This window comes from Bombus bifarius, unplaced genomic scaffold (genome assembly GCF_011952205.1).
Source record: "Bombus bifarius isolate JDL3187 unplaced genomic scaffold, Bbif_JDL3187 scf7180000008008, whole genome shotgun sequence".
In the NCBI taxonomy this organism is placed as follows: domain Eukaryota; kingdom Metazoa; phylum Arthropoda; class Insecta; order Hymenoptera; family Apidae; genus Bombus; species Bombus bifarius.
Window position 1 is genome coordinate 1,056,641 of NW_022884386.1, and position 71,580 is coordinate 1,128,220.

The 71,580-nt window shown below is 38.5% G+C and overlaps 4 protein-coding genes and 9 non-coding genes across 16 annotated transcripts in view; 6 read left to right on the plus strand and 7 right to left on the minus strand.

Annotated features, from left to right (window-relative positions):
• Positions 1 to 8,083: 8,083 nt before the first annotated feature.
• On the plus strand, positions 8,084 to 8,155 carry Trnaq-uug. The gene has a single exon. It is a non-coding gene; the product is annotated as a tRNA-Gln (tRNA).
• Positions 8,156 to 17,814: 9,659 nt separating this feature from the next.
• On the plus strand, positions 17,815 to 17,907 carry Trnay-gua. Its single transcript has 2 exons — positions 17,815 to 17,851; positions 17,872 to 17,907. It is a non-coding gene; the product is annotated as a tRNA-Tyr (tRNA).
• Positions 17,908 to 18,439: 532 nt separating this feature from the next.
• Trnaq-cug lies at positions 18,440 to 18,511 on the minus strand. The gene has a single exon. It is a non-coding gene; the product is annotated as a tRNA-Gln (tRNA).
• Positions 18,512 to 18,603: 92 nt separating this feature from the next.
• Trnaq-uug lies at positions 18,604 to 18,675 on the minus strand. Its single transcript has one exon. It is a non-coding gene; the product is annotated as a tRNA-Gln (tRNA).
• Positions 18,676 to 18,764: 89 nt separating this feature from the next.
• Positions 18,765 to 18,836, minus strand: Trnaq-uug. Its single transcript has one exon. It is a non-coding gene; the product is annotated as a tRNA-Gln (tRNA).
• Positions 18,837 to 19,204: 368 nt separating this feature from the next.
• Positions 19,205 to 19,276, minus strand: Trnaq-cug. The gene has a single exon. It is a non-coding gene; the product is annotated as a tRNA-Gln (tRNA).
• A 78-nt stretch (positions 19,277 to 19,354) lies between these two features.
• On the minus strand, positions 19,355 to 19,426 carry Trnaq-uug. The gene has a single exon. It is a non-coding gene; the product is annotated as a tRNA-Gln (tRNA).
• Positions 19,427 to 19,509: 83 nt separating this feature from the next.
• Trnaq-uug lies at positions 19,510 to 19,581 on the minus strand. The gene has a single exon. It is a non-coding gene; the product is annotated as a tRNA-Gln (tRNA).
• A 92-nt stretch (positions 19,582 to 19,673) lies between these two features.
• Positions 19,674 to 19,745, minus strand: Trnaq-uug. The gene has a single exon. It is a non-coding gene; the product is annotated as a tRNA-Gln (tRNA).
• An 11,854-nt stretch (positions 19,746 to 31,599) lies between these two features.
• LOC117206751 lies at positions 31,600 to 36,059 on the plus strand. 2 transcript variants are annotated; one of them, XM_033446348.1, is made up of 9 exons: positions 31,600 to 31,793; positions 31,862 to 31,951; positions 32,387 to 32,449; positions 32,518 to 32,583; positions 32,665 to 32,706; positions 33,153 to 33,224; positions 33,310 to 33,437; positions 34,624 to 34,814; positions 35,801 to 36,059. In XM_033446348.1, the coding sequence occupies exons 1-9, from the start codon at positions 31,710 to 31,712 to the stop codon at positions 35,998 to 36,000; spliced, it is 936 nt and encodes a 311-aa protein (XP_033302239.1). In that variant the 5' UTR covers positions 31,600 to 31,709; the 3' UTR covers positions 36,001 to 36,059. The 2 variants fall into 2 exon arrangements, with proteins under 2 accessions (XP_033302239.1, XP_033302238.1); XM_033446347.1 differs by having other exon boundaries at positions 31,604 to 31,951; positions 33,153 to 33,220; positions 33,321 to 33,437; positions 35,801 to 36,055.
• Positions 36,060 to 37,578: 1,519 nt separating this feature from the next.
• On the plus strand, positions 37,579 to 50,789 carry LOC117206659. Of its 3 annotated transcripts, none has more exons than XM_033446167.1 (4): positions 37,579 to 38,186; positions 40,676 to 41,038; positions 42,361 to 42,493; positions 50,069 to 50,240. In XM_033446167.1, the coding sequence occupies exons 2-4, from the start codon at positions 40,822 to 40,824 to the stop codon at positions 50,238 to 50,240; spliced, it is 522 nt and encodes a 173-aa protein (XP_033302058.1). In that variant the 5' UTR covers positions 37,579 to 38,186; positions 40,676 to 40,821. The 3 variants fall into 3 exon arrangements, with proteins under 3 accessions (XP_033302058.1, XP_033302059.1, XP_033302060.1); XM_033446168.1 differs by lacking the exon at positions 37,579 to 38,186 and adding an exon at positions 39,318 to 39,486; XM_033446169.1 differs by lacking the exon at positions 37,579 to 38,186 and having other exon boundaries at positions 40,732 to 41,038; positions 50,069 to 50,789.
• Positions 50,790 to 55,658: 4,869 nt separating this feature from the next.
• Positions 55,659 to 64,749, plus strand: LOC117206642. The gene is made up of 3 exons (XM_033446150.1): positions 55,659 to 55,850; positions 58,814 to 59,015; positions 64,367 to 64,749. Exons 1-3 carry the CDS (start codon positions 55,664 to 55,666, stop codon positions 64,506 to 64,508), a joined length of 531 nt encoding a protein of 176 aa, XP_033302041.1. The 5' UTR covers positions 55,659 to 55,663; the 3' UTR covers positions 64,509 to 64,749.
• Positions 64,750 to 65,937: 1,188 nt separating this feature from the next.
• The window catches only part of LOC117206830, a 5,815-nt gene continuing 172 nt past the window's right edge, over positions 65,938 to 71,580 (plus strand). The window contains exons 1-5 of the mRNA XM_033446518.1: positions 65,938 to 66,104; positions 66,197 to 66,344; positions 67,311 to 67,567; positions 67,675 to 67,916; positions 68,004 to 68,293. Of these exons, the coding sequence (XP_033302409.1) occupies positions 65,938 to 66,104; positions 66,197 to 66,344; positions 67,311 to 67,567; positions 67,675 to 67,916; positions 68,004 to 68,293 (1,104 nt within the window). The remainder of the gene's footprint in view (positions 66,105 to 66,196; positions 66,345 to 67,310; positions 67,568 to 67,674; positions 67,917 to 68,003; positions 68,294 to 71,580) is intronic.

Below are 71,580 nucleotides of genomic sequence, written 5' to 3' on the forward strand. Positions count from 1 at the left end.
CTGCTGCAGCTCTCAAGTATCGCGGTGCGCACGGTCGCGCATAATTCTGCCGCATTTCGATAATAATCGTAATTGAAGCATTTAATGCCCGGTGGCGTCGATATTCCAATAATTCACCGGCTCCCTGTCACGATGCGCAATGGTGTGAGGTGTAAGGATCCCCCCCGGTTCGATTCCCGTGGGATCCGGTCCTTCTCGGTTCCACGGCAATGCATCACTCTGTCCGCAGTCCCGTAACTCACCGCGCCGCTCGCACACGCGTGCCCGCGCGGACAGCACGCACGTAACGCACACGTAAACACATCGTTGGACACGCATGGTCAATAAACGCTCACATACAACCGATCGAGGATAGGTGTGCGCGCATACGATGCGACATAGCGATGGAAAGACGGGGTCGAACAGATATATGGCCCGAAGTGAACGACGTATCTAATCTAACCCTTCTGGACAAGATACTCCGTGATGCGCGACGGGGGTTGCCTCGACCATGCGTTAACCGTGCTACCCCCAGCCAGGCCAAGTGTAATCTAAAATTACAAGAATCCACTGGCCGGACCTGTGCTGACCGGGGCCATTTGTCAATCTGCTTGGACGATTGCTATCGACACTTTTCGAAAGGATCGGCCACGTAACTTTCGTGAAGTTGAACGATGTTTTCGACGACGCGGTTAACCCTCCGTTCTTTGTATCATTTCACGCAACGATATTCTTCCTAGAACGCAGTCAGGCGTCTGTAAGGGGAGGAAATGTGCAATGGATAATTAGATGAATTTAATATGGAGCGTGGCGGAAGCTTTTGATAATTAAAATGATCTCTTGGCTGCATTTTCGCTGTATTACATAATCCGATACATGTCTAATAAAATACATATACATGTTAATTATTAAGTTTATATTTTCAGGAGTTTTGAAAATATTAAGAATTTTTGTGTTTGTTAAGAGGAGAGTAAAATTGAGAGGAACGTTGAAGATTTGGAACGTATTTTAGCGTTAGCGAGTAAAAATATGATGCACATAATTCTTTGTATTATACGAAATATAAATGGTGTAGAATGAATATCGACGATATTGGAACAATAATAAGAAGTCCATTCGTGTGAATATCGGAATTCGATATTTTCCCATTTCAAGCGATTATCTCTGTAACCAATTTCAACTATCCTTTCGCAATTCATCGATTATCGTTACACGCGTTACTTGCGAACCAAAAACTTCATTCTCTAAAAACTCTCAACAAAGGAACAAACAAACTCGCTATAAATCCAATCGTCGATCAGGATTACCATCTACAATAACTCAGCGCCCGTAGACCTCCCTAAAACTTCAAAACGCGCAACAAAACCCTTTCCACCGAAACGTCACGAGCCACTCCATCGCTTCCATTCATCACGCGGCGCAAACTTCGAGCGTCGAAGAAGCTTATCGCAAAAAGCACGAACGCGTTCGCAGTTGCAGAGCTTCGCAGTGACTCATTGCGTCGCGCGACGTTACAAAGTTGCGATCCTCTCGCGGCTCCCGAGATATTCATCTCCATCAAGGCTCGGCTAATAACTCGGGCGCTCGGTTCACCGAACAGAAAGAAGCAAAACAGAGAGCCCTTTCGACTCCTGCCCTTTGAACTTACTTTCTCGCCATCCCTCCCCTCTGTCTCCGCATTTTCCGCAACACCGTGTACTCGCAGATCCAGACCATTAAGGTCGTCTCAATCGCGCCACGGGTGGTCAACTCGAGGAACACCGGAGAAAGAGGCGGAGGGCCGCGTTTGCGAAAGTAGGGACAGACTATTTCGCATCCGTCATCGTTTAGAGCTCGTAAAAGTGAAACGATCACCGGCAACTAAAGTAACGAGGCCTGAACACAGGCGTGACGATCAGATGCCATCGAGCGATAATGCCCGCATCGTGGCATCTGCTAGTCGCGTTCTCGTCACACTGCGATCCTGATTTCGACCTTGATAAAATTGTGCTACGGCCACCAGGGAACGCGTTCACGCGGGGATAGCGCGTGAAAACACGACATAGAATACCGATCCTACACTGTCGGTAGCTACTTTTCTCCATAGGCTCCCCGTTGATTTGACCTATTTTCCAGGGTTGAGTGATTCTGAACGAGAATCGAGAATGTGTGTAGATTTGGAGGAGGGGTTATCGGTGTCGAAGAAAGTCAATTTATCATCGTCGTTATTATCCTCTTTTATTCTGATCTCTGAAGTACCTGTGAGGATTCTTAATCGACCGTAATCTTATTATGTTTGTGTAATTCCTTTCAACCGATCAGAACGACGTTGCGCGTTGTGTTACACGTGTGAACTACCGGGGAAAAAGATGACACCTGTCTCTTATAGAGTGCCGTTTGTGAATTCAGTACGTCGATTAACTTACGTTAGATTTGTCAAAGCTGTTACTTCGAATATCTCATAGTCTTTAATATTCTATGGTTTCTAGCGAGCCCTTCTAATTGGTATAATTACACGAACTCATTGCGAATCGTTTCTACCCACAATTCATATTTAACGAAGAAAAATCCTCACGCTAACCACTCGCAACGAGCGACGCGTTTCGCATTCTCGGTTTAATCCATCATCATCGGTGGAAATCGAAGGGATGGCCAGGCCGCTCCGGGCGATAACGGGGCCGGCAACGAGGAGAGCATCACACCGCCGCGAATAGTTCATTAAAATATCCATGAATACGTAATTGTGAATGCGGTCAGAGGCAACGAAATCAGATAAATGAGCGCGTACCAATCGCGCGAAATGGAACAGTAATTCGTACAGGTTTGCACAATTAAGCCAGCCATCGAACAAAAATATTCTATTTCGCTTCCGGTGACCGCGCCATTAAAATCCTCTGTGATTACTTATCCATTTATTTACGGGAAAGCTGGAGTGACTCCCCCGGGCTCTGAATCGTTTCAATTTTCACCGTTACGGGCTGACCTGGCTGCAAATTGTCTTAATATCCTGCCGTTAATAACGTCGACCACGCATGACACGTGAAACGATCGAGCAATATGGTGGACAATTTTCCATGGCGTCGAGTTCGAAACGAAATCGAGTGAAAGAATAGAAGGTGCGTTAGTCACGGGCCATTTTGCCACCAGCCGTGACCTGTACGCGCGTTGCCTTTATTTTCCAAGCGTTAATTCACTCGAACAGTGTTCGTCCTCTCGTGCAGGAGGAAGTCGAACCCCTCGAACGAACCTTTCTTTTCTCTTTTTTGTCTCTCTCTCTTTCTTTTTCTCTTTTTCTCTCTCTTTCTCTATGTAAGTCTCTATCTATCTATCTATCTTTCAGTTGTGAGCGTTTTAAAATCCGGCCCGGTTCTCGGCGGTTCGGTCACGTGCCGTCACAGGGGGTGCATCATAATGCGCTCGTCACCGTGCTGTTTCGCCTCCGCTGCTCGGTTCTTCGTGTATCGAGATGCATACGTAATTAACGGGAAGCATTAACGGGAATTAACAGGCAGCTTAACGGCGCGGAAAAGTAACGTGGGAGCTGCGAGCCCGGAACAGCCGCGAGCCAACCTTTTTGTTGTTTGTTTCGCTTTATTCGGGATTGTCTTTGGTAGCTATTTTTTGTCGAGTGATCGACGTTCGTAAGATTAACAGCCTGTCTTGTCTAATCGCGCATAAATCTTGTGATTTTGTCGGCAGCTACTCGGAACGCTGCTTGTTCATTGCATGTAATATAACGTAAGATGAAAATGGTATTTTCTGCGATAAGAAAAGATACTGAAGAATATTCGAGTACTGACATATATGCACTTTGTATTACCAAACCTCCGATTAAACAATTGACGTCAGAAGTTGTAATTTATACCACGTGTATGGCTCGATATTACGAAACAAGGAATTAATTGACGCGTGAATATTTTGACGAGTCTGTGCATTTAATGATTGAATTATTAACGTCTAACTGGAAAAGGAAGTAAATTATAGATAGAATTATTAATCCTGCCTTCCTTTCCTTTCTGATATTTATTCCAGTTAGAATAGATATAGTATATTCATAAATTTAAAATGCATGAATATAAATCGATTCCCTTTTGTTAATCGTACTCCTATTATTTATCAAAAATGTGTAAATCAATTTGTAGGAGTATTAAAGTCGGCTTGGTTTCCAAACGCGTCAGAAAAAGTATATCGATGATGATGATGATGCATGTGTACCAGTCACGGGATGGTCAATATGCACACAGATCGCTAATGCAAGCTGCCGTCAGGCTGAAATTACCCAGGTAGAAATGATCGATCCAATTAAGCACACGACGTAACGGAAACGTATAATCGTGTCTAGAGACGGTTAAAGACGGTCGTGCGTATAATTGGTAACGTATAGTTTCGTTCCTTGCTTCTGTTAATATCATACAATGATAAAATCTTTAATAAAGTGCCTGTTACACGGCGATGAATCCTCAGGTAAGTGGCATTCAATTTAAGAACGTAATAACGTCTCGTAATACATCGACGATAAATTTCCTTTGCTTGATCTTCGAATAAATCTGCTTCGAATAGTATCGAGACGAAAAACATTGCATCGTATTAAAAGTTGATTTAAAAGTTAGCGAGCTACGGTTACGTGGCACACAAACACCTTACGATCGCTCAGAGAACTCAATGAGACGAAATAGTCGTATAACGAAGGCGTTAATTACACCGTTTGAAACTTTCTCGTGGAGCTATGTGTTTTGCAAGAGATGAACCTTACTATACTTATTGCTATATTTTACTATACTAATTTCTATATTTGTATATATACTATGTATATACGTTGTAAGATGGTCGCGTAACTCTGGAAGAGAACGGTGGTATAATTTTTGTATCGTTTCTATTTCATTTATATGAAATCCGCATCGTTGATAAAAAAATGAAGTACAAAAACAAAATCCAAGTTCGATTATTTTTTTGTGGAATATAATAGTTTTAAACGACCCTTGTTTTCTTTACCTAAAGTAGTTAAAAAAATAGAATATTGTTTAGTATATAAAGATGCGTTTCTTATAGACAAAATATTCTAATATTACTTTACTAATTTATTTAGTTATTACTTTATTAATACAATTAATCGTAAATAAACGAAATGAATAAGGTATAACCATTCTCAGCTATTCTTTTCTTCACATCTCATGGACCTTCCCTCTTTATCAACCTGTCCGTAGTGCGTTCCATGCTACTTCAAACATTCTCACTACTCCATTCTTCAGCAACAATAACATCCTCTAAAAAACCCTCTTTGAAAAAAATTCTTGCAATTGCAGACGATCGTCAGAGCGTAAAAAAGGCGTGGAAACAACGGGTCGTCGGTTCGATTCAAAGGCGTGAACTATCGGTGAAATGATCAAAATAATCGAACGTAGACGAAGGAAGCGAATGGTGGAGACGAGCACATCGTAAAGTGAATCTCATTAGCGATACCCTGATGCATAGCACGGCTACGGGGGGCATCGCTTTGATGTCGAATGAACTGCCGCCCCCTGAGGGTCATAGCACGCGGCATTATTGTTATCACGAGACGAGGCTGTTTCTAATTATCGGAAAGGAACCGGAAGTCGCAGCCTGCGACGCCCTCCTCCACTCACAGAAGAACGTTATTTGTCCTACGTTAAAGGCACGTACTCACCGGCAACCAGTTCACGACTAACGTTAGCGAACGATACTCGATAAAATGATCACAAGCATTTTATATCCAACAAATAGTCTGTCGATGTCACAAAAATATTCGGATCCTATGATGTTCTTAACCATCTTGCTCTACGTTTCAAGTATATATAGAAATAATTAAAAAAATATTTTAGGTTACGATAGGCTGTAATCTTCTGTTAAAATAAACACTTTATTTGTTTATTTACCCTCGATAATTTTTTATATTTAAGTACAAATGGAAGATGTCCACTTTTCGCGTTACAGAAATATTAAAATAAATCGTGTTTTAATAAATACCAACAGTACGCAAACAAATTACGGATTGTTGTCCGTGAACTGTTTGCGAACATCAGTGAGAACGCACCTTAAGGGAAACAAAGGGAAAAAGCAAGGCAAAGGGATCGAGGTCCGCTTTTGGTGGAGCCGTGAGGAAAGACAAAGCAAGGGGTCGATGGCCCACCTGTTCTTTCGGAACCCTTTGACGAATGACCCCTGTAGACGAGTTACACGTATTCCTCGGTCCCCTGTCATTAATCATATCGACGCCGTTGGATGATCAGTGTTAAGTGCGTTGCGTGCCACCAGGTCTCCTCGATCGTGGTTTGTTTGCCTTTCATTAATATTCGATTTCGATGCGACGATGGAGAATGAATTTCTCCCGTGGATTAATTCGAGAACAAGGAAAGTGGAGTTTAAGTCGTTGATGTAGTTTTATGTTAATTTTAAAGTTAGGATTCACGAGGTGCGAGGAAAGATTGACATTTTCTCTTTATTTTGTAATGGGTTTTTCAGGATAGAACGTAGAAGATCGGATTAGCGAGATTTTGGTGTTTTTATAGGAAAACAAACTGCGACATCAGTCCGCAACAAAGTACAATATCAGGTTTAAGGATTCAAATAACTATTCTCAATCTTTCACACTAACAGTTTATCTTTGTATTTAATCACGTCAAAGAAAAATACTTCTACATAGCCATCAAATGACATCAAACGTAAACAATCAACAAATCTCAACTCCTCTAAACTCGTCAATTTATCTAACGACAAGATGAAAAATTATATTGTATATACGTTTTTTTTAAAGTACCTTATTGGGTACTAAAAAGGAAGAAATACTGAAAAAACCATAAATCCAAGCTCTCGAAGCAACTAGTGGAACGAAGGACTTTCACCTGCGTCCAAACGACATCACCTAATTTCCTCCAGAAAGTAATCAAATAATAGTACCGTCCAACATCGCCAGCGTAGCAGCAATTTCGGTTTAATCGCTCGTTCCGGAATCACCCCCGGTGACGCTTCGGAAAATAAATTTGTGAAAGTCCGCCACGAGCACATGTCACACTGATTGCACATCCGCTTCCGCCGCCGTTAGGTACGAAGACAGCGCGCCATTATAAAACCGGCCCCACGAAAGAAACATAATATTTATTGCCAGCTTCCGTTCAATTAGGGGTTGACACGGCATCGCGACGAAGGGAGAGGGTTTGCTACATCGAACCCGCTTTCATCCCCCCAAAAATTCTGTGTACCCTGCCCGACCCGCCTTTCTCTGTCGCTTGTCGATGCTTTCGAAATCTATGTTCGCTTTCACCCCCCGCTCGATGGGGTGTTCTGAATTTATATATTGTTCACCCTCTTCCGATTCGGGACGACACTCGCGAAATGGCTCAAGAGGCTTTTTTTCCTTTTCGCCCCGCGTCGAAACGGGGTTGGAAACTCGAGTGTCGAGAATGTGGGAAGGGGTTTGTAAATTACCAGTATCTTCTCTCCTCTTTTTTTTTTTTGTCAGTGTCCCTTGCCTTATGTTGGATAAATTGAATGAGATGATCGGAGATTTGTTTGCGGATGGCGGTGGAAGGGGCGTGTTATTTTTAATTAATTCGACTATTACAAAGTAAGAATATCTATTACCGTAATAATGACGTTTCTCGATTTAATTATATTTTTAGCTAAATCAAATAATTTTCTCTTACTCGATAGAGATAAAAAACACCTGTTATTACGGTACAAAGTTAAGTGTCTATTTCCGATAAAGACTACCACTGCCACTGTACTTCAGACTAATTCTATTTATAATATCGATTGTGTAACATTTTCAGCACACTGAGTGCACATACTCTCCTGTCCTTGTCTGTTCTACAACTATATAGTATATACGTACATACAATACAGTTTATTGCTGTTTTTCATCAAACACTATACAAACAGCGTTGAACAAAGAGGCGTATTTATTTTTAAACTTAGAAGAGCACCTCTATTACATAACCTATATTTATATTGACATTAACTTCATATACTACGCACGCTATTTAATATTTAATAATAACAATCCACAATATGTATATATATATATATCAACAAACAATAAATAATTCCATTATCGATTTATTTTTATCGATCTACTAATAAGGTGTAGTGAAGCATACTCTTCCACAGCGGTCCCATGGTGTAATGGTTAGCACTCTGGACTTTGAATCCAGCGATCCGAGTTCAAATCTCGGTGGGACCTGAAATCAATTTTTTTTTCTTTTTCAACTCGTATTACCTGCTCTTCGCACGTCTACACTTTATACCATTTAACAACATCAATTCATTTTCTTTTTATTTTATATTTCCTATTTAAAAGATCCCGCTTACAATCTACAATCACACCAGCGCGCACAATCCACGCTCACCACTTATCTTCCTACTCGATCGTAACAACGCGAAGCGACAGAGAGATACGTATCTACATGGTGCGCAATATTGTAATGCGTTTTCGCTGTTCGATCATTTTTAATGAAACGCCAGAACGCATCTTACGTGTCGACGTGAACGTCGATCGACATATGACGCGTCTCTATATCCGCGAAATCCCCGTGCCTGACGCTTAATCCCTAATTATATAACGCGTAGCCGGCGATAATTCATTTATTATACATGTAATTCGATAATCGGACAGAGGCGTAGACCGCGCGTTATCGTTCGTTTCCACGAAGGTAGCGGTGCTTTTTCGCCTCGCGATGTCGGGCTTATCTGGAATCACCGCGTCCCGGCTACCTGGCGTGTAACTCACGGATCAAAAATGTATCCGGCCGCTAATTATCGGCTAAATTAAGCCCTACTCCGGACGTACGAAACGTTGTAAGTAATTCGCTACCGATGACAGATTACGCGTTCACAACGACGCGCCATTAAAGATTGATTAAAATTGTAGAAATTATAGGCACGCGGTCCCTTCCACGATGTTACCCGCAACGATGTACGTAGCACGATTATTTTCAGTTCTTGTTGTTTTATCTTTCAGGCTGCAACGAAGTGAAAATGTAGCGGTAAATTGCCGTAGAAAATGACACGTGTTTATATGTTCGTTTTTATTGCCGTTGTTAGAGATAAGTGCGTGGTTGGAAGTGGTGAATGGCTTAGCGAATGATTATTAGATCCAGTACGGATAACGTAAGGGACAAGGTAAAGAAGACGTTCAGTGCATTATATAGACTTTCAAACAGCAACTCGATCTTTGATATCGAATCACGGAATATTTGATCAGCTTCATTTTTCGCGGTTTCGATATCCATCGCGTTTATCCTTTGTTAAAAAGATTTCTAATTCGAAAAGAATATAAAGTTGCTTCTAATATATTTTCTGGTTTTCATTTTATGTTAAAAATTCTCTGCTTCTCCAAACTCGGGATTTCTTTTTCCAATGAAACGAGAATATGACGGAACGACGAAAAGAAGGCAAATATTATCTGTATCGAGTTTACGTATCACTAAAGCGATCTATAAGAGAAATAAAATACAAAATAAAAATCCGCATTTCTAATATAATTAAAGCTAGATATTAGATTGTTCCAAAAGTTTCTTTGGTTTCATAAGTGAAATGATAGATGCACAACATTTTTTATTTTATATTAATTCATGGATTCGTGTATGATCCATTCTGTAGTAATAGAATAAAATGGATCAAACGTAATTGAATAAAATAATATAAAACAAAAAATATTGTGCATCTACTACTTCCTGATAAAACGAAGAGAACCTTTGCAACAACCTAATATAAAAGCATCAGAGCTTAAAATGCAATTTAATAAATAAAAACTGTAGCATGTTCAAGTAAAACTGCAACTATCCGTAACCGAAGCCAAAGCAAAAGATGAATATTCTCCATCATTGTAATTATCAACTACGCCAAAATTCAACGATGAAAGGTGCGAACGATTCACGCGCAATTATGTTTGCTATCCACGCAACACACGTGACCAATAATCCGACCATTCGTACGACAAACATATGTATAGCCATAACATATTCGCGTCTAACGTGGCGGGTGCTCATCAATCACAATTACAAAACGCCAACGCGAATAGTAAAATCACACAAATTACACGTTCGCCGCTCTCATCGGCCGCTCTGTTGCACGCGAGCGCATTATTACCGAGCGTTTCCCGGTATCAACATTAATCAACCAGCTGTCTATTCTATATTTCCGTCGAGGTTGTCGCATTGATTTCGATCCCCTTAAATCAGTCGTGGAAAAACGAATTTCCCGGCGCGACACGGTGTTTCGCGATTCGAACGACGCGTGAAACATTGGATTGCGAGTTCATCGTAATTTATCGACAGCGCGTGTTTTATGGGTTTTCGTTCACGCGGCGCTTGCACAGTGCGTAAACAGCGGTTTCAAGTTTCTACAGAGGCAGCTTCTTGCTAGGAAAGCAGATTTTTTCAATGCTATTCATACTCCTCTGTAAGTAACTGTTTTTGTGGCTTGCGATTCAATTTCGTCTTTTCGTTTCTCGAAATTCTTCGGGCAAAGTTGCACTCGATATCGTTCTACTTTCTTACAATCTCGGAATTTTTATACACAGATTTCACACTCGTTTCAATGTATACAAATTTGTAGAAAGATCGTCGTATAAAATTAGGAAAGGAAAAATTACGTGTATCAAGGGAAATCGTCAAAGAACGTATCAGGGTTAGTGTAATTTTGGACAGAACTGTGCGTGAAGAATTTTGGGAAAGGAGTTTATTACGAAATAAAAGTTGTTTCCATCTCTACATGCTAACAACATATTCGAGGATAAATATTAAATGAAGTTAACAATCCATGAAAAGCATTTATTCGTTAAATCTAAATAAACGTACATCTTTTTCTATGTACATCGTTGATTCCGAAGCTTTCTTTCTTCTTTGATAGTTGCTCAAAAATTATTTTTTCGTTATTTTTTGAAAACTTTCAAGCTGCTCCCCGATACAAGAACAAATAGTTCGTCAACTTGTCCTAATTGCACCGATCCAAATCCACAGGTGTCGAACAAATTTTAGATTCCAGTACAAACAGTGAACGACGATCCGTTATGATAATTACAGTCTGCGATGAGCAATCGAGGATAAATGGTCCGAATAAGCGATCACCGTTCGTTAATCCCTGGAAAATGGCCGATTTCGCGAATCAGATTTCCTGGGACGACGAAGGATAAGGAAAACGGGGGGCCCAGACTACGACGTTCCCGTACGATCGTTACAGCAAGTTCATCAAGATGTGACAACGCCACCGTGAAACTGTCGCACGCTCGTAAAATACTTTCTCAATTTAAATTTCACCGAGACGATCCCTTGGAAGTTTCCGGTTAACGAGCGGAACCGCCCTAACTCAGTTGGACGATAAAATACCGGCCTCGTAATGACGGAACGTGTAATCGAGAATCACACGAGCCATCGTCCGTAACACTTTGCCCGCGGAATTGCACCTCGTCCGCGGATAGACTATCCAGACAGGGCAGACGGTATCAAGAATCTTGCCACACCGTCGTCAACCGATCCTAGAGATCGTTTTGTACCAAGATCTTTCGAATCTTGTAGTGTAATTTTATTTCTGAACCTGCTGATAGTGATTTCTTGATGGCCATGGTCTTATCTAAGTTTATAAGATTCAACTACTTCTCTGCATTAATGTAATCGTACTTTATTTTCATTGTATTTCGGTTTCATTGAACGCAGATTTGTTTAAGTTTTAATATACTTTTCTATATTTTTCTGAATATATGGGTGAATTTTTCATACGAGATTTGTTAGGAAGATATATAACCCAATATAAGTCTGCAGCTATAAAATTGTTGATTTATCGTTAGTTAGATTTTGAACAAAATCGTGAAAGATGTTTCATTTTTATCATATTCCACTGCCATTGAATCGCTACATCAAGCTTTAAAATTCTAATAGAATATGGAAAGAATTTGGAACAGGAATTCGTGAAGCTTTCACCAGATTAAAACACCGGCGAACTGCTTCTATTGTTGTCTTTGAAATAAACTGTTCTCATACTGTCATAGAAAATAGAAAAGATTCCACCAACTATTCGAGAAGCCACGTTGATCGATGTGAGCGTAGAAGATGAAATAAAACAGTTATTAATTCCACGCTAGTATTGCTATCGTATTTAGTTACACATTCCGATACGTTATCGTTTATCGCGTGTAAAATTTCGACGTACCAATCCCGCTAAAAAAATAACCAAAACTTATCAATACATCCATCCATTATGAAAGAAATTAAACGATTCCTGTCGCCATACCATTTTCTAATTGAACGTCCAACACGCCCGTGTCGCTTTTATTCCAAAAGTAAGTAAGTACTCTATAAATCCCTCGCATTCAAAATGTTTTCCAGCCAACTGAAAAAGCCCTGTCGTATATAAGCCACGGCGAAGTTACTTTATGCTCCGATTTAAGGAATACGCGGCGTGCTCATAAACCATAAAAGATTCCAGTCATAACTCGAACGGTATCGCATTTTATTTAATTGCCCCGCGGCTCTTACACGGCCCTAAAGGAAAACAGGCAGCGGAGAACTTGCGTGCATAATATTATTTATTACCAAAGAAGCTGTTAAAGTTTAACGCCTGCCGCGCGAAATTAAACGCGATAAAATGTTTGTTATCCAATCGTATCGCGCCTCTAACGTCTCCTCAATGTCACGCTTGTTCCGTCTCGCTATCTCTCGCGGATAAGACGCGACTTTACAACCGCGAAGACGCTTTCGGCGTTCGCCCTACCGAGCGCACGACGATCAGTCGAAGACGCTTCGATCAGTTAAAGCGACTGCTCGTGACTGATAAAGCCGACACGACGAGAGTAGAGCCTTCTTAATGCACGTTCGATTTAGTTTTATTCGTTAAAACGTACTATAGTGTATTTTTGATATAGATACGACTGGTACAGTCTACGAGCGTTTACAATTGAAGACCATAAGAGACGAACATGATATATACTAAGTTTCTATGCATTTATGGGATATTTAAAGATGCAAGAATCTACGTAACATGCGCAAGTGTAAAAAATATTTCAAGCGAGGTAGTCGTTGGAATGGTTAATGGATGGGATAAATTTGTATTTAGAGAATAAAAGAGAAGATGTGATTTATCGCATTCTTTGTCCGTAATCTTCGGTTACGACCCATTCGGCACTTCAACTGCAACAAATTGATACGAAGTGAGAAAAATTGATACATCTCTTAGTTTCCAATTTTCGTGATCTTCATTCGTGTTTCTTATTTAATTAGGAATATATTAAGATACATATACATACGTTTTAATGCATTTTTAAATCCTTTTGATACATATCGGAAGTGAAATTTTGAAGAAATGACTTGGTCAAAACGTCGATTAAATTAAAAGATCAATACAACGCATTAAGTCGTTCAACGAGATTTATAACTCCAGCTCAACGCTCGAATAAAACCCCTGTCACCGAAAAAAACGCAAGAAGACATCGACGTCTTGGGTTAAGAAAACTTTGCATATTTTTAATAGTCGCAGGCATCTCGAGCCAATTTCCCGTTTCACCATAAAACCCCAAACGCTCGAGATTTATGGCCACCGCGTCAATTATAATCCGTTTCATTCGGAAACCTTCTTCGTTTCGACAAACCTAACCCTTCGCGACTCTGCTGCACACCCTCGAACTTATATCGTAAAAAAAGAACGATATTAGACGTTCTCCCTCGTCTTCCCTCTCTCGAACCTACCCGCTTGCCAAGCTGAGATGGAGCCTGGCTTTGGGGAACGTTTAAATAAGACGCGAAATTTTTTATACGGGTAAAAAGCGCGTGGCACGACGAGGAAGGCACAGCGAGCTGGTTCGTAAAACGTATCCCGCCGGATGGGCCAGAAATGGCCCCTCTACCGTATCGAATGATTACCACCGAGGAACGTACAACGTCGCGATTTAACTGCCCCTTAAAAATTGTTTGTCTACGCGGCGTTTTAACAACGCGATCCCCGTATACGATCTCTCGTTTCGTTCGTCCCTCGTCGATGTTCTCCGTTTCGCGACGTTTAAGGTAGATTTTAATGTATGCGCGGGAAACGACGCCGGTGGATGCCTTTGATGAGCGAGCGTTTAAAACGCGAATATTTGAAAGTAGGGTAAAAAGGGAGGAGAAGATATAGTGTTAGGAAATTGAGTCGTAAATGGTACGGTTTTGCAAATGGTTGCTTGGAAGTGAGAGGGTTCGATGAATGGGGTGGCTTGTTGGTAGTAATTGTTAATGGTTTTGGAAAGAGTGGAGTTTTCTTTTAGAAGAAATTGGATCTAGGGAATGGTGATGTTTTAATTAATATCGGTAAGCAAAGATTATTGTTGGGGATGAAGCGTGATAATCGTATCGCGGGTATTTATACAATTTTCTATTTTTATGAATATAATTGAGGGAGCGTAGTTTAAATAAAGATTCGTTTCGCTTATTTGGTTCGCTCACTAAAAATATCATAACGAGTAGTTTATTCTGGACAATTTACAGATTTATAGCTATTACGTGAATTTTCTGTATTTGTACATCTTTAACTTTCCCAAAGGTGTTTAAAAATTCGTGGTCTGACGGTGATTCTCAAAGATACGGATTATTTATTTAAAAAATGAGATAAAATACAATAGTAGTTTGGTTGTTTCGTCTGTGAAAATTATCACTAGAAATTCTGATTGTATAGGGTAATTTAATAATTATTGATTTACTTTTTTCTATAAGAAATAGTATTTTCCAAGCAATCCCATCGACAGCGTTAGTTTAGGACTTAAAGTGTATGTCAACGAGTTACATTTCATCGTGGGATTAAAATAAAACAAGATTGATAAAGTTTCAGTAATTAATTCTGGAGTGATAGAGAGTCTCCTAATCTGCTTATAACAATATAGTCGTTATCAAACAAGGCATCTGGAAAATATTATTTCCAAAAAACAATCCAACAAGTAATACATTATATCATACATTTTAAATTTAATACAAATATTTTATCTACAAAATAGTTTCTCTAAAATCTTTCGTTCTATTTCTCAGAGCATATTATTCCTTATTTTCATGTTTCTGTATTCTTGTATGTGCTTCTTTCTATTTATTTAACGAAAGTCTTGGACTTTTCACAAAACCCATCTCAAAACTGGGTTAAGAATCTTTCTCCTTAGTAACAGAGGAGAACACGAAAATAGAGTATGAAATATATGGAAATGCTATCAGTTAGATAAGCGATTTTATTAAAAAAAAAAAAAAGAAGCATCGCTTACGTTCGTTTCTCGATTGCGTATCGTAAATTCGATAAGCTCGGTCCCAATCTCTTTGGTTTTCGTCACTGCGCATAAAAATTCGCTACGTCAGCAGTACTATCGTCTAAATAGCCGAATTCGTTGCTTCTAGGTCAATGTGGACATTCCTGACCGAAATGCAGAAACAAAAAATCAACGAATCGAATGAAGCGTCGCACGAGAAGCGTCTGATTCTTCGTGTCTGACCATGACCTGGAAAAATCTACTTGCTTCAGTTCCGCAAGGAAATGGGATTGCGATGGAATTGGAAGTTTTAGGGGAAATGGGACCTAGATTTTTGATACGTCGGAAAAATTGTGCTGGTTCATTTTCTTTCAAATGTTAACCTTAATTCAAAAGCTATCGCTGTTTCTCAAATTACTTTTTGTATTTTTCCTTTTCGCTCTTCTTCGATATCAAGTGACCTAAAATCTAAGTACGAGGTTGTAGATTTTACATTTCATTTTATTTGTATGCCATATTATTTTCTTTTATTACTATTTCATTGTACTACATCCCAATAATTTATTTATAGCCGCATTTTACCTTAATTAAATATTTTCAGAGTAGGTTGCGCGTTATCTAAACATCTAATTTTTAAATTACTCTGAGTGCATCTAAGTAATTAAATAACTAAAGTTATTACTTGACTCATTTTAGATTAGTTTCTAACTAACAGATAAGTATTCAATTAATTTATATAACATCCTTCAGACTAATTCTTCAAGTTTCTATCCAAGTCAAAAATTGTAAATTGTTTCTCTGTCAAACGGTCAGAATTCCGCCGGTAGATTTCGCGATTCATTAAAACATACCTAGAAATAAAAAAGAAGAAGAACGAGCCTGGAATTTGTCATATCCAAAAGCCTTCGTTTTCTCTCTAAACTCTCAGCTAATTCAATAATTTGTCGCGAAAGAAAAAAAAAAAAAAAAGAAAGGAAATACGTTCGCAACGTACAACAAGCTTCTTTACACCGTGAAAACTGTCTCTGCAAATACGTGGCCCACGGGAGGTCCCTCATTAAACATTCGTCTCTCGTTAAAGCAGAACGCGATCTAGCTCCTTAATTCGGCGATGAGGAGTAATTAAGCGAAGCGACGAACAGCGCAGCTGTGAACACGAGATGGAGAACACAGAGAGACGTCGAGGTACTTTGTTTCGCAGTAAACCGGGTTTAATGACTTCATGTAAAAATACCCCATCGACTTTACGATATAGCTTCTCCTCTGCGTCTCTTCCCTACCTTTCCATCGTGTTCCTCTTCCGATGCTTTCGTTCCATGTTCCTCGTGATCTTCTATACTTCTCCTCGCAGGGTGAGTTTTCGGCTACGACCATAATTTTATAGTTTTATGTAAACTGTATCGAGCCATGAAACACGCGGCGCTCTACGATGGCTTGATGGTGATTGGCGTGCAGCACGAGATAGAGAGAGGATTTCTACGGGGTATAAAATTTTCACGACGTTCAGTCTCGGCCGCCTTTGACACGCAATTCTTTTTCGTCCGCTGCCTCGAGACGTCGTAAATAAGTGATAACTGGATCGCGGCACGGCGGAACGCGTCGTCAGCGATCGTCGGCCTCAGTTTCGACGTTGTCCTGCTTTGGATATCGGAATTTCGGTGGTGGCTCTTCGACGATGTTGTTGATAGGCGAAGTTAGTAGTCTATGTTGGCGAATAAAGGCTCGAAAACGAAACTTTCTGCGAGGAATATGAGTACAATCGTTTCTGTCTTGGCCGAATGATCTTCCTAGAAGGCAATTAATTGAATAGATTCATTTGGAAGAAGTATAGGGTAATATCGATTTATATTGGAAGAAGAAGACACAAGAATTAAATTCCTTACGTTCAGAACAGATGAAATTACGTCTATTTCAGTTGAATAAAGTTATTGGGAGATGACTGAGCAATTTATTCAGTTTCACGTTCCCTGATAATTAACAGTTTGAGGGTGGAGCAGGAAAGTGGAAATATAAAGTAACATTGGTTCATATTGGAAAAGAAAGGGTACAAAGTGAAGCTCTTTCTTGGTTGAATAAAGTTATTGGAAGGTAATGGAGCGATTTATGTAGCTTTACACCCCGTAATAGTTGAGAATTTGAGAATGGAGCGCGAAAGTGGATCTACAGAGTAATATTAATTTCTTCTGGCAAAAAGAAAATCCAAGAGAAAGATTCCTGATAGCCAGAATAGTTATAGCGGTGTATTTCATAATCTATGGATATTTAGTCGAATAAAGTTAGTATGGAGTAATTGAACGATTTATCCAATTCCACGTTCCTTAGTAATTGCTAATTAGGAGCAGAATATAAGGGTGAAGTACGCTCTGATGTTCAAATTACGCACGAAGGCTTGGCATGACGCAACACTTCGTTCGTGACGTAGGTCAGGTAGTTCTACATATAGATCTTCCTTTGACCTAATTCTACTTTCGCTTTACGTGATGGATAAAATGTCAGAATTTATGAAAAATATTGATTTCTTATAAGTGAAAATGTATAACTAGGTAAATATTATTGTTATTGTTTAATAAATAATTAATTTATTAAAGATTAATAATTCCAGGATAATATCTTAGGTTATATATGAAAAATTAGAAGTGGACCTCAAGCCTTCGATAGCTCAGTTGGTAGAGCGGTGGACTGTAGTTGGAAAGTAAAAGATGGACATCCATAGGTCGCTGGTTCGAATCCGGCTCGAAGGAATTTTTTTATTTCGTGAATTATAATTTTGCATTAAATATTTGCATACAGATATCCATTTGTTATCTTTTATATACATTTGTTAATATTATTAATAAACTGTTAAAGGTATTATACAATTTTGCGTAAAAACTTATCTGGTCATAAATACAGTTATGAAATAAGAAATCAATAAGAAGAAAAATTTACTGTGAAAACTTAATTGAATAAAATATATACATTAAATTATAAGTTAATTCGAAACGAATAAACAGAATTGAATCAGATCTAAAGAAATTTGATTTATCGTAAAGCTTCCTATTTTCAACTAGATTATTTTTAGTAATATGTGTTTATATATATAATATGTGTCCCTCTTGCTGAATGTCACTTCTATAAATATTTGAATGAAAAGAAACATTAGTTTGTCACACAATCACATGTTTTGTTGTTAGAATCATTGAAAAAATTATGAGAAATATTTGTGGAACATTGATCAATTAAATAATTATGATTTTTCTATTAATACCAAAAAAAAAGCAATTGCAAAAAAGCAGGTCCCACCGAGATTTGAACTCGGATCGCTGGATTCAGAGTCCAGAGTGATAACCATTACACCATGAGACCGCTTGGAAGGGGTAGTTTTTCTCACCCCTATCGAGGTTTTGAAAAATATTCCGCTATTACAGTAAAAATGATTTAGAAAAAAGATTTTTCTCAGGTTCCACCGAGATTTGAACTCGGATCGCTGGATTCAAAGTCCAGAGTGCTAACCATTACACCATGGAACCGGTTGGTTAACGATTTATATATATATGTATTCTATCTATAGAAACATATTCTATATAAATATATCGGCACAATCAAAAGAAAACTACTTAGGTTCCACCGAGATTTGAACTCGGATCGCTGGATTCAAAGTCCAGAGTGCTAACCATTACACCATGGAACCTTACATGCGATCGATTTTTTAATATTACATCGTATTAAACATTTATTTATTTCAAATGTTAATATTTTTATAAAATTTAAGTTTACATATTTCGTACTAAAATTTGAAATAATAAGTTAAATGTTGTTTCTATCTCAATATTGTATTGGTTACTTATTTTATAAAGATTTTCTCACCGTTATGTAGTTTGTTAAAAAAATTTAATAACTTATATAAAACTTCATTTTATACGGTCATAGTCCAACAATAGGAGCTTCAAAAACTATAACTTTCCTGTGAAACCTGTTGCACCAGCAAAATATAAAAAATCTTAGACTTTAAAATTAATAACTTATTGTTTAAAATTTTCAAGATGTAAAAAATATCGAAGGTCCCACCGAGATTTGAACTCGGATCGCTGGATTCAGAGTCCAGAGTGCTGACCATTACACCATGGAACCCTCTATTTAAACAATTTTCAGTCTACTTTCTTATTTTACTAACATTTTTCAAAATTGCAATAAATGATGCAAAAACGTAGGTTCCACCGAGACTTGAACTCGGATCGCTGGATTCAAAGTCCAGAGTGCTTACCATTACACCATGGAACCAGTTGTTGAATCAGTATTTATTTAAATTTTTTAATTAATAAATTATTTATCAATATTTAAATGATTTTTTGAACCAAAAACAAAGGTTCCACCGAGACTTGAACTCGGATCGCTGGATTCAAAGTCCAGAGTGCTTACCATTACACCATGGAACCTGTTATTTAATTAACTTTTTACGCCTCCTATTGTTGTTGAAACATTTGTTTAACTTTATAATAAATTATTGCAACGGTAAATGCAAAAGTATAGGTTCCACCGAGACTTGAACTCGGATCGCTGGATTCAAAGTCCAGAGTGCTCACCATTACACCATGGAACCTCTTGTTAATAATATTCTTGCCAATACATGACAATTATCAAAATCGCATTCGATATTGCCAGCTGTTACGTAGGTCACGATTACCAAGAAATCCGCGTGTCTTATCGGGGCTTTAATTCTTCTGCTATGCGCATTTTACTTATCTACTATAATCCTCCACTTCCTTTTTTAGTTATTATCAGCATTTTTTCCCAACAAACCAAACTCACACACACGCACACAATGAAAATCACAGAAATAAAACGCGTCTACCTAAAACATAAAAATCATCAAATTACCAGCCTTTAAATCGTTCTTCAACTTGCTCCAATCCTCCACCCTCACCAATGTACCAATCAATTCCACAATGACATTCAACAATCTCGATCGACGAACAAGCCAGCAATCCTCCCTACTTTTCGAGTCGTTCGTCTCAGCCCGGAAACCACTCGAATTAATTTCCAGTCAAAGCATATTCTCTGTTCGGACGGCGCGACGCGTTCTCCTGCTTGACGTCCAATCAGGTCGAGCAACCCCATAGCCGCGGATACCCAGGCTCTGTTTGACCCTCGATCGGCCCGCGACAGCTCCGATTCCATTTCTCTGTTATACTTTCGTTCACAATGGCTCTTCTTACGGTTCGCTGATCCTTGACTGACAGCATCCCAGGCAGGCGGCACGTTCGTTCTAGGTGCGGTCCTGTCAACCTCGGATGACAGCCGACAGAGCAAGTGTTATTGTTCAGTCGGATTTTCGGGCCACGGGGATGATTCAGCCACCGTTCACGCGGACACGCTCGATGCATTTAATTAATTTGATAATTGGGCGCCGCGCTTAAGCACGCGGCGCCTGGGACAGAGAGGAATGTAAATCTATGGGGCGATTTATCACGCTGCGCTTGCAAAAGATTTTTTTTATTTCATTGCCATAGTTAGACTGCGAATGTTTATGCATTTTCATACTTTTAGAGATGCAGCTCGAGAGACGTAGCTTTAAGGGAGATTTGTTCCATCGACTAAATATCGTAGTGAACGCTTTATCTTCAGTATTTCGTATACTTTTGCGTGATAAGATGCATTTTATACTTTACGTTTTTGAAATAATAAGCGGATAAACATTCGCACAGTCTAGCGGTGGTATTAGCGGAGAAAGAAAGGAAAGAGAGTTTAAACACGAGGCGCTTGGAACCGGGACGTCTGGCTTATGGGACAATTTATAAGAGAAAGATCGTGCCAGATTTTCGTTACTTCTTTGTGATGGTATTTTTGAAAACAAAGACAAAAGGGAATTTTAAACGTACATTATTATACTACAACTAGTAGCGAGGAGCAAGGCTCACAACATGGTAAAATTGTATTATGAAAAACGATCTATATTCTGATTTATCGTCGAATGGAAATTAAGCAGCTTTACAAAGATAACCCCTGTTGTAGTCCCGCAATTCCATGATCTAGTTAAAAATGCACTTGCAGAATTTTATAATATAACGAATACTTTGTTAAAAAAGTATTGTATTGAACAGTAATTAGATTTCGTTAGAGTATTCTCTGGGTTTTCTGAACAGAAGCAAACATAGAGAAGAGTCTCTTTTGGTATGAACCATTCGATAATAAGATAAAACCGCTAGGAAAATTGCAAAGAAGGGAAAATGGGAACTTCATTTTTCCGTCGAAAACGCGGATCTGCAATATCGAAATTTTAGGATGATAATCAAAAGTTGAAAGGATTCGTAGAATTCTCATATTTGCAGCGTAACACGAGTTCTAAATTACGCGTCGCGGAGGGCCCTTTTGCTAGGGGGAATTTCGCAAGAATTTCTTTGCCTCTTATCGAGTAAGCAAGCTGCTTTCCTTCGGAGACCCGATGTTCCACCGAGCATGAAATAAGTGTACACACGCGGAGGAAAGGGACGATAAAGCGAATTTCGAAGGGAACAAGACACGAAGGAAGCGGTCGTTCTCGAAAACGCGGATCCTCCCCGTCCAATCGAATCCGCAGATAAAAAGAATCTGTCCCCGTTGTAAAACCATAAAGGTGTAATCGTGATCGTACAAGGGAAAGGAAGTAAAGAAAACAGCGCGATATATGTTCGCCATTTGTGCAGACAGGATTTACAACTTTGCGCAACAGTGCAAACAGAATGACGTTTAACGCTCGTTATTTAAACAGGATGGATATCTTTGATGTTCGTCGCAGGATATTGACACGAAAATTTACCGAGAAATTACGCTTCGATATCGATTACGAGATTAAGTATCGATTCGTTTTTTTGGTTATTACATTATCAGTATCGTATACTGTCAAGAAGACGTTTTAAAGTTATTACTTATTACTGAAGACTACACGGGGAAAATATGAGTCCATCTTTGATTCTACGACTTTTTATCGGTTGTTGGGAAAAGAAGCATTTCAATATGAAATAGTTGAGAAGACCTATAACTTGATAAATTAGAGGATATAAAGCAGAGATGACTTTTTATCGGTTGTTGGGAAAAGAAGCATTTCAATATGACATAGTTGAGAAGACCTATAACTTGATAAATTAGAGGATACAAAGCTTGTAAAAGTAGATGACATATCTATGTGTACTGTTTTCTAAGAAACGAATGATATTTGTTTAGTTGCTACGTTAGTGTAATTTAATTAACAATAGTCCATATTAATATTACTAATGTATTTTTTAAGTGTACCGAAAGACAAATATCTACATTTATGCAAACACATATTTAATTCTACAACGAAGTGCAAAGATAATTTTGTTATGAAAGTGGTTGACAATAAATCGAATTTTAAAATTATTCTATAGAATACGAGAAATGTGACTTGTCATATTTTTCATCCTTGTGTTCTTCGTTTATTTTGTAAGAATCTAAGTTCCATTTCTCTAATCATATTCATAAAAATCTGAATTCCTGGCAATATCAATAATTACCAATACATCCCCCGTCCTATTTCCCTGAATTTAAAAACTTAAAGTCGTAGTTTTCCTAGACTTCAACAAAATTCACTCACTTTTCCAATTTCACCACGAAATATGTTACTTCTCTTGACTTTCCCAATTTCACGAAGAAGTGAAATTTCCAACCACTTTCCACCGTATCATCAAAAAAGTGACATTTCTGCTCGCCTTTCCCAATTTCATCACGAGACGTGTATCACTGGGTCATCAGTTTCCGCGGAACCATTCACCAAAAACCTGACGACAAACGCGCACCAAAGTGCACTCGCTTTGCGGCTTCTTTTCTAATTAATGCGCGACTAGCGTCAATCATTGACCTCTGTGCCTCGCACCGAATAAAATATTCGACCACGCGTCGTCCCGAGGCACAATGCAGGAAGTGCTCGGTAGCGTGGCGTATCCCGTTGCACAAAAGCCGCGTGCAACCGGTGCAGTTGCTCTCCCTTTTACCCTCTTCTTGTCGTATCCTTGTCCCTCTGCGAAAGCCAAACAGAGAGATGCCCCGGCGGCGCGTTTCTCCCGCTAATGAATTCCTCTTTATGCCAGCGAGTAATTGGTACCTCGCATTATTCTCAATCAGCGAGGCTGTCCTCGCGACGTAGTAAGGATCGCGAGCTAGGGAGCGACTGGATCGAAAGAATCACCGTTTCGTGGCATAGAATGAGAGAGTCGAAGAGGAGACACCGCGAATGATAGGGACAAAGGAAAGTAGAAATGCAGTGAAAAAAAAGGGAAACGTGGAAAGACGCTGTGAAAGTTAAGGAAAGAGGGAGGAAAGGAGAAAACTCTGCACGGGAGTTAAGGGAAAAAGAGGAGAGGAAACGATGTGAAGGGGTCGAGAGTGAAAAAAGAAGAGAAAAAATATACGGGGTGATCCATGTAACTGTTTGAAAGCGTAACTTTATTCTTAATGTGGTCTGAGACGTAATACGCTACTCTTCTGCTTATGCTGGTTAACGAAAGTATTCAGAATACTTATAGTGCATAAAAAAGTTTAAAACCGATACTTGCGTGGAATTGTACAAGTGGAATTTGTGTTAGACATTGTTTTCTGTACCAAACCCATACGTCTATTATAGGACATACATAATCATATTATACATTCATTTATCTCGTCAATTTTAATCCAAGTTTTTTTAAATTATAGCGTCTTTTTCCGTTTTATTCTTTAAATTTCCTTCTGCTGTCACTGTACTGTAGAAAGATTTTATGAAGACATTATGTATGTTATACGAAACTTTTGGAAATTTTATTATCGCTGTAATAAGCTAAACATATCATCATTATGTTAATAAAATTTGAAATCAATCCGTAAATATATATATGAAATAGTATTATTTATTGAATGGCGAGAGGGTTCGATCTACATAAAAAAAATTCATTTTAGCATTTAAGAAGTAATACGATTATTGTTGTAAAGAATCTGTAATCCTACAAATGTTGCAGTCTTTCAGACGTTCGTCTTCTTCCTTTGAAATTTTTCTTTAAGTGCGTTAATAACGGAGTTACGTCTGAAACAATTCTATAGACCACCCTGTAGAGAGGAGTGAAAGAGGGAGAGCGAATGGAGGAGAAGGAACGCGGGAAAACCACACAGAAAAGTGCATCAGCGGAGGAAGAGATTCGCTGATTTACGAGCGGCAGTTGCTGGGAGGGCATTAATATTCGTGACGGAATATTAAACCGCGAGCGTCAATGGGCAGAGCTTCAAAGAGATTTTCCGGCCGCACAGGGAAAAGTCGAGAGATAGAAGGCGGGTGGCAGATCAACGTTCCTGCAAGATTATGAGATTCTCGTTAAGTGCCACGTGTAAAGAGTTCTTTCATACGCAGCCTCGACCCTGCCTGCATCGTCGTTCTCTCCTCGTCGTTATCCACGATAACGTTCGAGTTCGTAAAAAATAAATCGTCGCATAAAACGACACACAGAGATATATCGATTTATCGTTGGTTTTATTTTTCACGTCGGAATTTTTTGGACGGTCAGAGACACGTGAAGGTATGGGTTTTTCACGCGATGGATTTTATATCTTGCCGGAGATATCGCGGATATTTATTCCATAATTCGGTTGGTCCAACATTTCCCTGGGAATTCGGTTGGATCGGGGGGTCAAAATTAATTCGAGCATTTTTCGACGCTGTCCCTCTTGATAACGTTTTATTACGTGTCACGCGATATTGGCGCTTTTTATTATTGTTTCCTTTCCGCGGGCTGATGAATAGAAAGCACGACGGAAAATAATTTTGCTTGCTGAGTGGAAAATTCGATTCGATGACGAGACTAATTGCGCGTGAAATGGAAAATGAATGCATTACGATCCATTCGATTTGCAATATTATGTGCCGATATCGAACTATAACAGCCAAATCGATCCTCTTTTATCAAATATACTTAATTATAGACAAATGTCCAAGCAGGCCATAGAAAAAGCAACTCGACCATCTACAATCTACAGAGAAATTCTGTAACATATTGATTGTACAGTAATAAACTAGTTGCTATCTATACAAAATCTTATAGCGTACAGTTTATACTCATTTCATAATTTTTCTGTCTGATCCTAATTCGGTAACCGGTACCTGTATTCATTAATTAACTAGCATTGTTAAATCATGGGGCGATTTCAACAGGAGAAAAACTCTTCGCTAAACATCAATTACTTATCGCAGAAGCAAGAATTCCATCGTGAAACGTCGAAATCTCGCCTGGAGCGTTGCAACGTCCCGGATTCGAACAAGGACATTAATGAGATAAGACCGTCAGAGAGGGTAGTCCTGGTAATAATGAGGAACATTTTTATAACGAGGATCACCATCGCGAAATCATCTCCTGGGAAAAAAGGGAGAAAACGGAAGGAGGCTGCAGCACGACATTTCTCTATCCAACATCATCCTCCATTCTCCGTCGTCGTCGTCGTCGTCGTCGACGTCGTCGTTGTCGCGGGGAGACTTAATTATCTAATTAATTAACCTCAATCAGAACGATGAGTAATTTCTCGGTTCGCTGGCGCCTTTGCCAACGTCGAGACTTTCTTGTCACGCCGACTGTGGCCCCGAATTACGGATGAGTTCACGGCAAATCGATTATGTCCCGATGCTATTGCCCGCCTCTATTTAGGCGCAGCATCCACAGGATCCACAATCCTCCGGCGTTATCCTGTTTTCCCTGGCCGACCAATTTGCTCCTGCCAAGCCAGCCCTCGTCCCACCGATCCGTTCTCTATATCTGTTCGCCTTTATCTTCGCCTCTTACACGCCGATCGCGCGATAACTCGCTCGTGAAACGACCAGACGACGCGAGTTTGTTTTACCGGGGGTTCTCTCGCCTGAAAATTGCGTTTGCTCCCCGTGCAACGTTCTCGACATGGTCTGTTCCAAAGGAAGGCAACCCGCTGGAACGAATCTTTGCCAGAGTTTGGCAAAGTTAAGGTATTATAAATTTTGAGGGGATTTTTATTCGAGGAAATAACAGATCGTAGTTTGGATGTAAAATTAATATCTATGAATGGAGTCGGGGGAGGAAATTAAAAGTTGCGAAATAGGAAAAGGGAATTTTATAACAATTCATAAATTAAACTCTATAAATTGGAAAGAAGAGAAGAGTGATTACGTTACCAACGTCATATTTTTTAATGTATTTTAGAATAAAGCATAAGTCGTATGATATACCGTGAGCATAGATTGCAATAAGTAAAAAGGAGATCATTTATTTTTTAAGAAATTCAACACTGACTTAGGAGAAAGAAGAAGGATATGATAAATCATTTCAACTTCGAAGATCGAAACAGACAAGTGTTATGCGAAACTTGTTCGTTTATATATAGCCTTGTGAACAATAAAAATCCAATCTGTAGTTTAAAGAATCAACTTCCAGGGCGTAGAAAGGCGCCATAGAGATCTCTGAAAATTTTTCCCACAAATATCAATTTCATCAACTGCCTACCATTTTCACAATCGAAAAGCACAGTCGCTAATAAGAGCAGCTAGATGTAATCCCCGATTCCAAATCGTTCAACCCAATCAGCCACCCTCTTGGAAATAACAACACCGCTCCGAAGATGCTCGAATTCCTACTGGCAAGCATAGTCCAGGATCCGGTGCCGACAAAAGCGATCCACCCCCTTGGTATCAGTGTAACTGACGTTTTTGACGCGTCAAGTGGATCCAGCCACGGCTAGAGTTTCGTTTAACACACACAGGCACGCCAAACCGAGATACTCGTCGATCCATATCGGCTACTGTTTTACATAAACATCGACTCGTCAGCGACAGGGGCGGAAATCGCAAGCGGAAGGGTGGCAAAAGGGGAACGGTGATTCGTCTAAGTGATCTCAAGTGTTTTCGCAGTTGACTCGCGGCGTGTTTGCACGGCGAACGAAGCTTTTTAAGGTTGGTTTAACCCTGGCCCCGGGCCCCATTTTCGGAGCTAACTTCGTATTTAGTTAGTCAACCCCGAGGCCGCGAGGCGCGATGGGAAACGACAAGTGGCGTCTTCCCTCTTCGAACGGTGGACGATTGTCGTGCCATCACCACCGTCTTTCATGTGCTAATTCCTGTTTATTTAATCGAATGCTGACGTCGATCGCCCCGGGATTAATTTCTAATATGCTTTAACGTGACCCGACTAGATTGTTTGGACAAACGCGTTTGTCTAGCGTTTAGGTGGACGAGAGATTTGTTGGCGTTATGGATGATCTCTTTCCAAGGATGGAGAAGCGTGGAGATCGTACGAAAGTGGGAAATACGGGAAAAAGGACAAAATCATTTTTGTTAATTTGCTGACTTTTATGTCACTCGATGACTAGTTTAAATATTACGGTCGAAGAAGCAAATAGTATGACAGATTCGAAGATATATATGTCGGAGAAGAGTCAGGAATAGGGTTGTGTGCGTTTGATAAATCTTCATTGGAATTGGCCATCGTTGTGGTATAACAAAGGTACGGTCTGCTAACACGAGTATGGATACTACCGACTCGACAATCAACCGTGGCGATTGAGCACTCGCGACACTAGTGATAATGGTCTTAGGTTCGATAACGAATCCGCGGTCAACGGAATGATAGATATACTTGCTCACAAAATCTAACTCGAACGTGTAATACTCACAGATCGTAAGGTGTTACTCTCTTCGTCGATGAGATCTCAGAAAAGAATGACTTTTCGTCCCAATGATGCCACAGAGGAAAACTATGATGGGGTGTGTCTAAGGTGACAACGAATTCAGGTTCGATAACGAATCCACGATCCACGGGAGGACAAGTATCAACGTAATACTCGATTCGGATAACTTCTCGATAACTCAATCAGCAATTCGTCCAACGACTAACTAACAAACTAACTGACCCGTGATCCAACAGAAACTGCCCTTATATACTGCTGTCCCCACTTCTCTGGTCAATCTTTGTTTTTAAGGAGAGCCATATAATCATTTCATACCTCTGTCAGGTACACGTCCCTCCCGTGACCGTGGCTACGTCTAGTGACCCGCTATGTCACTTCGAACCCGAACCCATCGTCATAAAGTCAGGTTGGAACGTTAAAACTATTTCTTATTTTTATTACTTAAGTGCAGCTATAGTAAAAGTCTGGACTAGGGTATTGGGGTTTTTCCCAACATTCCGGACGGCAAATCCCGATGTTCTTTCATCTCCGACATATATAATAATAATAAGTCTCGCAGGGAGAGATGATAAATCCACGATGTTTTGCGTTAGGTATTAATTCTTACGTTAAGTAGATTGATATTAGACTGCATAATTAACGTTATTACTCACAATTTCTTTTATTCTATATTTTTCCTTCGTTTCTTTTAGTACCATTCTAGCGTTTTTTCTTTTTTTTCGAACACGGATACTGGTGGATTGGTCGACGAAGAATCGATATCGTAGCGACGCTTCTTGTTTGCGAAACGATGCGAGACAGATCGCGCGAGCGAATTGTCGCGGCGTACTGAATTTTTTACCACGCTTTGTTCGATGTCGCGTTCCCTGCTAAATTATAGTTTTGTTTGGGCTGTTTCGTTCGCGCGAAACGGTGATCCTTGACCGAGACGATTCACGTTTGAATGAGGATTCGCGACACAAATCGAAATTCGTTAGCCACGTTCGCACAACAGGTTCACACGTCCGTATGCCATGTTCGCACGTTTGCAGGCAACGTTCTCGTGTTCCACAGTGTGTTATCTGAATGAGAATTCAGGACAAAGGTAAACAAATTCATACAATGTGGATTTTTCCTGAAACTCGATACCTTCTCGATATCATCTCCGTATGATGTATAATGAACGAGTGAGCTAATTTTCAAGTGATTAGATCGTGATGCAGAAACGATTTCTACTAATCCTCCATCGATTTTTGAGATTGGGTTATTTAAATAATTATAATTACGTATATGAAATTATAATTGACATTTATATTATTTACAGACTGACGATATCATCGAATAATAAGATCAAAATCGAACAATGATTATTCCGATTTTTGTTCACTTCATGTCACGCTGTGCGATTGTGCGATTTAATTGCGCGCGTTAATTCCGTGCACGCGGTCTTTTCAATCCGATTGATGGACCTCGTTTAAATTTCAGTATTTGATTAAAGTTATTCGAAAGCATTAAATAACAAATAAGATTATTTGAAATATTTCGAAACATTCAATTAGCTCAATTCTTATGATTTCTTTGGAAGAATTTTAGCTAAACATTAGGTGATACCGTTACTTTGCAATGTCGTATCATATAATATTGAAATATTATACATAATATTTATTTAAAAGTCCTCTACAAATCTACAAAACTGAAATTTAAATTTCACACAACCTTCGTTGGTTTAAATATCGAATCTATGATCGATACCGCGAATACAACTTCTTCGTTGAAAGTCAAGGAATTAAAATGAAATTTCTGCCATATAGCAACATAGATAATTACTCTTCTTCCATTCTTCGCTTTGTAGCGTTATAGTATTAATTAGCTTCGAAGCAAGCATTTTAATTGTTTCCGTTTAAACATCTTCATCATAGTGCTTCACATTACAAGCAGATATCGTGTTCTACATTAAACAAACGTTAAACCAATTAAAACGCAAGCCCACACGTTATAAATCAATAAACGTGTTCATAATTTTCATTCACCGTGCTTGCGCTCTTCATTATCGATATTACACTCACACGTTCTTGCAAAACGCGTTTCGATTCTTCTTTCACCCCTCAGCCACCCCGTATCACGATACAGACGTTGTAAAATTAGCGATATTAAGCGGATCGTTCGAATAAATTCTCGTTGCTGACGCATTAAAATTATCGTATTTCGGCGATTCTTTCATCGGACGGTGGAAAATTACACGCAAACACGGGAAAAGCATTTGTATTATTAACGCAGAATTCGACGATAATTTCGAGGCCGCGGTTTCGAGATCGAACCTCGTGAAATTGCGAAGGCTGACTCGCTAAAAGCACTTGGACGCCACGAACCAATTAGCATCTTCGTAAATTACTGGCGAATTACTTTACGAGCTGATTGTGATAAAATCGCTGGAATACGTCTCATTTCGAGTCGACTCGCTTAACGAATGATAACAAGGAATTACGCGACCAAGCTTAACTATCTCTATTAAACATGTACATGTACGTTCTCAAATCGAATATCTAATTATTTACTAATTAGGAAATAAGATCATGTACACGCGAAAGTCTTGCACTTCCTTTCCTCTTTCTATTTTTTTCTTTTTCTATTTCTTTTTATTTCTTCCTGCTCTCTGTTTTCCCCTCATTAATTTCCTTCGACAGCTGCCGCTGTCGCAGCTTATTATCGGCGGCATTGTCAACATGGCTGGTGCATCATTATATCACGAATCGACCAAGCGATAACGCGACGATTGCGAAATTAAGTCAGCCATTGAAGCTGCCGTGAACAGGGTTTAATAATACGCGATTATCGGTGGATCACTCCTTTGGCCAACGGATACAAGTAAATTATGTCCCCTGTTAATTAATGACACCCCCAATAATGTGTTATTAGTTTCTTTATGGAATCTGGTTTAATCGACACCTTAATTGAAATTTAGTCCGTTATGACGTTCGTTGGGTGTAAAATTTCACTTTAATTATACATTTAATGCTTTTGCTCGAGCGTATGTTTGTTGAGATTTTCTTTTCGAATTTAATATTACGTTGTTGTCTGGACGATGGTAATTATCGTAAACGATCGATACCGTTCTCTGTGGCTAGATCTAATTGAATTTGAATCTTGATAGCGATATAAAAATTATAAAAAAATAGCGTGACTCACCGGTGGTTCACGTTATCGCATAAAATGAAGCTGTTGCGAACCACCAGTGAGTCACGCCACACGTTGGTCGCGCTAGTTTATGCTGTGAAATGAGCGTTAAGACAGAATAACTCGTTTTGAAATAACATACGTCGCACGTGCGAATTAATTAACATTATTATTCTAATGCTTCGTTCTTGAATTAATAGGTAAGCTGGTAATCACGAGATTTAGACAGAGCGTAATTCTGTTCCTTTAAAAACAGCAGGTGAATGCCTTTTCGATTTCAAGCAATCTATCAAACGTTATTTTCCAATTTTAATAAAGAGAACGTAATTCTTTGAAAACGAATAAGAATATAAAATACCATACAACATCTTTTCATTCTTTGAACGTTTGCTTTCGAAACTATATCAGAATTTATTTTTAGATGCCATAAATCAAACACTCAAAAGATATAAAGCAACAGGAGAAGATAGAACAAGATAGAACACTTACGAATATAAAATACTTTCTTTGCTTTTTAAACTTTGCTTTATTATTTTCAAATGTCATAAATATTCGATTAATCGACAGTCGATTATTCAATCGTTACTCGATTCAGAACGTACGTGATGTAACATCTGGCAGATTCTCGTCTCTCGTTTATCGAAGAGACGCTTCTCGTGTCGAGTATTTCTCTATCGACGATATTTTCCAACCTTCGTGAGGAATTTTCGAAATCCTTGGCAATCCCGTCTAATGGATTACATTCGCGGGGATGTTCTTACAGAAGCAGAGCTACTTCTCCCGGCTGGCAAAGTCCTACCCGATTCTAAAGCTCGTTGATGTATACGATCGTCAAGTAAAGACCGTGAAAATCACGAGACATCGCGTGATTCCTACTGACTTCCGTTTCTTATTGCGCCACAGTCGTTCATACGGGTGTACGTGTTGGACAACGTCTACGTTTGCATTCTGGTGCACATACTTTTTTACGTTGCTCTGTGGTACGCCACTACGGTAAGTACAACTGTAAATTTTGGTCAGAAAATTTAGGACAAATTTTTTCAACATTTCGAGGTAATCCAAAATTACCATACAATAAATTTTCCGCTGTCGCTCTTGTAATTTCTCTTCCATAAAGCTTGAACAATTCTAAAACGAACATTATAATTGTTACAATTTATCACTCGAAACCAATCTTCTTCGAAAACTGTAATAATCTATCGATAATTTTAATCGAATCGCCAATAATCTAAAACAATTTATTACAGTGATTGATGCGACTGCGTTGATTTTTTTAACGCTTCTATTATCTTCGGAAAGATTTGTGTCCACGTTCCTAGACTTCTTATTTAGTAATTTAGTATCATGCTAATTATAGAAATCTAAAATTTCAATTACATTATTAATTAATTAATTAATTAGGAGGCTTAATTTGTTTCTTAACCGCAGGTGATAAGAAAAATGGAGAAGGCGAATAAGGAGATGCTAAAAATTATGGAGGAGAACAGAACGGTGCGTCGACTGATCGATAATAATAGAAATTCAATCGTATCGATTTCTCGTTTAAACGATTGTTGCAGAGACTGGAAGACGTAGTGGCGTTGAAAGATAAGAAAACGGAATACGACGAGGCGGTGGTTAAAGTGGTTAGTGTCTAGAAGAAACTTTCAGTTCTTTCAAAAATCACAATAAACAATGAATAAGCGAATCTCATTAAACACTTTCAGAAAGAAACGCAGAGATTAACATCGCAGGAACTGGAAGACGAGGTAACTGAAAGTTCAACCGTCTCATTAATCTTATAAATATGGCTAAAGACTACTTTATTTATAATTTCACCTATAACAACTTAATTCTATAATTAGTAAAAACATAGGTGCATGTGAACGAAATATTTTCAGTTACAAAGAAAGGGGTAGCTTCCACTGTGATTTTCAGGAAAAGTGACTTACAACCTTCGAATTTTTATTTCTTCGATCTCGTTCTCGTTTCGATACACAAAAATCTGACGATTTTAAAAAGAATTACAACGTAACATAATCTTCCATACTATCTTAAAGCCCAACTCAAACTTTTTAACTACAAAAAAAAAAAAATGAAATTAATTGCAAAATAATCTCAAAGACGAAGCAACGATAGAATTAAGTTTGCAAAACGCCTAGCCCCATAAGATTCATTTACTTTATCAAATCTCAACAAAATTATTATAATTCAGATGCAACGTCTAAGCACGGAGCTGATCAACGCAGAGGACAAGCTACTGGAACTAGAGAAAGTGGTGAAGAAAGTATCGAAAAAATATCTCTTCTATATGAAACATAACATTGAAATTGCTTCTATAGCGAAATTCTTCGATTGTCATTAATTCGTAGTTGATTTCCAGTACATATCCAGTGGAGAATCGTGCAAGAGTTCTGCGGGCGACGTCGCTGACCGAGAAAACGAACGCGCGGGACCGTGTTTTGGCGAAGGACGAACGGTCTCGCTCGAGAATCTCAAGGTACGTTTCAATTAAACTGTGTGCACCGATTTTCCCTACGCGACGGTGTTCTGTAATTGTCAAGAAAATGAAGACGGGGAGGGCGGTTTACCTCTTACTACCGGTTGCGTCAGTCGTTGTAACAGCTTGGGCCAGCGTTCCGAAACCGCCAGCAAAACGGAGACGAACAGATTGTTCAGGAATTCTGTTAGGGAACTCGCGACCACCGGGACGCGACGTGTAAAGTTATTTCGGTGTCTGGCGAACGAAATTGGGGAAAACCATAGGACTCTCGGTTAGTTAAGACGCATTCAACGGAATAGTCGAGGCTTTCGAACCCCGTGCAAGAGTTAATGCTGACGCCGATAGGATTGTCGTCGTATTATTGTTAGGATTATTGTGTGTCTTGATTACGTAATGTATCGATAGATAGCTTGGATAATGGACTGCGGTAATCCTTTATTGATAATAATTAGTCTGTGGATGTTTATACAAATTTGCGGTACTAGGGACACGATCGAAGAGATTGAACGTAAATAGATGTTTGCTTCATCCCTTAAATGTTATGAGTATTCTGCTTTGTATGTTTTGCATACCTTTGCTAATTTTCATAGTGGAAGCATAGTGTTTACTCTGACATTATCTTGTTATAAAAAATACTTTTCGTTCCTCTTCCATTATTTTATTATTCTATTTATATCACTTCGATAGGTTAGATTAGATATAATAAGAACTAGAGAAATTAGCGTCAACGATTGAAGAAAAGTATTGAGTATAGATTGTTGTTGTATTGTTGTATTGAGTATAGATATTTTACAATTGCAAATAGTTGGAGGCCATTCGAAACCGACAGGCGAGAATTAAATAAATATACACAAAAATGCTAATTAGAAATAATATTTGTTTGAATTTTGAACAGCTTGGTAAAATTATTTGCATGTTTTTTACTTTAAAGAAATTTCGTTGTATTCTATGTAAATTAATTTTCTTCTTTAATAATCGTCTCTAAGTTCTATAAAAAGAGTATGCTCTCCAGAGAGAATATCAGAAAAGAAACCTCTATATCTATTTTTACATTTCTCGTAAATGGATGAACACCTGTAATCCATTTGGTAATAATTATAGCATCTAAGAGATTCGTTATCGATCGAATATCGAATTAACGTTAATGAAAATTAATGGAAATATGTTTCACATTGTGTTGAAGATACTCGAACCGTCATTTCCACCGCCGCAGCCACCGGAACCTCCACCTAGGAAGTATGGGATCTTTGTCTCTCGACCTCCTGGCCAACGTCGTCCACCTCCCGCGGCTTCAGCTGCGACTGCACCCCCAAAAATCGGACACAAGTAACTACGGATCCGTGGAAGCTTCCGAGGAATCCGGGATTTATCACCGTAAGCGCTATTTTATCCATTCTGTAACCTTTTTTTTTATATAGAATTTTGTTGAGATATGTATAATTTTCTGTGCTGGACTAGGTTAAATGCGTAGTAGAGATACTTGTATGCGAGTGTCGGTGTGTGGAAGTATATGTGTCCGCAACGTCTCGAAAACAAAGGAATGTAAACTCTTCAGTCGGTCAAGAGTCAGTTAACAGTCGGGTATAGAAGAAAGTGCTGAGACGCGTGCAAGTGTGTATCGATGAATATATAAGGAATCGTTCATGAAATAAATATTTCATTATTTTAATATTAATCCTCGGTATAAATTTAGTGTTCCTATAACATTATTTCGGCTTCAAAGATCCACAATTCTCAATAAATTTACATTTCTCGTTAAATAGAAACGTTTCTAAATATTGCAATTAACGTTACGAAGGAAACTTAAGAGAACTTAGTCTTAAGTTATGTCCGTGGTAATATTTGATTTTTATATTACGTCCACGAAATATTAGGCTGTCCCAAAAGTTTCTTCCGTTTCATAAGTGGAATAATAGATGCACAACATTTTTTATTTTATGTTATTTTATGGATTTATGTATGATCGATTATGTAGTAGTAGAATAAAATGGATCAAACGTAATTCGATAAAATAATATAAAACAAAAAATGTTGTGCATCTACCACTTCCTTATAAAACGAAAGGAACTTTTGGGACAACCTAATATTTCGTAATTTGTCGTCAAATTAGATAATTATTGTCATAAACGACAGCTAATTTACCCGAGTTACTAATTTCAATAAAAAGGAGAGAATAAAATATCACCAATTTCTCTTTTCTATTTTATAAGTTACCGACAGAAATTATGAATTTGTGTACACGAACGTGAATCATAGAAATTTGCATACATGCTTAGCAAGTTGCATACGTTGTTTTAGACACGACTTTTCGAACATCTTTTCACGTCGAATGTGACTTTTATGATACTTGATGATTTCAGAGCCTGATAAATTCATGTGGAGTGCTGGAGATCGTCGACGAGACGATAGACGAAGAAAGCGATCAGGAAAATTCGCTAGTAGTGGCATTTCGACGCGTTTTAGTGCGAAAAAATTGCACGACGAGTCTCTGAAGAACGTGACACCTTTTACCAGATCGTTGTTGGGTCTCGTTACAATTTTCACGCAGGAAAAATTTTAAATATACTGCATACAAATAGACTGTGTAATATATTTCTCAAATATATCAATTACAAGTGTTTGCAATAAATCGAATAATATATAGGAAATATTACACACTTTCTACTTTATATTTATCTCCTTTATACGTAATTATATTACATGTATAAAATATTGCTTGCCCTTTTCTAGGGAAATTGACTTGTTGAGATTAAGCATCTCTGATATCATGAACATTAACTCCGGATACAGAAAAACTGCATATCCGAATAACGAGACTTTCTCATTTATGACACTTACCGCTAACAACAAACCGAACGAATATAAGTACGTAATATATTCGCGAGCATTAGCTAACATAAACTTCTTACCGCGACAACAGCTCAATGCTTATTCAACGAAATTGCAGATTTCTGCCAAGTCATTCAGCTATTCATCAGCATGCATTGGATATTTACTTCGTGCATATCGTTAATCGTAATTGGCAAAATTAATTAGCACGTTTACGTCGAATACTGGTGTCGAGGAAGGACAATATTCGTATTACACGATCATGCATTTTAGATTATCAGACTTTTTCTCACGCGACTATAGCAATTACGAAATACGCTGACGTCTTTATAGACGTGTGTCAGAGTGCAACGCGTATACGACGACTCTGTGGGAAAGTGAAATTAAAAATAGAATCAAGTTTCAACGCACACTGCGTAGAAAAGTGCGTATTAAAGCAAAATCAATTAACCGAACTTAAACGAATTTATGAAAATTTATTATCATGGAAATATACGAAGTAAAGCAAACGTATCTATATGGACTTTGAAGATAGTACGTGACTGATCTTTTGTCTGATCTGGACGCGCACGTATCATTGCCCTTGGGCAAACTGGTTTACTCGAAGAAAAATTCTTTTTGTTCTACGTACGCAGGATATATCGTGGAACTGGAAAATACATTTATTCAGGATTGTGAGAGCAAACATCGTATTACATGTGTAGAGCTGTTGTTGAAAAATAATTTCTCTATATAAATGTTTATTTCGTTGTGTATCGAGATATTGAAGAATGAGAAGAACATTTTGATGTTGTTAATGTTGACAAAACAATAACATGTTTGGTATTTGTATTTAACAAAATGTTATTTGTTACTAACGAAGAAAACTGAAATTATTAAGCGATATAAATAAAACTGTTTCAAAGAAAAGTCCATGTTCTACTTTTCCAATAGCTTATATCGTAGAAAGAAATTAGAGTGAGTAGTTTTTGATTTAAAAAGAATACTGTTTCTAACAATTTCCATACTTAACGTTTCCATTAAAAATGTAATACTCTATATCTTAACAATTAAAACTGGAGATTACTAGAAATACCGCATCTAGAGGAAAAGAAATAATACGGAATTAATAAATTAATTAATAAATTCATACTAAGTGGAAAGTCGATTAAATACGAATCTGTACTTGTTTTATCCGATAAGATATAGAACTCGTGCGCTATCAGAACAAAGTGAAAAATGGTTGTTAGCTGTTCGCACCGGTTCTCGCCAGACAAACTGGCGAATAAACGAATCACGGCACGAGATCGGCCGATCCGATCGCTGCGAGTTGCGGCCGAGTGTCCAACTTTCACTGACAACTCGTTAGGTCCGTAGGCCGTGGTTTCGAATCATTCACAGTCATTCCGCGACGTCGGTAGACCGCGGCAGCGTCGCTGAATTCCTCCAATCGGAACGCATTCGTCATCGAATACACACATAACTTTTTGTACTTGACCTATCAAATTCTATTATTTAATCAAGACACTATAATTTCCCGTAAGTTTGTGCCCGTGTCGAGTATAGCATTAATTAGAGTTTAGAAAGCTTTGTTACCGCTCGTGTTCGTGCCAGTGATTTCACTTTTAACGGAGCAGTGTTAGAGTGCATTCCGCGGACTACAAACCAGTTTTGCAGCGATTCAATTTTAAACAAAGAAAAAAAAAAAAAAAAAGAATTCGGAAGAATCCGATTCGGAGGGATATTGGAAAAATTTGACTTGTGTGGTTCAGTTTTAAGTATAGTGTTCCATCGTTGGGGATTGCGTTGGCATTGCGACACACGGGATCGAAGAAAGTGGAAGTGAACAGAGAGCGAAAGTTCTGCTATAACATCTTCCACGTTGAAAGTTGACGATCCGTGACCACAGTCTTAGCACATCGTCCATGCTTCTCACGAGTATGTATTGTTTCGCTATATGTGTATTTACATGCTCTCAAAAATCGGGTTAAGGCGTTGTAACATGACTATTGCATAACTTGAACGCTCTCCTTTCAAATTCTTACGGAGACCTTAATACGTCTAATTTTGTCGACAAGTAATTATTAAATATCGATCAACATTGTTTAACATTTTTCTGTTTAATTATTACTAGAGATACAAATTATTTCAGGCAATAATTGTACAAGAATTTCTTTCACCTACTGGAATAACCTTATGTTCATAAGAAAAACGCTAAAACTAAGTGGGCTGTACTAACAGACTAATACCGATTCCAATCGATATTAAATATTTTCTAACAATGCTGATACTATCCTATTTAATTATTATTAAAGGAAATATAAAAATATCCAAAGTAACAACTGTACAGAAATTCCTATTATCAGCTCAGAATTGTAACTGATTATAGTGTTTAATTGAACTCGTATGTTCTAAGAATTATCGATCAATAATCGCCAGAAATAAATTCTTAACTACCATTGCATTACTACATTACAGTGCGATAAACACGTTCGTAAAGAAGCTGCAAAAAATTGAAAGCTGCAGATATACGAGCACTATGTAACTTGCACACCAGGCGGCATTACGAAAGATTACGGTAGCTACAAAAAGTATTTGCACATACCCTTCTTTCCCAATAAAACGTTTTTCCATAAAGACCCCTAGCCCCTATACACGTTGAAACATGTTGCGATGCATGATACATGTTACAATATATGCGTATCAGAAGCAACTTGTATCGATGTAGGAATCAGAATCACGTTTTAACTGGACCGATCGGGACACAGGTTTTTTCTACCTGTAACGAGTATCATCGGTTAGTTTACAGTAGGCTCCCATCGTTGTATTTTGTTTCCTAGTCCTTGAAGGACCTGTTTTCATGTGGTATCGAAAAACAAAGTTGTCAATAGGCAAATAATTTCTGTAATCGCTCGGTTCGTTTGTGTTTACTTCTCTAAATAACGTGAAATTAGAAAACCTGTTTCTCTTGATTAACCATCACTTTGTTCGTTTCTGTTTAATCTTTAATTCTTTATTTTTTGCAGTCAATATTGCCCTCTGTTATTGACAATTAATATTTGGAGAATAATCAGACATTGTAACACGCATGTTTCGACATTGGTATCGCACCAGAAACTAAGGAGAATCGTTAATCTGGTAGACTGGAACTGGTGCAGATTTCATGAAACGCAGCTGTCCACGCATGCATAGCAACGTGTTTCAACGTGTACAGCAGGTTTTACATTTCATTCTCAAGGTATCAAATGTTTATCGCGATATGAAAGTATCGCTAAACGATGCGAAACTTAATATACTTGGACCTAATTAAGTAATTGCTACAATAAATAACGATCGTTTCCAACGATACCAACGATAAATCGTCGAGACAATAATTGTTGCTGCCTTAGCAATCGGAGTGTCTCTGTCTAGCGCCGAGTGTTTGCATCACAACGTTCGAAGCCATTGCGTCTGTTTTTATATTATCCACGAGCAGTCGACTATTGTTCTTCGAATTTCGAAGATTCTACAATAGCAGCGCTATCTTCGGCAACGTTCGGCGGCTCGACGGCTTAGCAACAGCTCACCGAACTGTCAAGGCTGTCAACGACCACCGATAACTGTTTTCCGTTTCATCGTCGTCGTTGACATATGTCACGTTTCATTGTCGAAAATGCTGTTTGATCGCGGTTTCGGTCGCTGCTTGCACAAAAATCTAAAATTCCCCAATGAAACGAAGAGCACGTATGCGGCATAAATCGGCGAGTTGCGTTCGGTCTACGCACTTACGCGTTCTCGCTTTGTAATTTACAGATCTACCATCACGTGTGATATTCACCGTGCTCGACGTTAATCCGTTCTAATTTCTCTCTAATTGTTCGCGCCCGTACAAAGTTTAGAAGTACAGCCTCGATTTATTTACTCCGTTGCCTACATTAAATATTAAGATTGTTTCGTCAACCTAGTAAACTCTTATAACTTGATATAATTTTCCTAGTCGTACGAAAATATTATTAAATCATACGAGCTTTTAGTATATTTAGACCCGATTAATTAGTACTTAAATGCTACGATAAATACGCTTGTTTCCAACCGCTCCAACGTTAAGTTCGAAGCAATAATTGTTTTTGCCCTAATAATCCCCTGATAGTTGTAATGAACTCTTGTTTGGATAATCTGCTCGTCTCGCGTCCGTGATTATTTATTATCGGCTTGATCTTTCGTTCTAATTTATTCCGACGCAGCGTAGACGCCTCCGACGTTACGTTCCAAACAACAATGGTGCGCAATAATATTTTTTGTAGCCACTGTAATTCCAAGACGATGTCAATTTATCGTCGACTCTTGTCCTCGCCTTAATTCTAATACGAAGATTAGTATCGGTAATATAACCCTCTTTGCCTTTTAATCCTTCTAAGACCTTGCGTCTTAATCGACGGCTATATTAGGTGTAGCAGAGCGAGGACTAAAGTTCAAACAGCAAATCCAGTGGCGCGGCGTGTTCTTCCGATCCGGTCCTTGAATCGGTAGAGGCCGCAGTGAATCGAGGATCGTCGATCGGTGCGGACGTGACGTTACAAGGACGCCAGTCGGCATGGCTATGGACACCAGCACTGTGCGTCTCGTGATATTCCTCGGGATGTTCCTCATGTTCGCCGGTGACTACAGCTACGTGATCTTCACGATTTTCGGTCGATCGTCTCGACAAAATATCACTGAACCGGTTAAAAGTCTGGAGGATCCTGCAAGCAAGGTTCCTGCAGACAAGGTAGCCTTGACGACGGTGAAGAAGGATAACGAGAAAGAAAACGGTAAGGAATAATTTACATGCGCACGAGGAACTAAGAAATCTCGACTATCGACGCGCTAACGAACGTTCGTAATGTAATTGTAATTTCCGGAAATGTTATGCTAATGTACCTGTGCATCGTAACGAATCATCGGATTTTTTATCGTAGTACCGTGTGCGGTTTCGTTCCGGGATGTTAAAGGAAATGTTAATTCCGTTTGATTTATTCTTATGGAAGCTATTGATTTAGTTTGAGCTCCATTGAGTTCCATGTGGATGGAGAGCTTCGATTTGTAACGAGTTGAGCTATAGATAATTAGAAGTAAAGTATTATTCTCCCTTCTCAATGAAAGTTAATATTTGTTTTGTTGAAGGCATTTGCATAGTCTTAGTAATTACAGAAACAATAAATTTGATACAAATTTGATATGATTCGTTATTCAAGGTGGGGACAACAATGACTCACGTTGTACGTTCATTAAATTCGTTGAATAAATTGTGTTCCATAATAGTCATCAAATTGGAGAAATTCTTCCTGTGAGCGAGACAGCATAATGTACAAAATATTGGACTCTTTTATCCATCAAATTGGATTTCAAACAATTTGAGAGAAAAATTCATCGTATTAACGTAAGAGAAAGTCCTTAATCCTCATTCCAGAAATTTAGTACATTTTTTACCTGAAGTTTTACCTCAAGCGACTATCTTTTTATGTTCTGATCGTTAATTGTTTGGCGTTATTTGCGTAGGTTTAATCGATAGTATGCAGCATGCAGAATGTATTATATTTTTCGTTAGTCGTGTACAAGTCAAAACTATCCGAATTAATAGAATTTCTTAAAAATCTTTATTGATCGCCACAAATTTACAAAATACAATTTGCAGGCTTTTACGATATTGTTGTCAAGTATTATCCACTTAGTATATTTTCACCAGCTTTCTTACGCAATCTTTGAATAAAATAGGATCAATTGTCGCAACCAATTGACGATCGAAACATTCCACGGCCCAGCTGTCCGATTTAATTAATATTTCTCGCTTTAACGACCCGATATTTCGTATTAATCACAAGACTATACAACTTGAAGCAAGGAAACGATAAACAGATCGAAATAAACGTTGAAGATAAACAGGTTGGAGAGCGAAAGAGTAAGAATTGTTTACTTAGATTATCTACCTAAAAGGTAAAACCATTCGTAGCTTGATTTCCAAGTCGAGATACATTGAACATACTATTCTGCAGTATAAACTAATTTGCATAAACATTAAATGTTCATTAGTTCATTAATGGGGGGGGGGATATTTAGAAAAGTTTATGCATCTTATATGTAAATTACTTTACAGCGATCTCGCGACGCGCGAAGATGATGACGACGATCAAGACGGCTTGCTTGCCCAAGCTTATATGCGAACTGACCTCGTCCGTCCATCAGGATCAGCTGAGTGAGATGGAACGGTCACTGCTAAACTTAATCAGGTAAACGACGAGTTGTTTGTTCCTCTTAAGTAGATAAGTCCAGGGACACAAAAAAAAAATGAATACGTAGCTCGATTTAAATTTCCTTATGAATTAATGATCGAATTATTTAACAATTTTGGTCATTGATTTTACCCAAATATGTGTTCAATGTTAAAAATTCTTTCGTCGAATTTTTAGCACTAGAACTAGCGATGATTAAAATATAAAATTGGACCAACAGCTTTCTCTATAAATTTCTATATGACGCTATCAATCATGGTCCTGCTGTCTAAGCATTCATATGAAGTTATCTAGAAATTAGTATTCCATAAAAACTCCATCGCCTACTGCGCTGAACCGCCTAGAAACATTAAGAAACCGAGCAGTAACTTTACTTTTCAATTAGAAATTCATCCGCGTTGCGGTTCATCGATATTCCAAGTCCTCCGTGGAATTACATTTTCGATGTCCTCTATGTAAGAAGTAGTCCGAAACGTTCCGCTTTTAGGCGGGTGAAAGAAACGAAATAGATCATGACGAAGAAACAGCGATTACACACTAAGAACGTTTACGAACCGTTCGACAGAGTTGATTGACGTTCGAAACCTCCGGGATGATGGGGCAGTTTCGCGCTGAAACTTTTACGACACCTCATAGGACGCTCGTAGCTCGTCCACTTTCATCATCGACTCGTTCCAGTTCACCACTTTCACTTTCCACTTTCGATCACCATCGACGGTAATGCGAATTCATTCGTTCATGGATCATGAGATTCTCGATAGGTCAGCAACCATAACAAGAGCCACCAATGTCACGTTGTGAAATTTATATTACATCCTGGACTCAGTTGGACTATTGTCCTCGTTCTGTTTACGAGCTATCAATGTCTCGATATCGTTCAATGGTATCTCGTAGCTCGAGCTAATTGCTTCCTAATTTCGTATAGATAAATCGTATTCTATCGTGGATTGCGTGTAGAAACGTTGGTCTTGTTCTTTTTACTGACTGTAAATGTCTCTCGATATTTGTTTTATGGTATGTTCAACATCAAGCTGAGATATTGGATGACGAAGTTTCTCAATTTTTATAGAAAGATCGTATTCTATCGTAACTTGCGTCGAAACATTGTTCTTACGAGTCATCGATATCCCGATAGTATCTTCTAAATCAAGCCACGTATTCGATAAGGTCGATTTTTGTACAAAAATTCGTAAAACTCTGGATCGAGAAAAACGATTGCTTCCTTACAAAATCGTTGGAACAATTTACGCACGTTACGAATCATCGATTCAACAACCTGACTACGCAATAGCGAACTGTTAATTGAACAATAAACATAGCCATACATGCTCGCACAATGTTACAATCTCGCGCCACCTAGAAACCTTATTAAATCAGCCATACTTTATACGTAAATCGAGCACAGCGTTCATAAACAACAATATGCAGCCTCTGGACTCCACTCCCCCTGTCGGAGAATTAAACGTCAGCTCGTCGGATTACCTTCCAATCTGCAGATTACACCGATGGAGCAGTGTACGCGCCGAATGCTCTCTTCGATCGTGGAAATATCGATCAGCGCGGTCGAAGCTTGATCCTGGTGCGCGAAACAACAAGCCGAGCGCACAGGCCAAACAAACGTCAGTTCGATATCTCGCTAAACAGATGCAGTCGAACAGTCAGGCTCGATATCGTTGCTCGCGAGGATGCAGCGTGTCATCGAAAATTGGATGGCGAGCTGAGCGGGCCGCGCGTTGCGCAATTTTCAATGAACGAGCGTTCGACGTTGAACGATCGCGCACGGAGGTTACGAAGCACGTCGCGACGCTGGTTCGCCGCGTTGAAATTGGATGACGGCCGCGGTATCTCGCAATATTCGTTTACGATCGAGAAGCGAAACGCAGCCACGCGCCGCCGCCATCGGGGGTCATTTTGCTCGCTGATTAAAAGCAAAGTTATGTTAAACCGGCCAAATATCGACGGCTCGCGTTGTTTCGATCCCGCTGCAAATCTCCGCGTTTCAACGCGATTTGGGGCGGATTTCACGTTTCTGTTTTCTCCTCTTCTCTTCTTTTGTAGATGAGTTTTTGCGAGATGTAGGTATTGATTGAAAGAGAAATTGTCATGCGGGATTTTTCCGACTGGAAACTGCGAATGAGCAGGAATTTTTTGTTCCACTGCGGGACACGTGGAATTCGAAATCAAGAGAGAAATATCTAGTTTTCCCTTCCATAGATTCCTGCCATGTAGATACGCGTTTTAAACTCGAGTAATTTGTAGCTTTAATTGAATTTTATGAGCTGGCAATCCGAACTGACAGAGTAGAAATTTTATTTCATAATACGACGCGACGGTGCAATTTTCAATCATGCGAGCAATTTCTATACTCTTCGTCACCACCTCTCAACCAGGTGGAGATCAATTAAATCGAAAACTCGGCGAACCTTCAACGATATGAATCCTCAAGGTGGAGGTAGATTAAGGAGTTCTAATTCGTTTGTGATTTTTGTATGTTTATTTGAAGAGATTTGTAGTGTGCGTTGAAGTATGTTGTATGAACGTAAGAGCCTACTTTTCTCTAAGTATGAAATCTGTGTCGTGAGACACGTAACTGTTCGCGTAAGTGATGAACGAGCGAGTGATGAACGTAAGTGACGAGTGATGAAAGAGTTATGAACGTAAGAGAGTATGAAACGTGGGTATGTACGAGACCTGTCTTATTCTCGAAGCACGTGTTGCTTACATTCCAAGTGTCTGTCTAGGGGCTACGTTTTCGTCAACGTTTTCTACGACGTAGAAATCTATATCTTTGCAATCATGCGACTGTCAAACTGTCGTGGTCGCCTTGCAAGTGGTGCGTCCACTGCGTACCTGGTTGAGAGTACGTAGCACAACGTCCCGTTAGCGACATCATCCGGTGACCTATTGTCGAGTTCTAATCCGGGATCGAAGTTTATCACACGTCATCTGTTGTTGCACGGACCTGACGAGCGCTTAAAAATGCTAACCGTGTCGTGGACGTGATTCGAATTGTAAAGTTTATAATCTGCAATGTAGGAAATTCCAACTTCTCGGAAATAGCAGATGTACTGTCCGTATCGTAAAGTTGGGATAATCTCGTATCCTCGATATTCCTTTTCCAAATTTCATACCAAATTTATCGTTCGTAAATAGAAGTTGGCGAATGATAAATGTGAAAAATAAAATTTCGTTCGAATATTTACACAAGATAGAATGAAGATGCAGCGAAAGAGAACAGGGAAGAATGTACGGAGATCTGGTATTTAGCTGCAAGACGTTACTATAATACTTCCGGTCATTAAAGAGCCAGCGGTTTTTCTGCGAGCAAGAGGTCGAAGTACAACGTGAAAGTTCCTCTGTTCTTATGTAAGCCGCCTCGAAAAGAGAACGACCATGTGCTTCTACGTTGACGGAGGCTATAGCGATCCGTCACTTTCCTTTTCACGGGTTATTCAATCTTCCGACTTTCTACGACGCCTGAAGCGTGTTTCATTCGAACATCGCTTGTCCCTGAATCTTATTTCGCATCATTTAGTCCCTACAAGCGACGGTAATCGGTGGAATCGATATGATATCATTTCGTAATTGATTGCAGAAACGTCTCTGTTTTTTCGTTTTCTTGTTCTTGTTTTCCGGAGATTGAAAACAGAGAAATAGAATGGTAGCTCGGCTTTAAAGGTTAATTCGCGGTCGTTGCTCGGCTACGATGCTTCCGTTCATCTCGCGAAATTACATACAGCTCTTTACTTCTCCACGCGGAAATTAAATTTCGTTTCGACCGTGTCGAGCTTAATTGACAGAAATTAAGCTCCGAACCTTCCGTGCTCTTTCTTCCGTTAGAGTAATTAATTAAATAATTAAATAATTGATATCAAGTAAGAATAGCTTTTGGTAATGAATTGATAAAATTCTGTCAGATTTACCTGACAGATATTATTGAAACATCGACGTACATGTTTCTCATAATTCATATATTTTTTAATACTCTAATTTAATCATGAAAATCCGTGTAAATAAAATTGAAATAATTGAGAAACGTAACTTTGTATAATTTAATATTCGTTTCAAACAGGTTCATAGCTGCCACTGAGTAGTTTTGGTTTCCAAAACTACGCCAGAAAATCACCAAAGAATATACGAAATGTGTAAAGAATACAATGCTTAATCTGATATCCCAGCTTCGATACGGTCGAAAAGAGATTTGTGCACTAAAATCGACGATCTACAAAATCCAAGTTATGGTCACAAATGTGACCATAACTTTTGTCAATACACGCGATAAATCAAAACACTCGTAGTAAATGCAAAGGCTGATCTTCGATCATTGCCCCCGAATTTTCCACTCGTTCCCCAACGAAGCATCAAATTAAAATACACGCAAACGAATAGGAAAAGGAAATAAAAAGAAGGCGGGAAAAGTCGAAAGTTAAAGAACCAACAAGGAATGATGTCACGGTGGATCGTGATGGTTAACGTCCCGGAAGGATTCGTGCTTTATATTTACTTTTATGCGTGCGTAAACGCCGTTCCCATAGCGAGGCCGATTTTTATGGAACCGCTCCGGGTTAAACCGATCAAGATGGAAAAGCTAAGAAGCCGTTTTGCGTTTGCTCGTTATGCTCGCCTCGAGGCTGCGATCGTAAACGGGCAAACAGGGAGATTTCCCTTTCGCGGCCGCGAGACATCTTCCTCAGGGGCCATGCGTGACGAAACTGTTTCTTACGACGATCAGCCCTCTTCTTCCGACTTCCCGGAGGATGGAACGTGAGTTCCCATATTTTCGTTGACAAGATATGGCGGACGCCTTTCTTCATCGGCAGTTGCGGTCGCGGATATTATGGATCGTTGTGTCTTCTTTGGGTTTCATATATTTGATATGGAAGAAGGTTGACGTGTAAAAATGACTCTTCGCGATAAACGCGTTTAAAGCTCTACAAATTGTCTATTTTCATCGTTAATACAGTGGCCATAAGTGGTATTTGCGCACTATTGTATTTATTATAGCGTCTATGTACTGGTTGATCAAGTCCGAGTATATTGAGATTTCCATATCGTTTGATAGTACTTTCGTATGACTACGAGATTTGACTAGGAAAATGGAACTCAATGAAACAAATGCTTCATTGAAAAATGAGAATATGTACTTGTAAACACTTGGTAGTTATTGTGCATGATTCTGATTGTGAGTTGTGAAGCGAATAATTATTCTACGAGATTGGGGTTGCTCTCATTGCAAAGAGACTTTTGTCTATAAAAATCACGAAGAAGTCGAAATCGAGTTTTTGCATCTGAACTTCCTTTTACCAGAACATGTCGCGTATCAACGAGTGATGTATTATATTTGTGAGCTATATAGGAATGTTTAAAGTCGAGAACGATTGGGAGATGTTGGAATCATATAATAAATTTTCTCACGTATTTCCATTTAATTTGTTAGTTAGAGATCCATTTGTGAGCTATTTTGTAATTTTTCAAACCTAGCAATGATTGGATAATGCGTTGATCATGTAATGATTCTACGCGTTTTAATAGAAGTTCCTTCGCGTGTGCTCTTTATTTAAATCTCTTTCTGATATACGTTTTAATTGTGTCGTAATTACTAAAATCATCGCGATAATTCATTTTGTAAATTTATTTATTTTTATGAATCAATTCATTTTATGAAACGCGATGGGTTTCAGCGAGGGTTTTAAGCAAAGTGAGAGATAAAGGGAGATGTTTCTGTTTCTATAAATAAGATACCAACGAGGATTAGAAACCATGGAAACGTTTCTTTCACAACCTTTATTTACAGATTCTATGCTGATATGCGTGTTAATTATAATTCTCTTGGATCACGCAATTAGATAGTAAAAGTTTCAGAAAAGATACACGAATAAAATACGTTTTTATAAAGAATCAGGAATATCTGCGTTGAAATCTTTGAATATTAAAAAGGATTCGTCGAAATTCTAATAATAACGGTGTAATTAATATTACGTGAGATTGCATTATTGATTTTTTTATATTGATTATATTATACGAGAAAAGAATCTAAATGAAGCATCCTTATAAAGAAACGAGGAGGAAAGTATCGAATTTTTTGAACACTAAAGCAGAATTACCACCAAAATTTCAATAATAACGACACGGTTAACGTTACGAGATATCAGAAAATAATCCGAATAAATAATATACGCACAGAAAATTGTATTAAATAGTAAAATCTACTGGGATCGAAAGTTGGAAACGGAAGTACCTCGCGTGGCGAGCGTCGACCGGAGGTCCCCAATTTTCCCACATTTCTTCTGAGTTGGTGCACAGGACGGAACCAGAGAAAGGCTGGTTCGTGCAATTTGCAGTCGGTTTCATCGAGCGTAACGATTCTGGTGCACGTATTTACAGACAGCAGTCGATATCGAAAGTAAAAGGCAACTCGCCTTGTGCCTGTTCTTATGCGGCTTGTTCTCAACCAGTTTATCATGGTCAAACGTTGCGAAAGTGGAGTCGATTTCGTGCGTGCCAGTGCCGTCGACGCCCGTCGATTATTCTTTCGATCGTTTCGAAACGAGTTTCCGCGACATAATCCTTGCGAAACGTGTTCGTAAATATGACACCTGCTTCGTCTTATTCGCGTCAATCTATTCGCTTTCACAAGGAGGAAAAGTAAGAGATTTTTACCAACCGTCGAATATTGCTAAATTAATTTCTTGTAACGACGTTATGTATTTCATATTTGCAGAGATGAGAATTCACGATAACTTGCTATAAATATATATAAAAATAATGTTAGCACTTGTTATAAAAAATAAATATAGCGCAGAGCTATTAGCTTTTAAATAACAGTTGAGTTTGTCAAACTTATCTAAATAACAAGTGTTAGTTTGCTTCTTTTTGTAACTATTATGAATAGCTGGCAATTCTTGGCAAAATTGATGTTTTCTTTTATCGAGATCAAAATACGTTTACGTATGCTTTAGTTTATTTGCACCATGTCACCTTAATTGTAATTATTTGCAATCAAGTTAAGGCAGCTATATTCGTTTAGAAACTGGAAAATGTTGAATAATCGTCGAGTGGCATTCCATATGATAAAGAAACCAGCTAGTGCATAAATTAACGTTTGGTATTAGCAAGTTCATTGAAAACTATTAAACTACTAGAAACTATCAGTCTATCGACAAATAATGTCCAACAATTTACTAAAGCTATATAAGCTGTCCTAAGACTTTAAGTAAAAATTTATGTATAGTACATTTATCATATGATTTAAAAAATTTGTAATTCTAAAGCTAGGATCATTTTAATAAGATACGTTTGGAAACCATGCGTTTACATAGGAACAACTACTGCAAGTTATCAAAGTTTCAACGTTACCGCAGTTTTCCGGAACTCGTTGAGCAGCGGACGCTTTGCTAAGGGACTTTAATTTGCAAGAATTAAAGTTCACTTTTCAACTATGGAACAGTGATAAATATTTAGCTAAATATTTACATTAATTAACGTTACGTTAGCGGGGCAACATTTTGATACTTGCGCCGCCCTGGCGAAAGAGGAAGTACAAACGATGAATATTTCATGGAAACTTTTCAGGGACACGAGCTTGAACACGATGGCGGAAGTGCCCTCGAGGTACCACTTCGCGGCGCATATGGGTCAACTGATATCCGGCGTGGAAGGTCAAGGATGTCATAATTTCTACCCTACCTGCCCCCTGCCTGGCTCCAGCGTTCTCAACATGATGAAGAAGATTCGACTGCGTTGACGCTATGAAATCACGTGAACAAGCAATGAAAAAATATGACAAAGCAATTTGCGATATCGCAGATGACTTTTCTCGTAACGTCGTTACGAACAGAATTTCGATTTTTTTAAAATTGTGGATAATTTCTGTTTCACTCCAAATGATGTTTCTTACGAGTAAGATATTATCGTAAAAAGACAGAAAGAAGGAAAACCTTTCTGGTGTACTTCTTAATACAAGTTAAAATTAGATAGTAACTACGCAGATAGTTAAGAAACTTACGTCTAGATTAAGTGTACTTAAGGAATAATTTCTATTATGATCATACTCGACTCTAATGAGTAGTCATTAGATTAGAAAAATAGAGTTTAATCGATGTAAGATTACTATAAACTACGTTTAAGTGTATCGAATAGTATTTCATCCCAGAAATCTCGTATATGTACGAGAGAAAAATGCGCGATAATTATTTATTTTTCGTCGTCGAGCGATCTTTGATTGCACGTCTCTACGTAAAATGTATTACGAAACCACTTGTTTTATAGTATCGAAAATAAAAAAACTCTTTTGAACGTACGAAAATCATTCGCAAACCCCTTACGCTTCTTGAAAACTCTACGTCTCAAACATTTCTATCTTTCTATTTACTTCTTATTTTTGTATTCTAATCAAAGTACCAAACTTCCGAAATTGAAAAATTCCAAAAAACGAGATATATAAGATTACAGAATGTCCATATCCAAAAACATACAAAATATCAAAAAGTAAGACATTCACTATAGTATTTGTGAGTGAAATATTGGAAGATGAAGCAAACCTGGATTTAGATTTTATTTCTTCATTCTCTTCGTAAAGATATTTTCCATGAACGTCTTACAAATTATCCAAAATCCGCTCTATTTTCCTATCCTTCGACTTAAATGTTTCGTTCTTTCTCATGATTCTTCTTCGCAGTCGCGTTGCATAGTATTTCGAGCGCGCCTTTGTTAGGTTGCCGGCAATTACGGGACATTTTCGGTGTTTTGGACCGTAATAGCAGTTTCCACGGCGAATCATCGTCGCTCGAACTGATTTGAACGAGCGCCTGGTCCTTATTTACCATCGGTGTACGTATAATATTCAGTGAGCGTATAAAACGTTCACAAAGACGTTCAGGCCAGGTAATGTCTCTTTCACTGGAACTCGCTCCTTGTAATTATTTCTCGTGCGCGCCGCTATGACAGAAAAGCTGGCTCTAATTTGTGGTATAGCGATTTATCTTTCCCGTTGCTCGTTATCGTTTCGCGTTTAACCCGTCTGTGATGCTTTTCCACGAAATTAAATGAAATCGACACCTGAGCATTCGATTGTCGTTGCTTGCAGCGATTATTCACGTGGTGCTCTTTTATACATTTTTTCTTTTTCTGTAGTAATTAACAATTGTTCTTTTTATTACTGCGCGATTGATCTCGGTTTGCGTTTAATATATGTCTTTATATTTTCACATTGTATATTTTATAGACGCCAAAAACGGTATTTTATTGGTAAAACTTTCGAATTTCGTGGATCTTACCGAAAAATTTTATATATTTACATACGTAATTCGGAAACTTCTTTGAACCCGTTGAACCCGAGCGAGAGTTGTGATCTACCATATAATTCGACGTTTGAGCAAAATTCGTTAAATTTGGTGAAATGTGGTCCGAGAGTTTGATTTTTTTTCTGTTTGATAAACGAAATATAAATTTGACGCGTGATTGGTATGTCTCCGTTTGGGAAATTTCATTGCCAACATTAATAAAAAATTTTTACCGAAAAACTGATCGAGCTTTATCATACAATAGTGGATTTAAACGTGATATCGTTTTTATTATGGGCAGTGACGAGGTCCCTATTCCCAACAGCACCCTTAATCCGCTGAAATTAAATTTATATCCAATTACTGCCTATATTAATCGCGATCAATTTAAAACGAACGTGATTAGTCTTTAATTATTTATCCCAATTAATCGTCGTTTAAACGCAAAATGCATTCACTTTTGCAAACAGTATGTTAATAAATCGACAACTAAAAGATACAAAGATAATCTGAATTTTTAATTATAAATATTTTATGCTATATTTTCTATTATTTTGATATTCTGTGTTTTCTCAAAGGACTTAACATTCTTCTATCATGAAATTATTTCTCCTTATACTTGCTACCATTCCCTTAAGGACGTCTTCCGCTTCCTTTAAAAAAGGGAAAGCAAATCTTACGGCGGTGATCTCGCGTGAAAACAATCCGTACAATTTACAGCGGCGTCTGTAGCGGCGAAAAGTTATTGTAATAATCTCCGGCGCCTTTATCGGCTTAAGCACTATGCCAAGCGTGCTTTCTCCGCAACGATAGCGAAGAGGATCGTGCCAAAAACGATGTCGTGCAGTTACGATCCGCGGTATTCTCGCAAAAATGATCGCAGGCGTTTCGTTTATCGCGCCAACTTGCAAGAAAACAGGAGGGATATCTGGAAAAAGAAGGACCCCCCATTGTTTCGTTCGAAACAGCGTCGCCGCGTTACCAGACGTCTCGTCACGTTCGGATGAAAATGAGATTGAAAGTCGTCGTTGATATCACGAAGTTTCGCCGAACAATCGAAAGAACTTTTAAGTGTAGAATAAAATTTGTTTGATAGAAAAATTGATACAAACGACATTATTAGTAATTGGCACTTTTTAAGGTAAATTTAACGTTCGTAATAAATGAAACGTATACGACAATGAATTAGGATCTCGAAGGCATTCAACAACGGCGAATATGAACTGGCATGTTTATGGCACGGTTGTTTGTTAATGTTAATTAAGTTTCCAAGCTGGACAATGAGAGTCCTGCTGTTCTGTAAAATTGGAGGCTTAAGGCAGTTGCGGATTCTGAGTCTTGCGACCTTACGAGCTCGAGTCTGTTAAAACACGTGGCTGCCAAACGTAGGAAAATCGGTGGATGTCCAACTGCGCAGGAGGACATTTCGCGTTAAGAAATTTGGAAGCTTCTTAGATAAATGGAATTATCTATCTTTCTCCGTACACTGCATCGAATTAATATATACATGAAAATTTTTAAATTACTCCGAACTGAAATAAAAATGAAATAAATAAGAAAGTTAATGACTAGAATTAAAATTCATATTTAAAAACGAATAACCTTAATTGTCATTTTCTATCGTTAGTTTGAAAATGCAGATATCACCGATATTACAAAGGACAAAATTAATTTGCAGGTAGGAAATCGACCGTAAGAGATCGCTGATTTCTATGTAGCAAGGTAAAAGTGCATCACACACATTCGGATCGACGTGAACGGGAGTACGTAAGAAAACCTCGTTCATTGAGCAACGATTCGAATAGATTCGCGCGTAATCGTTCTCCGTGCCACGCAAGAAATCGATTATATTCTTACGGAGTAGTTGCTGCGTGATCGCACTTAAGTAGTTGCTGACACCATTTCTATGTACTATTACGAGATATCACTTAAAAAAACACCACTATCTAGTAAACACTTTCTCAATCGCTAAATTTATTCTATCTGGAATGTTCAACCTCTCGAAAATGTCCAACAGAAGTTGCATATTAACACTTTACAGGAAACTTCTCTTTTTTTCTCAATCCAAAGAACATTGTTCGCGTCATGTAACTTCCAACTATTTTATATTATTCGATAAAACTTCAACGTCGTACAAATGCCTCGAATCTAAAGAAACTTTACTCACAGAACCTCCCTTGACTCCAGAGAACATTTTCTATCTACATTTCACGTGTCGTGCAATTTCCACGAGCAACTTCGATTTTCACGATTCCATCCTCTTTCAATTCGAAGAAACTCTACAGATTTTACAGAAATCTGCCTGGAAATTTAAAGACCGGCCTTCGCGCACATGTCACATCTTACGCGAGTTGCACGATTAATAAAACTTCGATGTTTACACTTCAAAAGATCTTTGCGCGTTTTACAAATCCGACTGAACTCCGCGAACACATTTCACAAACTGTTGGTTCGTTCAAAAGTCAGTGCTCGATTTCTACGTTTTCTGCTCGGTCCATTGACCACCCTCGGAACTGGATGTCCGCCGCAAGCGTTAACCCCATCGCGACCAAACTTTCGATTTACTTGGACATTCGACGTTCGAAAGGAACTTTCTACGCGGAAAGCACTACCAAACGTTGGTGCTGAAGCATACAGGGCTACGAAACCGTGACGATGACCTTGCGGAGGACGCGACTCGACACGGAAGAAATTAGGACGACGCCACGCACCGGTCTTGGTGGAGCACTAAATGTCGCAATCGGTCGGACGCCGTTCGTTTGAACGCAACGACGAGGAAGGGGCCGAACACTTTCTCTCGACGATCGACTGGAACCAGCGGCAGCAGGCCTACGGTCGCCCGGAGGAACACTCGACCACGAGTTTTTACCAAAGGAACAGCTAGTCTAACGTCACGTTTTCTACCGGTGATCCTGTACATCGCAACTGTCACGTAGAACAGGTCGGCGGAATCAATCGATATCGGTTCGGTGTTATCTTCCAACGAAACACGTGAATAATCGTACAAGGAATAAGAACCAAGTGGATGCGATCGAATGCGATGGATTTGTGAATGAAGTTTGAGACTGTTGGTGGAATGTGTTGCGATTGATAGAGGTTTTGGGTGTTTCTGAAGTTTCGGCTTTCCAAGTGGAACGTATTCGGATTGATTGAGATTTCGAACGTTTTCTCTGGTGGTTGCAGAGTGAATAATCGTAGGAAGAACAAGTTCCACTAGAATGGATTTGTAAATAGAGAGTATTGGTAAAGAGAGCTGCAGTTGGTCGTGGTTTTCAATGGTTGCAAATGTTTTATATAATTGTTAAAAAGCGTTGACTTGCGTGAAAGTTGCTTGAGCGGGGAATTGGTCGAAGAATTTGTAGCCTTGCAGTTGACATGCTTGAATCTGTTTGAATGAAATGGATTTGCAACTGAAAATTATACATAACTATAAGTAGAATCGGGCTTGACCGAGTTTTGATCGAATTCTCTATGGTCGTTGAAAAACGTTGAATAATTTAGAATTTGTTTGAATGGGCAATTTATAAAATTTACGACTCTGATAGATTCGGGTGGAATGGAGTTGTGAATGGGAATTATTAACGAAGTATATCGAGGTTTGAAGTTTTTAATGTTCTCCGCGGTCTACGAAGACCGCTGAATCGTTTGGAAACCAATTAAATGGAGAATTGTTCGGAGAATTTCAGAAATTTGAAATTAGAACGTGGTTGAAGTTGTGTATGGTGGTGGGTTTAATATATCAGCTTCTTGCGAGGCATTCGATTTAATTTAGAGTTAATACAATGTACAAACGTTCGTGTGGAAACGATAACGATAACAGAAATAATATATGGAATAACAATAAATATGGAAACAATGCGATTAATTTGTTAGATAGCGTTCTAAGATGCAAATGACAAATGCGCGTTTGATCCTGGGATGTTGCTTCCTTGCGGTGACGTTGGTGAACGCGGCACCGGGTCTAGAGGAACCTGCCTTCAACCTTCCGGTGCAGTTGATCGGCTTCCCCGTGATTACAGCTGCTGTGAGGATCACTAATTTCGTGAAGAAACTTGCGTACTCGTTGAATCCAGGTGATTTTCATTTAAAATTCATTTAATAAAAAGGAACTACTTATGTAGAGTCATAAAAAACAATTAAAAAATACTTCGACTCGGTGACTTAGGATTTTGCAGATATTTTTTATCTACAAAATAAATAAGTATAAAATAAATAAGTAAAGAATAGTAAGAATCCAGCAGGTCACGTTTTCAAACGAATCACAGGAACAGAAATCTGTCGCACGAGCAAGTTCAATGTTCTTCCACTTCGATCGCCGGTTAGTTAAGTACATTCAACGCAAAAAGAGGTTGAACTTCAGTGTATAGGTGATTCGTCTAGCCTGTAGTTTCGGGCGTGAATCGAATGGACGAGCAGCGAAAGCGAAAGTGTTCCACTTGTTGCAACTTCTCTCTCGGAATACCATGTAACGTCCGCGTAACACTCCGTTGTTTCCTGGACAAACATGTTGTCGTTAATCACTGTTTGCTCTTGGTAATTAGCGCGGATTCTAGGTAATTAATGATTATTATTAGGGTAAATTGAAGGATTTATTTTGGAATATTTGGTGAATGTAATGTGGGAGATCTTTAATAGATTTAATATTAATAATTTTCAATTGGGACAAATATTATAAATTTCTAATTTAATAAACCTAATGTTATTAATATCGTTGATATTAGAGATGGGTGCGGTATTACAAATATTCAGTTCAGTATATTCGTTCATAATATTATAGAAGGTCGACTAACTTGTGGGTAATTTCTATTTAAATCTAAATGACGTTTCTTAGGAGTAAAATATTATTCTCGTAAAAAGAGAGGAAGAAGCAGAAGATTGATGTTTTTTTTTAATACAAATTAAAAGTAGACAGTAGCATTTTAAACATATTTAGGAGACCTATGTCTAGATTAAGTGTACTTAAGGGATAATTTCTATTGTGATTATACTTGACTCAAATGAGTAGTCATTTAATTGCACATCTCTACGTGAAATATAGGTTTACAAATTCTGTAGTACAACATAAATCATTCGTTTTACAGTATCGAAAATAAAACTCTTCTGAACGTACTAAAATCGATCGCAAACCCCTTACGCTTCTTGAAAACTCTACGTCTCAAACATTTCTATCTTTCTATTTACTTCTTATTTTTGTATTCTAGTCAAAGTACCAAACTTCCGAAATTGAAAAATTCCAAAAACGAGATATACAGGATTACAGAATGTCCATATGCAAAAACATACAAAATATCACAAAGTAAGACATTCACTATAGTATTTGTGAGTGAAATATTGGAAGATGAAGCAAACCTGGATTTAGATTTTATTTCTTCATTCTCTTCGTAAAGATATTTTCCATGAACGTCTTACAAATTATCCAAAATCCGCTCTATTTTCCTATCCTTCGACTTAAATGTTTCGTTCTTTCGCATGATTCTTCTTCGCAGTCGCGCTGCATAGTATTTCGAGCGCTCCTTTGTCAGGTTGCCGACAATTACCGGACATTTTCGGCGTTTTCGACCATAATAGCAGTTTCCACGGCGAATCATCGTCGCTCGAACTGATTTGAACGAGCGCCTGGTCCTTATTTACCATCGGTGTACGTATAATATTCAGTGAGCGTATAAAACGTTCACAAAGACGGTCAGGCCAGTTGATGGTTCTTTCGCCAGAACCCGCTCTTGCTAATTATTTGTCCCGCGTACCGCTATGTCAGAAAAGCTGGCTCTAATTTGTGGTATAACGATTTATCTTTCACGTTGCTCGTTATCGTCTCGCGTTTAAGGCACCTGTGATGTTTTTCCATGATATTAAATGAAATCGACACCTAAGCATTCTATTGTCACTGCTTGCAACGATAATTTATGCAATGCTTTTTTAAAATATATTTTTCCTTTTTCTATGGTAATTAACAATTGTTCTTGTTATTACTGTGTAATCGATTTTAGTTTGCGTTTAATATCTGTTTTTATATATTTTTACATTTTATATTTTATAGACACCAAAAACGATATTTTATTGGTATAACTTCTGAATTTCGTGGATTTTACCGAGAAACTTCATACATTTAACACAAATATTATAAATTGATACACACAATACTGGGTCAGTGTTACAAAATTTTTAATTTAGTAGACCGAGTATTGTTGGCGTTCAATGTAATAAATCCAGTACTAGTAATTTCTACTTAAAGAGGATTTGTTAATACTAATTTATAATTCTATACGCGTAATGAATTGAGAATCCATTGGTTTCCGAGTTTAGTAATATTCCGTAATTATCCGTAATAATAAAAAGTTCCATAAATTATAATCAATAGCCATCAATTCCAATATTTGTCAAAACTTTCTCTTCCATGTTCCGTTTTATTTGCTATAGATATTAATAAATCTAAAAAATAATCCAATTTAAACTTCTCTTATATATCACTGCGCGTTTCATACGTATTATGAAATAACTGAGAGAGGAATTTTTAGCACCAAGGATTGATTAATAAATCGGTTTCAATATCGATAATTCGATAGAGTGTGAAATTTAGATGTGTGAAATTTGACGAGCAGTCAGCAATGACAGGCGAACACGCGACCGCGAATGGAATGCTATCGAGATATGTCAATTTTCGTTAAAGTGAACGTTGAAGGAGTCACGCCGTTAATTGGTCATTAGCTAGGGATAGTTATTTGACGGTTCTGAATGATGGAAACGTGGATTGTCACTTGGATTGATGACAGTAACCTGTCTAGGTATATAACAGCCTGTATTGGTATTCGTATAGTGCATTAACTCGTCTGACAACGATGGTTCATTGAATATTAAGAACGAAATTTATCGATTTGGAAATTGTTAAATTGAATTGGAGATCTCGACGAAGCTACCGGGAATGTTAAAGATATCGTTGAGGAACAGTGTGAGAATTTTCGACAGCCATTCCATGAAGTCGTTTCGCTAATTGCGAAACGATTCTGACATTTAGCACAGTTTTACCTCTCGTTTTTAGAGACTTACGTCAACCGAGTAAGACGAGACCTGCCTTTGGTACACGACGAAGAAATTCTAGATGTTAGCCAAGTGGAGAAGAAGTTGATATCGGAGTTGGGCAGTAACGTTTGCGTTTACGAGAGAATCTGCGCCAAGTATGCGGCCGAAACTCTGCAGAAACGAAGTCGGCAACGAGCTTTGGACTGGGACGTCGTTTTCAGGTACGTTTTATTGATATTTCGATATTCGCTTGAAGTTTCAAGAACTACGTACCGCTGAATTCGATCTAATCGTTATAAAAAAAATTAAGTAACTGATTTGTAATAAATTATTAACTCGAAAATATGTACAGATCTAAATATCAGATTTAATTTAATTTTTATCTCAATCTTCTACTTTGATTCTGTTATCTTAGTCTCTTGATTCAATCTTCTTGTTACAACTTATTTTCACTGCAATTTTTTTATTTTGGAGAGTGGTCTTTTCAAAAGAAATCACATTCAAGAATTTAGATCTATTGTACGTGTACATTAGCATAGTCATTAAATGTTGATTATCAACAGATCTATCGATAGGCATTACAACACACTATTACTATTATTATCACGCTATACAATTTTCCTAGCACATTGCACGTAACACTCTATTTCTCAAACCTGTCTCCGAGATATGCAACTATTTCTCATATCTTGTCGTACGAGTATTTTTTCCTTCTTATTAATTCTCGTTTTACTTCAATTTTCCTTCTTACTCTTTAAGAACTCACGATACAATTTGACCTACTTTCCTAGAAGAAACCATACAACTTGATACTATACAGTTTTTTTTCGTTCACTCCAACTTCTATTCTAATTAACCTGCTTCTCCGTAGAATATCCAAGGAAAGAAAATAATTTAATCTGAATACGTTGCCATTCTGCTAAACAACTGGTTTCTTTTTTTCTTTTTTTTTTTTTTTTTTTGCCTGTTTCAATCTTTTAATTCACCTCTAACCTTCGTTATACAATTTCAGAGATAAATACAATTCACTAATTTACTGTTCTATCGCAGCAACGCTACACACGTTTGTTTTCCTCGCAATCCTATTTTTTCTTCTCATTTACTTTAATTTCCACTCATCCTCGTTTCAATTGCTACTGTAACTTATGCAAATTTAATAGCACACTAGCCTTCCCCGATTCTTTCTTCATTTATTTCAATTTCCACTCGCCTTCACTTCGACTTATACTGTAACCTATGCAAATTTAACTTGCGCATTCGTTCTGCAATCTAAAAGAAAGATAAAAATACTTCAACGTTGACACGTTACCATACTTTCCAATAACACCGTATCATATTTACATAAACTTGTCATGTTCCTGGAGAAGCTCATACACTTTGCATTAATGCGTCATCATCCTCTATTAACAATCCTAATCTCGTTCATTTACATCATATTTGTTACTCAAACCGTTATACGTATACGTTTACCTTAATCGTCACATTTTCACCTTTCATCGTCTGATGCGACGAAGTTCGTGTTTCTCTCTTCTTCTCACGGAGGTCCTCGAGAGCGATCGACCGTTCCCACTGTTGTATAATTAGTCTTGGTGGATCGATTGCGAGGCAGCATCAGTAAAACAAAAGCGGTCGCGATCGATAACGCGGTTTTGCAAGTGCATCTCGATTCCATGTAGTCACTTAAGTAACCACGTCCCTGAAGTTCACGACTCAGGGTATTGACGACTGGCAAAGATTAGTTCTCAACCTTCGTTGCGCTCCATGGCCTTGCGAAACTTGGTGAATACGAAGTTTAATAACGAGCTCGTTAGTGCATCGTAGGAAAATTACTGATCCATTTGGTCGGCCAGCCGTGAAACGGCTCTTCTGTCGCCCGATCGTCTTCTTCTTGTCTTCTTTTTTCTACCTTGCGCCGTACCGATGATGTCAATCCTGACACGGCGTACGACTTTTTCCTCTGGCACCGAGGAAATCGTTTTCTCTGAATCAGAGATACAGCTCGGACGGTTCTTGAGACAGAAATTCCTAGAATTGCGTGAAATTACGAGAATTTGTTGACATTCCGAGAGAGAAAGAGGCGACGAAAGGTATTTGCGTGTTAGAGCGCTAGTTACGTAGTTAAGGTTGATTGGAAATCGAATCACGAATTTTGTAGTTGCTCTTTTACGCGTTCTTCGCGTCTATCGTATGTTAGGAAGGTTTGTCGTTTGTAGAAATTCAAGTGAAAGTGAGTTACGATGTTTCTGACATTTTTCAAGGGTTTCATCGAAGACTAGTAAAATATTTGACAGATATGTCTGTTTCTAAGTTTTAATTATTCTCCACTGAACTCCTCTTCTCACTTATAAAAATACTTAAATTCTCATGTCGATTTCGATGAAGTCTACAAAGAAGTTTCGATAATTCCGGTAAACATTAACGAAACTGCATGAATCCTTGGGCTCTTAAACCGTCAAACTGTCCTACCTATCAAAATATCAGAATGCGAACAATGTCTAAAACAGTAATTCCAATTCAGCATCTCGTCACATGCTCGTTCAAAATTCATGCGTAACGATCCTTCGCGATCTCCAATGCATTGATTCCTCGAGTCATAACTTCCGCGTACAGAAACCTCCACCTGCTCGTAAAAGTCGAAATGTGAAACGAAGGAGATGCAACGGAAGAGATTGCTTCTCTCTTCAACCGCCTTTCCTGCATAAATTCCAGGCATTCTTGGATAATTCGTCGAGAATGATCGGTCAAATAAATCATGCGGAGATGCAACGAATGTGATCTGGTCTGAAGTGAAGACAGTCAAACAGTTTAGATGGATTTAGAGGTTTTAGGAATTTTTTACGATGAAGTTCTATTGTAACTTGATTGTTAATATTCATACTTTATTATTATTCAAATTTTCCATCACGATGAACTGTTCATCAATTTATAAAGACGGGAAGAAAGAATTTAAGAGATCGACTAGAGGCGCTTAGAAAGATCTGTACCATACAATAAATACAACGCTCATGAATGAATAATAAATTGAAAAAAGCTTGTAAATGAAGCTTCAGTGTCATTTATGTTATATCTTCTATCGCCATAGAACCTTCATCGATTTATCAAAAATTAAAGGTCGCTTCTCTTTCCACTTCTCTCCTCTCGCTGAATAAATTCCAGGGATTTTCAGGTAATTCGTGGAGAACGATTGGTCAGATAAGTCCCCTGAAGATGCAACGAAGGTGGCCTGGCTTCTAAATGACCCGACGCTTCTATCCAACTAGTAGAAGTGGAAGCTAATAGAAATCCGTGCTACCGGTTGTTCGTAGCTAGCCGGCCACGGGCTCGCACTAAATTCAGTTGTAAGTAATGCCAGCGGCAGATAGCCCTTAATGGCGGTCTCCACGAGCGACCTAATGCATCCTGATAACTCTCTTCGTTCCACCCTCCACCCGTTCCTTCGTTCTCCGCCGTTTTACGAGCGTCTCGAGCTACCCACCTTCGAATTCGAACGGCTTATCTGCGATTTCACGGTGCCGAGATGGCCAGCGTGTGTCCTCGAAGACGAAACGCGTCGGTTAATCGCTTCTGTCACCTGTAGGGGCAAGATGGAGGTAAAGCAGAGAAGATTCAAGGGAAATGAGAGGATGTATCGAAGGTTCGAGCTGGCAGAGACACGTTTGGAGAGGTTTAACGGAGCATGCATGAGAGACTGGCATCCTCGAGTCCCTCGCAGAAGCTATTCAAGTCGAAGGATGGAAGGTTAGGAGGTTTTCGGATGGTCAGCATGAACTGAGGTCTTTTCAAATTCCTTTTATTTTAGGGGTAGTTGGATCTTAGTCACGAAGAGGCGAATTAGGTTTGTTGGTCGTATTTATGTACATTTGTGGGCCATATTTGTTGATGATGTACGTGTAATACTTAGGAGCAACGAGCTTCTAGTTTTCGCGGACGATTGAAAAATCTTTGAAGCGATAAATACGATTTTCGATGCCTTTGATCTTCGAGGAAACATCATCAGACTCGATCCGGTGAAAATCTCATGGATCTCGACTCAGCCAAGTACTCGATCAAATTCGCTCGTAGTAGAAACTCTATGTACTCTTTTATGTACTCTATCAAACACTTCGATTCTAATATTTCCGTGGTTATTAGGGTGAGAGAGATCTTCGTACAATTATCGACTCCAACCTCACATTTATAGACCACTCAGCACGCGTCACCGCTACTTCTTCTAGAATGCTGGGTTTCATTAAGCGTAGCTGTGGTCATTTCAGCAACCCTTGTACCTTAATTAGACTTTACTCTTCCCTTGTACTCCCTCACCTTGACTATGCCTCGGTCATCTGGCAATTCCGTATAGCCAGACAAAGTGACCAGCTTGAGAGGATCCAGAACTTCCTTCTCAGGTTCCTTGCTTGTAAATCCGCCTGTCCAATAAACGTTCGTGATCGTGACTCCTATCACGGAGAAATAGAAATTCTTTCCACTTGCAACTAGGCGATTGTCTGCCGAGACTATTTTCCTATTTAAAATCTTAAATGGATTTATCGAACTGTTCACAGCTCTTAGCCTTATCAACTTTCACATATCTTCCTACTTCTCCGGGTCTCCCTGCTCATTCTATCGACCATCCTTCTCCTCCAGAGTTAGTCACACGAACACTATTGTCCGTGTATGCGAGTTAGGAAATTCAATACTTTTATACAATAAGATCAGCTTGTTTTTTACCTGAATCGGCAATCTCATGAAAAAGGTCCACGAAGCCTTAGCTAACCCGTGCAATCCGATTATCTCACAGCGACTGTATCACGCTGACACTTATCTTCCGTTTATTGTGTGGCATATATTTGCAAAATGAATCTTCCTCCGTTTAATAAATGAAAATTAAAATTAAATGAAAATCATTTCATTCTGTTTCGAGTATGTACGAGTCTAGTTCGCGTAGAAGGGGTTATTTGCAAGGGTGGGAGAACAAATTACTATGTTAGGGATTTTTTTAACTGAAAAGTTATCGTTAAAGTTCCAGTATTGCTCATTTCAAATCTTCCAGTATCATGATAAATTTATTTACCAATCTACGAAAGAACGAACGTAGAACTTAAGCGTGGAAAGAATTCTAAATTGGTAAACTCACAGATGAAGCTTCATTGTCGTTTATTTCGTATCTTCCACCGCCGTGGAACCATCATCGATTTACTAACAAAAAGCTCGCGAATTTGAACGATTTAGGCAAAGACACTTTCAAAAGATTGCAATGTTAAACGCGTAGAAAATTCTCACGAAACAATTCCACGTGAATCGCGAACGCTCGATATGAAATAAAGAAAAGATACTCGACGTAGGTAAGAAAAATCAGATTTAAACGCTCTCTTACCGCCTATAACTTCCTCTCTAATCTCTCCATAAGCACCCTGCAATGATCCACGTTATTCTTCTTACCATACTAAAAAAAAAACAGACACGATCCAGTTACTTTACAACGTACACGCACCACGCATAGCGATTTATGTTTCTCGACTATCGCACGAACGCTCGTAACGCTTTCACAATCAAGTTCATTAGATGGTAACGTATGGGAATGATGGTTTTACAGCGAGTACAAATCATCGCCGAACCCGATGAAGGAGAATTATTTATTGAGCGTGTTCCTGGGCGACATCATAGGAAGCCCGCGACTCTGTCATCAGCTGGCGAAACGAGGGAGAGGCTGCGACGAGGCCACGCTCTCGGATTAACTGTAAACCGTACCCATTTACGGAGCCGCGTACAGATTGTAAATATCGCGAAGCGTGTTGCCGGTTTGCATCGTGCAAAGGATCGTCTATCCTTGCTACATAATAATCGTAGTTGCGTAAAACGCAACGAGGATAAAATTGTATAGGGGAACTAATGACTTTAGGACCCGTAATTAATTGTTATCGCTTTGTTACCTGAAGTTCGTTGCTTATAGGATTTACCGATTAATCGTACTTTATCGTCGGTGGACTCTGAATGGAACGATTCGTCGATGATAGAAAACTGTTAGAATGAAAAGATCCGACGAAGAGAGGGCATATTAGTTTCCCTTTTGAAAACTAACGTTCCTTGCTGTTATCGCTCGGAGAGTCTTTTAACGAAGAAACGATCTGTTGTTAATCGTTGAAAACGGATACAGTTGCTTGCAATGTGCGATCATTTTCATATTTTATAGCTATATCGAGTGTTTTGTTAACTCTCTTGTTAATTTGAAATCTATGTTATAGATACGCATCGATAGCGGTTTCCTTTATTTCGATAGATTTTTCATGGAAAATTTGTCTGAAGTAACGCAATTGTTAAGCTGATACTTTTTTAAATCCTTGAATTCTGCGAAACGAATAGCGACTCTCAAGTTTCGATCGATTTGTATATTGCAAACAATGTGCGCGATATTATACGAATTAATTGCACGAGAAGTTTAACACTGGCTCTATTTTAATTCGTGATTTTTTTTTACGGTATAGAAAAGGTACAAATGTTTGACAGTTTTTAGTAATCGACAACTGTAGTGTTAAATATTCGTATTATTATGAATTACATAGGAAGAGAATTTCGAACATTTCAATTTCAAGAGCACCAAAAAGATCGGAAATGTCCATCGAATTCTTGCCACAGCAACAAAGTATCATTGATTAATTTTCTGTTGGTTAATGAATAAAATCATTAAAAGAAACACAAAAACAAGCGTACTTTGTCTTCTTTAATTCCGGTGAGGCGTAGAATACGAGTATGTTCGAACGTGTACGCGACACACGAGCGAAAAACGGTCACACGAAGTGAGAGTAGACCACGATGACGTTTCTTCCTACCTACGCTTCTTCGGCCGAGCTTGTGTACGAAGAACGCTTTCGAAGAAAGTTCCAGTTGCCGTGGAACTGTGACACGATCATCCGCGAAGCGAAACACTCGCCGTATTCCAGCAGCGATCGCAACAAAGTGCCACTGCGAAAGGAATTACCGTCATCGACCGTTTTATTCTTTCGTCGGTAAAATTCATAACCCGGTCGACGTGAAAGTTTAAAAATTCTAAACTAAATATCTTTCGACAAATGTTTCCCGTGATGGGAAATTCTAAAAAGAGTTGGCAGAGAAATTTTTCAAAAATTTGGTAAACGCTAGATATTAAACAAGGAGATAAAGAAAAAAATGAAGAATTATAGTACGACGTTTAGGTTGATGCTCGTTTGCCTTTTTCTTTGCTCTGAAATTCGCGCACAGGATCAATTTCGAAGGATTCGTCGTAAAATCGGCGAGGATCGTTTTTGTAATTTTGACGAAGCTCGAAGCAATTACAATGCCACGGATTTATTAAGGTAAGCGGCAATTATATTGCAAATTTATCGTTGTCGTTACTTTTCAATAAAAGTTTGAGATATTCAAGTGGGAAACATGATTCTTCGCGTAGGTGTATCGATGAATTGGCTGTCGATCTCATCGATCGAGAAAGTGGCGTGCTAAAAGTCTCCAATGGAAAAGGTCAATTGAATGGATTCACGGGCAGGAAGATCTCTTTTATGGATGTTTTCTCGAGTGTTTTCAATAACGCTGCGACGGTATGTTGGAAATTGAATTTGTCCATTCATTATGCGAATTTTATTCAGATTCGACTGGTATTTTTAAAGTTTTCGAAACTTTGAACGAAAAGAAAAGAGTTAAAATTATAGGAATAATAAGATTGTCATTATCGAGTTCTTTATTATCCACGAATTATTTCATTACGAGGTTGGAAGATACGTAATGAACTATCGAGCGAGAACATCGTAAATGGCATTATACGAGTTTATTAGTTGGAACGTCCTTAAATTAATAATAAATTACATCGTGAAATTTAATACCGAGCATATGTTGCCGCACTAAAAACTCCAGCAATCGCTCGTCGTAAAGAATTTAATGTACTGCCGATTATCGGTTATTACGAAAGCGCATGAAATACTATTAAATACTGTAGGTTAATTTTCTTTAAAGTCACTGATAAACATTCCCTTGTATACAACATCGAAAGAAGACAAAAGAGACCAGACGAAACAAACGAAGTTCGACTTTCTAATTCTAATTTCTAGCTAAGTTTTACTACCCCTAAAAAAAACAATATTCACTCGTGAAAGTAAGAGCCTTTCATTATAAGAACTTCTCACAGTAGGTGAGCTGTTCTGGATATATAATTAGCATTAAATTCTTTGAAAAGTAAATGGCACATCTTCGCAAGATTTTTTATCGCGAAAGGTGAGAATAAAAACTGAAAAACAAATGTATGTTTTCATTAAAAAGTCTCATAAAATCGTAATCATGGAAATAGAAATTATCCTAGTGTTGTTTGTGCTCCTTAAAATAGCGTAACCTTATTCTAAATAATATTTTTATAAGAACAAAAATAACAGAAATATTTAGAAATTTTTATATAAATGTCTGCATGAAGTTCCATTCTTTTCGACATATTCGACACGCAAAAGAAGTAAGTAACCAATGGTCTCCATGTTCCTGCATCTACGCAGAAAATTGCACAGCTTTTCTACTTACAGTCGCATCAGAGCAGCTCCCTTCCGGTGTACCCGATTTCCGACTATCAGCAATCGAATTATCCGAGTGAAACCGTCGGTCTTTCTCCTGGATTTCAACTGAATCTGCTCGATACGCTGTCCACGATATCCAGCCACGATGACTACAAGTGTGTGCCCAGGATACTCTGCGAGGTGGCCAGCGGAAAACTTCCTGGAAGATCGTTAGGCAAACAGAGCTCCGGCTTCTTCGAGTTGCTCGGTCGAAATGTTTTCACGGAGTACGTTTCGTGCCACGAAAATCAATACAGTGATAGTTGCCGAAGTAGATATTTCTTCTTCGACGAACATCGAGAGCCTCTCGATCGATTTCTTTTTGTGTTTTCAGCTGGCTAACGAAAATCGATGTCGCTGGAATGTCTCCATTGCTGAACTTTGGTAGAGCGATGATTCTTGGGTATAGCAATCGAGGAAATTCTGTGGCCTGCTACGAGGCGTTTCCAAAATGTCCACGAGACACGAATGGATTGATTTACTATCTGAATAACTATAATGGAGGGTTTTTCAATCTTTTCAACAGGATTCGAGGTGGAAAATACAGGACGTCTAACGGAGATCCTGGTCAGCCAGGTAAGGAAATTACAGATTCGAAGGTTGGGAATCTTTTGTCGATAATTGGACGATCGGATAAATTGTCTAATTTCTTGTTTCGTTTAGTTAATGATTATTCGAAGATCGAAGTGAGGGAAAGAATAGTCGCTGGCAGCTCGACGGAATCCATTCGGAATGAACCAGTGCTAAATACGGTTCAATTTCCATCTATAGAATATCAAAAATATTATGCAAACGGAGAGTATCCAAGATTTGATACGATAAGAAATTACAATGCGATTACTTTTCCTGATCAAAGAGAATTAAGCATCGAACCAACGAATAGTTTACAGGATGACGTTCCAAAATCGGAACCGTACGTTTGGCAAAGAGACAACGTTGCATTCTTTCCCAAAGTAAATTGCATAAAGTACACCAAGTACGAATCGAAATTCCCTCTGTATTAATTACATGTACGTTATTTCAGGAAAACCAAGACAGAAGAATCTCTCGATTTCGATTTCCCTCGAGGTTTACAATCGCACCGTCGTAATTCGAAATTGTAACATCGAAATACGTAACCAAATACCTCAGTGAATCCAATGCATCTAATTAAATAAAGGTTTCCATAAAACGCATAAAACCATAGAATATTCTAAACTCCTTAACTCGTCTTCGGGGGATCACGACCGCGATAAAATATCGAATTTCAATTTTGCATCGCATAAACCAGGCGCCTTCCGTCGCGCGTTGCGAATTTGCGGATTATCAGCGGCGAGAGAACCGCTGCAAAGACGCGATACAGGTTTCCGCGAGGCAACGTCGTTTATTTCGTCAGCGTTGCTCCCATCGGCAATTTTCTATCCACCTGTACGCGATGCGCTCATAACAGGAAGTCCCGAGTCGCCGGTGAACGCGATGTTACTGGCGCGGACGCCATTTGTGGAAACAGCATGGGGCGCCGTTAGAGTACCGACAACTTGTCCAATGAATCTGCGCCCGAGTATGAGCCGCTTTATGTCTCAGTTACGCGGCACGATAAATTGTATTTTATCTCGATTCGATTTCCTGCTTGCTACCGGTGCATTTGTATGCGTGCACGCAGGTGTGAGACTTTTTCAGGGGCAACGAAGGACGATGAAAGAAATCACGGTGAATCTAGAGTAACATACAAGTAATATAAACGGAAGATGAGTTAATAGAATTATATATATAGTTAGAAGGAAGATGCTACAGTAATATTTGATTACTTGTGGAGTAAATTATTAATTGGACGTGACGTTGGAATTTATTAAACTCGTTTGTTCGAGATAGTATAATAATTATAATTTGAAGAAAAGCGGATGCATGAGAATTTGATTATAGTAATGTTGACAATAGTAATTAATTGTAGCAAATTGAGTTAGGATAATTTGACGCGGCTATGGAGTCGGAATATCGAGTAATAAATGAATTACCATTGATTACAATTTTACGTCATAAATGATATTATATTATCGATAACTGCCACAGGCACTGCTGTTTCTAAAAACATACCTTTAAAGTAATTAATTATTACTCTTACCTAAAAAAAAAAAAAAATGTTAAATATTCACTTCGAGTTAAGTATATTTCACTTGAAATATTTTTAAGTGGATTCGTTTTTGTTGTTTTCGTTTTATATGAGAAATGTCAACTTTCTAAGTAATAATAAACACGAACGAGCCTATTATCATGATGTTTCGAGGGAGGAGCTGCGAACGATGGCGAATATGTTCACAGACACGCGAATGGTCCCTCTATAGTCTACTAACGCGTTAAATCCATGTTTTCGAGAAGTCATACTTTCACGCGTATCTTTCATTGCGATTATTTCGCGAGAGAAGCGATAATTTTCACGGTGCAGATAGGAGACAGGTAACAATCAATAGCGACGGTACGTATTTATCGTAGCTTACGCGCGAGTAAGAATTAAATTATGCAAAGCCTCATAATAATGCGTTATAGTCAACCCTTTGCTTCGCTAACCAACATAAGGGGTTACTAGCGTTATCGTACGCTCGTTAAAATCGCACATCTCTCGCTAAAAACTATCCTTCATCCATCTAAATGGCACTTTCGCGTTTACCGTAATTATATCTCTCTGTTCCCTTACCTATGTCCACCATCGTTTCTATCGTACATTATATGTAGAAGTTCTGATAAATTGTTCAACGAAACCGCTCTCTCTCTCTCTCTCCCTCTCTGTATAGCTTCAAATAAATTCTAGTAATTTATCACTTTCGAATTTTTACATCTCAATACATTCCTTTCGTTTCAACGCACAAAAAGACTTTCGGCATATGAAGGAAAACGTTAGCGGTATATATAAGTGATATGTATAAAACCGAGTAATGATATGTATTAACAGAGTGATTCTTTTAGATTTCTCTCAAGCTCAAGAAACTTTCTCGACTAATATCAATAATATTATCAACGAAACTTTACAAATCACAGATTACATCTTACTTTCGCGCAATATTCGCAAGTTTAGTAATAACATTTTACAGGTAATTCTGCACATCCTAATTATTAATTATCTCGCTCGAGGAAAAATTATAAAATCGTAAAAAATAGATCTATAACGTACACGTTGTAATTTATCAATTGGCTGATGATTATTGGTTGGTGAATTGCTGTGCACGAGAGCTTACGACTAGAAACCAACTATACGTTTCCTGTTGGACTTAGTCTGAACCTGACTGCATCTGACAATTCTACGAACCGATCTGAAACTTTCAAATCCCGAGTCTTGTACAAACCACGATCAATCCTAAAACCGACCACACAAACGAATGTATAAAGGAAATTCCTTTCTCCGTATAGCACCCATTTCTCTCGCGAAATTCGCTACGTCCCCAGCACGTGTTCCCCCAAACTTTTTTTCACCAGATTCACGCGTATAGCTTGGCCTGTCTCGTTCGGGAAAGAAAGAAACGAAAGGTACGGTGGTGGAAAAAAAAAGTAGAAGAAAAGGGGGACGACGTGTAATTATTTTATCCTTTCCAGCGTGTAATTCGAGGCGTGCTCGCGCCCAAATGTCGACCAATGATCGTCGTAGCCCGAAGGGCCGTGTGCTTCGGACAAGGCCAAATAGGGTGCAACTGACAGCGAAAAACAATTAGCCTTCTGATACATCCGATGTCGCCTGGTTCGAAACGCGGAGGCGCGTTGCGGCCGTACGCAACACTTTAGGGTGTGCTTGATTGTTCCTGGCAACCGAGCGAGTCCTTCGACACGGTTTCTCAGCCGTCTCGTAATTGAAACGGTGATTTTTGTATCGCCGGTTCGATGGGGGGTAATTTTCGACCCGCTTTGTGGTCGACGTTGGCATTTAATTTGAGAAATTGGCGATGAGAGATGGGTTGTTCCCGCGGTGGTTTGCTTAAGATGTTATAGAATTAAAGGATGTTTGATGAAATTATGGTTGAAACATGGACACATGCGAGAATATGCAGAATACGTATAATATGCAAAATTATACACGATATCTGAACTAAAGTATTTGTTATGATATTTAAGAGAAGATCGAGAATGAAGAATGAAAGAAGTTCTTGTAGTAGTTTACTTAGTACACGTAACAGAATTGGCAAAGGAAGTTTAGTACAGTTGTATTTAGAATATTTGTGCATTCGTACACATTTATTATAAAATTTGTTCGTAATAATATAAATTTATACAAATA

Coding starts and splice junctions, on each gene's coding strand:
- LOC117206751 (XM_033446348.1), top strand. CDS start 31,710: ATGTTCTTACAGAAGCAGAGCTACTTCTCCCGGCTGGCAAAGTCCTAC. Junction 32,450..32,517: donor TTATGGAGGAGAACAGAACG/GTGCGTCGACTG, acceptor CGATTGTTGCAG/AGACTGGAAGACGTAGTGGC. Junction 33,225..33,309: donor TAGAGAAAGTGGTGAAGAAA/GTATCGAAAAAA, acceptor ATTAATTCGTAG/TTGATTTCCAGTACATATCC.
- LOC117206659 (XM_033446167.1), top strand. CDS start 40,822: ATGGCTATGGACACCAGCACTGTGCGTCTCGTGATATTCCTCGGGATG. Junction 41,039..42,360: donor GGATAACGAGAAAGAAAACG/GTAAGGAATAAT, acceptor ATTACTTTACAG/CGATCTCGCGACGCGCGAAG. Junction 42,494..50,068: donor TCACTGCTAAACTTAATCAG/GTAAACGACGAG, acceptor GAAACTTTTCAG/GGACACGAGCTTGAACACGA.
- LOC117206642 (XM_033446150.1), top strand. CDS start 55,664: ATGCAAATGACAAATGCGCGTTTGATCCTGGGATGTTGCTTCCTTGCG. Junction 55,851..58,813: donor TGCGTACTCGTTGAATCCAG/GTGATTTTCATT, acceptor TCTCGTTTTTAG/AGACTTACGTCAACCGAGTA. Junction 59,016..64,366: donor GACTGGGACGTCGTTTTCAG/GTACGTTTTATT, acceptor ATGGTTTTACAG/CGAGTACAAATCATCGCCGA.